The sequence below is a fragment of the Convolutriloba macropyga genome, chromosome 3 (assembly GCF_964194025.1).
Source record: "Convolutriloba macropyga chromosome 3, txConMacr16.3, whole genome shotgun sequence".
In the NCBI taxonomy this organism is placed as follows: domain Eukaryota; kingdom Metazoa; phylum Xenacoelomorpha; order Acoela; family Convolutidae; genus Convolutriloba; species Convolutriloba macropyga.
Genome location: NC_134470.1, coordinates 9,328,131 through 9,400,219, shown reverse-complemented (window position 1 = coordinate 9,400,219; position 72,089 = coordinate 9,328,131). Strand labels below are relative to the sequence as shown.

The 72,089-nt window shown below is 36.2% G+C and overlaps 1 protein-coding gene across 1 annotated transcript; it reads left to right on the top strand.

Annotated features, from left to right (window-relative positions):
* Positions 1-39,224: 39,224 nt before the first annotated feature.
* LOC142336835 (uncharacterized) lies at positions 39,225-60,599 on the top strand. Its single transcript, XM_075385778.1, has 5 exons — positions 39,225-39,989; positions 40,869-41,159; positions 44,421-44,612; positions 47,502-47,585; positions 60,285-60,599. Exons 1-5 carry the CDS (start codon positions 39,351-39,353, stop codon positions 60,435-60,437), a joined length of 1,359 nt encoding a protein of 452 aa, XP_075241893.1. The 5' UTR covers positions 39,225-39,350; the 3' UTR covers positions 60,438-60,599.
* The last annotated feature ends 11,490 nt before the right edge of the window (positions 60,600-72,089 follow it).

The following is a 72,089-nucleotide window of genomic DNA, read 5'->3' as shown; positions in this document are numbered from 1 at the left end:
AAGTGACATTGAAGTTTTAGTTCAAACTGAAAAAAAAATTGACTGCACGGCTTCAAAATATTTTTTAAGTACATGTTTATTCAAATATTTGTTAACCCGAGATAAGAACTGATTGGAATGAAGGAGAAAAACTTCTTTTCAGGAATTGAAAACAATATAACCAAGATTTTTAAGAACTCCAGAATAAGGATTGGAATTGTTTAATATTTTAAATTTAAAAAAAACGTTGTAAATGTGATTTTAGCTGTATATAATTTTACAACATTTTTGTTTTTCTTAACTAATTTTGTGAAATTTGATATATGTATTCAATCACAACTATGAGTTCTTATTAAATAATGTTTTTAATTAGGAACCACTTTTAAAAGAAATTGGACGTAGAGAAAGCCTCACTCAAATACAGAGGAAACATCCAGAGGAAACATCAATATAGAGGAAACATTATTTCAAATTTCTCTGAGAAGACTGATAAAAAATGTGTGAGATATTCAACTCATTTTCATAACAAAAAATGAGGAACCGGCCTGCCTACTTTGTAATCATATTTTAATAAAAGTTTGAACTCGCATCGGGTTTATAAAGTTTTATGTAATGGATGCAATTCCTTCTATGCCACCAATTAATTACCAAAAGATCTAAGAAAAGATTCCCCTGTGAGACAAAAAACAGTTAAATAATGTGGTACTGAGCATATTATTGAATTGGGATTTCTTGATATATGTCGCGGGATTGAAAAACTAATGACAATTTGAGCGGACTACATCAAAAGTTGAAAACAGAAACTAGTACACACGACGGTTACCGGTTGCTGGAACTGGCATTGATGTATAAATTCAAATACGGAGCATTTGGTTTTTGAAATTCAAATATTTTTTTGAGTACATGTTGATTCAAAGTTTTGTTAAACTCAAAAGTCAAGGATCACAACACAGAGGAATGAAATTAATAACTTCCTTTCAGGAATTGAAAACAAATAACTGAGATTTTCAAAAACTCTGCTATAAAGATTGTAACTTTTTTGTGTTTTAATTGTGAATAAAAATCATGAATGTGACATTAACTGTAATTAATTTCAAAAAATCGTTTTTATTTTAACGTATTTAGTAAAATTTGATAAATAGAGCCGACTTTGAAATCATATTTTGATAAAAATTTGGAATGACATCGGGTATTTAAAGCTTTATGTAAATGATGCAATTCTTTCTATGTTTGCAAAAGCATCCGACGATCTGCCATTAGAATTTTGAAACACCAAAAACGGTTGCCGCTCAGGACAGAACCCCGTTATTGGCTGTGGTACGGCGCATAATTTTGAACGGAACATTCTCGAAGCATGTCATGGGGTTGAAAAACGAATAGCTAGTTATCTGCATCAAATAGTGAAAACCGCAACTAGTACATGCGGCGAGTACCGGGGGCGGGAAATGAAAGTAATGTGTTAGCTTAAATACAAAACATTTGACTTTTGAAATTCAAAAAATATTGAGGTAGATGTTAATTAAAATTTTGTTAGCCCCAACAAGTGGGAAAAACAACAATGGAAAAAAGTGAATACTCCTGTTCAAGTAATGAAAACGAAATGACTGGACTTTTCAAAAACTCCAGAATAAAGAGAATAAAGATTGTTAATTTTTCCGTGTATTAAATGTAAAAAAAGTTCGCAAATTTGATTTTAAATGTAAATAGTTTCAAAATTTGCTGTTTTTTATAAGCATTTCGTGGAGTTTGATAAATGTAGTCAATGACAAGTACAAATATTTTTTAACTAAATTTGCTCAGTAGTGAATTAGTCTTAAGAAAAAGCCAACGGATAGAAAACCTCACTCAAATGTAGAGGAAACTTCACAGAGGAGGCATCAATACAGAGGAATCATCATTCAAACTAATATGAGTAGACTAAAAAATTTATGTGATTTTCAAATCACTTTCATAACGTGAAAATTAGGAGCTTGCTTGCCCAACCAGAGTCATATGTTGATAAAAGTTTGAAATTGTATATGTTATATAAAGGTACTATTTTTGAAATGGTAATGGATTACATTACGTCTGATTTGGCAACCGACAATTCACGAATTAAATTTCGAAAGATCAAAAGATAGATTCCCCTGTGAGACAAAAAAACCGTTAAATACTGTGGTGCTGCGAATATTTTTGACTAGGGAGTTTTCGATATATGTCGCGGGAATGAAAAACTAATGACAAATGGAGCGGACTGCATCAAAAGTGAAAACAGAAACTAGTAAACACGACGGTTACCGGGGGCCGGAACCGGCATTGATGTATAAGTCCAAATACGGAGTGTTTGACTTTTGAAATTCAAAAAATTTTTCGGGTACATGTTAATTCAAAATTTTGTTAAACCCAACAAGTCAAAGATAAGAACACAGGAATGAAATTAATAACTTTGTTTCAGGAATTGAAAACAAATAACTGAGATTTTCAAAAACTCTGGTATAAAAACTGTAACTTTTTTAGTGAAATAAGTTTGAATAAATTATTATAAATGTGATTTTATTTGTAATTTTATTCAGAAAATCGTTGTTACTTCAACTTATTTAGTAAATGTCGATAAAATGATTCAATGTCAAGTACAAAAACATTGTAAATGGTTTTGGTTGATTGTGTATCAGTTTTTAGTAAATCTGACGATGAAGGCAATGTTCAAAAACATTCTTCTTTTGATTCAATTTGAATTTTACTGAACATTTTTTCTTCGCGACATCTTTTCACTCCTTTATTATTGGTTTTTAAAAGCAGAACTTGCTCGAAGACGTTTGTCAGACGTTTCGTTCTGTCATAGAATTTAGTGTCAGTCATTTGCAGTTTTGTTTTCGGCGCTATGAATTCTCCTTGCGCTCATTGTTGTGACGTTCTTTCGTTCAAGTAAGTAAAATTATCCGCTTAAGCAGTATATTTCACTTCAGAATCGATACGGGGTTATGCTCGCCATGGAAGTCGAGATAAAAGGTGATCGGTAGCACCTCGTACTGTTTCAATTTTCTTATTTGTGTGTTTGCTGCCCTTTATCCACTTCATGACCCCTTTTCGGAGAAGTTCAACTCTCTTCTGAGTTCTTTTGGGAGATCAAACTGGAGAACCATGCACAAGGTTTGGAACAATGTAGCCAACATATGCGTTTAAGCCTGTTTTGAGCCTGCATGATTTCGAGAGGTTTCCCTTTGTTTGATGAAGCGCTGATTTGGCTTTTTGTGTTCGTTGGTGGCAATTATCAGTCGAATTTAAGCTGCTTGCAACAATCAAACCAAGATCTTTCTGGATTGGCTGACATGCTACTATTTCATCGTTGATAGAAGTTTGTGAAAAATCTGTGGAGTTGAACAGGTAACGTTCTGAAAAATTAAGAACCATTTAGTTTTCTTCACAATGAAGCTCAGTAGCTGACGCACAGTCGCATCAAGGTCACGTTTCGAGCTCACTAAAATCTTTAAATAATCCGCTTAGTCGAAATTTTTGCGCTTTTTAATTTTTTTAAGGTTGTTTGAATATAAAAGAACATTAGGGGACCTAGAAGGGATTTTTTTGGAAATTCGGTTTTGACATTGGTATCGTCAGAATTGTGACCAGAATTAGAGACCAAATGTTTTCTGTTCCAGAGATACGACAAAATCAAATTTAGTATGTTTCCTTCAAATTGCTGAAATTGCTGTAGCAATCGGTGGTGTCGCACCCTTTCAAACGCCTTGACAAAGTCTATGTACAGTAAACTCAATTTAGTAGATGATGTATAGTCCAACTGTCTGCTGTTGGAACATCGAAAAAAATATTAATTGTAGAGTAACAGATCTAGCTTTGCAAAAATCAAACTGGTTTCGATGTAACTTTTTTTTTCTAGATAATTGTGGAGTGACTCAACGATTACTTTCTCATTTACTTTGAAGAGAATACAGAGCAGAATGATTAGTCTGTAATTGTCACTATACATCTGGTCCCCGTCCTAATAAATATGAGGTCACATCTGCTATTTTCCAGAGACTGGGGTGCAGTCCTTTGTTGACCACGGTCTGAATCAGTAAAATCAAAGATTTGGCAAATGATATAAAAAATCCATTAGGGCCGGTTGCGTGGCCTTTGTCAAGCTGTGACAGCTTCAGGGCAACATCATTTCCTGCTAAGCTTAGAAAGTTCAGCCTTTTTTATCGAAAATTTTAAAAGAAAGATCGTTGCTCACTCTTTCGTTAAAAACAATCGTGAAGAAATCGTTGAACGCGTTCGCTTTGTCTCCCAGCAGACAATAAACATGCTCACAGGTATCAAGGGTTTGCGTCCTACCCGGGCCGAGGTGTCAACGCTAAAAAACGCAAAATTATGTAAGATTGGCGTTGAATGCGTTGAATTTATGTAAGATCTACGCTTGAGCGTAGATCTTACATAAATTCAACGCATTCAACGCCAATCTTACATATTTTGCGTTGAAATTTGGCGTAGATCTTACATATTTAGCGTTGAACTTTAGCGTAGATCTTACATATTTAGCGTTGAATTTAGCGTAGATCTTACATAAATTCAACGCATTCAAAGCCAATCGTACATAATTTGGCGTTGAATTTTGGCGTAGAACTTACATATTTAGCGTTGAATTATAGCGTAGATCTTACATATTTTGCGTTGAATTTAGCGTAGATCTTACATATATTCAACGCATTCAACGCCAATTGTACATAATTTGGCGTTAAATTTTGGCGTAGATCTTACATATTTAGCGTTGAATTTTAGCGTAGATCTTACATATTTTGCGTTGAATTTAGCGTAGATCTTACATAAATTCAACGCATTCAAAGCCAATCGTACATAATTCGGCGTTGAATTTTGGCGTAGAACTTACATATTTAGCGTTGAATTATAGCGTAGATCTTACATATTTTGCGTTGAATTTAGCGTAGATCTTACATATATTCAACGCATTCAACGCCAATTGTACATAATTTGGCGTTAAATTTTGGCGTAGATCTTACATATTTAGCCTTGAATTTTAGCGTAGATCTTACATATTTAGCGTTGAATTTTAGCGTAGATCTTACATATTTTGCGTTGAATTTAGCGTAGATATTACATAAATTCAACGCATTCAAAGCCAATCGTACATAATTCGGCGTTGAATTTTGGCGTAGAACTTACATATTTAGCGTTGAATTATAGCGTAGATCTTACATATTTTGCGTTGAATTTAGCGTAGATCTTACATATATTCAACGCATTCAACGCCAATTGTACATAATTTGGCGTTAAATTTTGGCGTAGATCTTACATATTTAGCCTTGAATTTTAGCGTAGATCTTACATATTTTGCGTTGAATTTAGCGTAGATCTTACATAAATTCAACGCATTCAAAGCCAATCGTACATAATTTGGCGTTGAATTTTGGCGTAGAACTTACATATTTAGCGTTGAATTTTAGCGTAGATCTTACATATTTTGCGTTGAATTTAGCGTAGATCTTACATAAATTCAACGCATTCAAAGCCAATCGTACATAATTTGGCGTTGAATTTTGGCGTAGAACTTACATATTTAGCGTTGAACTATAGCGTAGATCTTACATATTTTGCGTTGAATTTAGCGTAGATCTTACATATATTCAACGCATTCAACGCCAATTGTACATAATTTGGCGTTAAATTTTGGCGTAGATCTTACATATTTAGCGTTGAATTTTAGCGTAGATCTTACATATTTTGCGTTGAATTTAGCGTAGATCTTACATAAATTCAACGCATTCAAAGCCAATCGTACATAATTCGGCGTTGAATTTTGGCGTAGAACTTACATATTTAGCGTTGAATTATAGCGTAGATCTTACATAAATTCAACGCATTCAAAGCCAATCGTACATAATTTGGCGTTGAATTTTGGCGTAGAACTTACATATTTAGCGTTGAATTTTAGCGTAGATCTTACATATTTTGCGTTGAATTTAGCGTAGATCTTACATAAATTCAACGCATTCAAAGCCAATCGTACATAATTTGGCGTTGAATTTTGGTGTAGAACTTACATATTTAGCGTTGAACTATAGCGTAGATCTTACATATTTTGCGTTGAATTTAGCGTAGATCTTACATATATTCAACGCATTCAACGCCAATTGTACATAATTTGGCGTTAAATTTTGGCGTAGATCTTACATATTTAGCGTTGAATTTTAGCGTAGATCTTACATATTTTGCGTTGAATTTAGCGTAGATCTTACATAAATTCAACGCATTCAAAGCCAATCGTACATAATTTGGCGTTGAATTTTGGCGTAGAACTTACATATTTAGCGTTGAATTATAGCGTAGATCTTACATATTTTGCGTTGAATTTAGCGTAGATCTTACATAAATTCAACGCATTCAAATCCAATCGTACATAATTTGGCGTTGAATTTTGGCGTAGAACTTACATATTTAGCGTTGAATTATAGCGTAGATCTTACATATTTTGCGTTGAATTTAGCGTAGATCTTACATATATTCAACGCATTCAACGCCAATTGTACATAATTTGGCGTTAAATTTTGGCGTAGATCTTACATATTTAGCCTTGAATTTTAGCGTAGATCTTACATATTTTGCGTTGAATTTAGCGTAGATCTTACATAATGTTGCGTTGGATTTTGGCGTAGATCTTATTTATTTAGCGTTGAATTTTAGAGTAGATCTTACATATTTAGCGTTGAATTCAGCGTAGATCTTACATAAATTCAACGCATTCAAAGCCAATCGTACATAATTTGGCGTTGAATTTTGGCGTAGAACTTACATATTTAGAGTTGAATTATAGCGTAGATCTTACATATTTTGCGTTGAATTTAGCGTAGATCTTACATAAATTCAACGCATTCAAAGCTAATCGTACATAATTTGGCGTTAAATTTTGGCGTAGATCTTACATATTTAGCCTTGAATTTTAGCGTAGATCTTACATATTTTGCGTTGAATTTAGCGTAGATCTTACATAATGTTGCGTTGGATTTTGGCGTAGATCTTATTTATTTAGCGTTGAATTTTAGAGTAGATCTTACATATTTAGCGTTGAATTTAGCGTAGATCTTACATAAATTCAACGCATTCAAAGCCAATCGTACATAATTTGGCGTTGAATTTTGGCGTAGAACTTACATATTTAGCGTTGAATTTTAGCGTAGATCTTACATATTTTTGCGTCGAATTTAGCGTAGATCTTACATAAATTCAACGCATTCAAAGCCAATCGTACATAATTTGGCGTTGAATTTTGGCGTAGAACTTACATATTTAGCGTTGAACTATAGCGTAGATCTTACATATTTTGCGTTGAATTTAGCGTAGATCTTACATATATTCAACGCATTCAACGCCAATTGTACATAATTTGGCGTTAAATTTTGGCGTAGATCTTACATATTTAGCGTTGAATTTTAGCGTAGATCTTACATATTTTGCGTTGAATTTAGCGTAGATCTTACATAAATTCAACGCATTCAAAGCCAATCGTACATAATTTGGCGTTGAATTTTGGCGTAGAACTTACATATTTAGCGTTGAATTATAGCGTAGATCTTACATATTTTGCGTTGAATTTAGCGTAGATCTTACATAAATTCAACGCATTCAAATCCAATCGTACATAATTTGGCGTTGAATTTTGGCGTAGAACTTACATATTTAGCGTTGAATTATAGCGTAGATCTTACATATTTTGCGTTGAATTTAGCGTAGATCTTACATAATGTTGCGTTGGATTTTGGCGTAGATCTTATTTATTTAGCGTTGAATTTTAGAGTAGATCTTACATATTTAGCGTTGAATTCAGCGTAGATCTTACATAAATTCAACGCATTCAAAGCCAATCGTACATAATTTGGCGTTGAATTTTGGCGTAGAACTTACATATTTAGAGTTGAATTATAGCGTAGATCTTACATATTTTGCGTTGAATTTAGCGTAGATCTTACATATATTCAACGCATTCAACGCCAATTGTACATAATTTGGCGTTAAATTTTGGCGTAGATCTTACATATTTAGCCTTGAATTTTAGCGTAGATCTTACATATTTTGCGTTGAATTTAGCGTAGATCTTACATAATGTTGCGTTGGATTTTGGCGTAGATCTTATTTATTTAGCGTTGAATTTTAGAGTAGATCTTACATATTTAGCGTTGAATTTAGCGTAGATCTTACATAAATTCAACGCATTCAAAGCCAATCGTACATAATTTGGCGTTGAATTTTAGCGTAGATCTTACATATTTTGCGTTGAATTTAGCGTAGATCTTACATAATGTTGCGTTGGATTTTGGCGTAGATCTTATTTATTTAGCGTTGAATTTTAGAGTAGATCTTACATATTTAGCGTTGAATTTAGCGTAGATCTTACATAAATTCAACGCATTCAAAGCCAATCGTACATAATTTGGCGTTAAATTTTGGCGTAGATCTTACATATTTAGCCTTGAATTTTAGCGTAGATCTTACATATTTTGCGTTGAATTTAGCGTAGATCTTACATAATGTTGCGTTGGATTTTGGCGTAGATCTTATTTATTTAGCGTTGAATTTTAGAGTAGATCTTACATATTTAGCGTTGAATTTAGCGTAGATCTTACATAAATTCAACGCATTCAAAGCCAATCGTACATAATTTGGCGTTGAATTTTGGCGTAGATCTTACATATTTTGCGTTGAATTTAGCGTAGATCTTACATAAATTCAACGCATTCAAAGCCAATCGTACATAATTTGGCGTTGAATTTTGGCGTAGAACTTACATATTTAGCGTTGAACTATAGCGTAGATCTTACATATTTTGCGTTGAATTTAGCGTAGATCTTACATATATTCAACGCATTCAACGCCAATTGTACATAATTTGGCGTTAAATTTTGGCGTAGATCTTACATATTTAGCGTTGAATTTTAGCGTAGATCTTACATATTTTGCGTTGAATTTAGCGTAGATCTTACATAAATTCAACGCATTCAAAGCCAATCGTACATAATTTGGCGTTGAATTTTGGCGTAGAACTTACATATTTAGCGTTGAATTATAGCGTAGATCTTACATATTTTGCGTTGAATTTAGCGTAGATCTTACATAAATTCAACGCATTCAAATCCAATCGTACATAATTTGGCGTTGAATTTTGGCGTAGAACTTACATATTTAGCGTTGAATTATAGCGTAGATCTTACATATTTTGCGTTGAATTTAGCGTAGATCTTACATATATTCAACGCATTCAACGCCAATTGTACATAATTTGGCGTTAAATTTTGGCGTAGATCTTACATATTTAGCCTTGAATTTTAGCGTAGATCTTACATATTTTGCGTTGAATTTAGCGTAGATCTTACATAATGTTGCGTTGGATTTTGGCGTAGATCTTATTTATTTAGCGTTGAATTTTAGAGTAGATCTTACATATTTAGCGTTGAATTCAGCGTAGATCTTACATAAATTCAACGCATTCAAAGCCAATCGTACATAATTTGGCGTTGAATTTTGGCGTAGAACTTACATATTTAGCGTTGAACTATAGCGTAGATCTTACATATTTTGCGTTGAATTTAGCGTAGATCTTACATATATTCAACGCATTCAACGCCAATTGTACATAATTTGGCGTTAAATTTTGGCGTAGATCTTACATATTTAGCGTTGAATTTTAGCGTAGATCTTACATATTTTGCGTTGAATTTAGCGTAGATCTTACATAAATTCAACGCATTCAAAGCCAATCGTACATAATTTGGCGTTGAATTTTAGCGTAGAACTTACATATTTAGCGTTGAATTATAGCGTAGATCTTACATATTTTGCGTTGAATTTAGCGTAGATCTTACATATATTCAACGCATTCAACGCCAATTGTACATAATTTGGCGTTAAATTTTGGCGTAGATCTTACATATTTAGCCTTGAATTTTAGCGTAGATCTTACATATTTTGCGTTGAATTTAGCGTAGATCTTACATAATGTTGCGTTGGATTTTGGCGTAGATCTTATTTATTTAGCGTTGAATTTTTAGAGTAGATCTTACATATTTAGCGTTGAATTTAGCGTAGATCTTACATAAATTCAACGCGTTCAAAGCCAATCGTACATAATTTGGCGTTGAATTTTGGCGTAGAACTTACATATTTAGCGTTGAACTATAGCGTAGATCTTACATATTTTGCGTTGAATTTAGCGTAGATCTTACATATATTCAACGCATTCAACGCCAATTGTACATAATTTGGCCTTAAATTTTGGCGTAGATCTTACATATTTAGCGTTGAATTTTAGCGTAGATCTTACATATTTTGCGTTGAATTTAGCGTAGATCTTACATAAATTCAACGCATTCAAAGCCAATCGTACATAATTTGGCGTTGATTTTTGGCGTAGAACTTACATATTTAGAGTTGAATTATAGCGTAGATCTTACATATTTTGCGTTGAATTTAGCGTAGATCTTACATAATGTTGCGTTGGATTTTGGCGTAGATCTTATTTATTTAGCGTTGAATTTTAGAGTAGATCTCACATATTTAGCGTTGAATTTAGCGTAGATCTTACATATATTCAACGCATTCAACGCCAATTGTACATAATTTGGCCTTAAATTTTGGCGTAGATCTTACATATTTAGCGTTGAATTTTAGCGTAGATCTTACATATTTTGCGTTGAATTTAGCGTAGATCTTACATAAATTCAACGCATTCAAAGCCAATCGTACATAATTTGGCGTTGAATTTTGGCGTAGAACTTACATATTTAGCGTTGAATTATAGCGTAGATCTTACATATTTTGCGTTGAATTTAGCGTAGATCTTACATATATTCAACGCATTCAACGCCAATTGTACATAATTTGGCGTTAAATTTTGGCGTAGATTTTACATATTTAGCGTTGAATTTTAGCGTAGATCTTACATATTTTGCGTTGAATTTAGCGTAGATCTTACATAATGTTGCGTTGGATTTTGGCGTAGATCTTATTTATTTAGCGTTGAATTTTAGAGTAGATCTTACATATTTAGCTTTAAATTTAGCGTAGATCTTACACAAATTCAACGCAGTCAACGCCAATCTTACATATTTTGCGTTGAAATTTGGCGTAGATCTTACATAACTAGCGTTGAATTGTAGCGTAGATCTTACATATTTAGCGTTGAATTTAGCGTAGATCTTACATAAATTCAACGCTTTCAACACCAATTTTACATAATTTGCGTAGAATTTTGGGTAGATCTTACAAATTTAAGGTTGAATTTTTTGAATTCCATTTCAGACCACTTTATGATTTTAAAAGTTTTTCAAGTTTTTTTCAAAAAGTCATTTTTTTCACTGTTTCGGTCCCTATACTTCACAGGTGAGAAAAGCGAAGTCAGCAAAACAACCACATTTTAGTGCTCTTTTATAGTGAAAAATCCATTTCAGACCATTTTACGATATCAAAATTTTTTCAAGTTTTTTTTCGAAAATTTATTTTTTTCACTATTTCGAACCCTATACTCCAAAGGTGAGTATTAAGAAGTCAGGAAAAATCTCTTTTAGTGCTCTTTTATAGTGCAAAATCCAATTCAGACCATTTGAAGATTTCAAATTTTTCAAGTTTTTTTTCAAAAAATTAATTTTTTTACTGTTTCGACCCCTATACTGCACAATTGAGAAAAATGAAGTCAGCAAAAAATAACCATTTGCTCTCTTACGGAGCAAAAACCATTTCAAACCGTTTTAGGAATTCAAATTTTTTTCAAAACTTAAGAAAAATTTTAAATTTTTCCCAGTACTTCTCACATGATAAATGCGTTGAATACGTTGAAATTATGTAAGATCTCAGTTAAATTCAACGAAAAATATGTAAGATCTAGGCTAAATTCAACGAAATATATGCAAGTCCTACGCTAAATTCAATGCAAAATATGTAAGGTCTACGCTAAAATCAACGCAAAATATGTAAGATCAACGCTAAATTCAACGCAATTTATGTAAGATCTACGCTTTATAAGGATTGCGGCTCTTAAGGACACCAAGGAACGGTGGCGCAATGGTAGAAGAGGTGACAAGTAAACAGGAGGTCAGTGGTTCGAGTCCCATATCCAGAGTTCTACGCGTTGATTTTTTGTAAGATCAACGCTATATTCAACGCAAAAATATGTAAGATCTACGCTAAATTCAACGCTAAGTATGTAAGATCTACGCTAAATTCAACGCTAAATATGTAAGATCAGCGGCAACTAGCGTTGACAAGTTGGAAAATTCACTGCCATTTCTTACATAATTTTGCGCTGAATGCGTTGAATTTTTGTCTTTAAAATCAACGCATTCAACGCAAAATTATGTAAGAAAATTGCGGTGAATTTTCCGACTTGTCAACGCTAGTTGCCGCTGATCTTACATAATTTTGGCCAAATTCCTCGGCCCGGGTATCCGTAAGAGTATCTCCGTATTACACTAAAATGTCTGCTTTGGGAAATCAAACCTCCGATTCAGAGTCTTGGAGGTTTTGGTCTAATTGTTTCTGGAGTTCAAGCTCATTTTTTGTGTTTGAGCTTGAGACAAACTAAACTTTTTCCTAAGTTCCTTCAGCGTATACTAAATGTGAAGAAACCTTTGATGTTCATGGTTTTAGGGTTGCATGATATCTGGTTAATCTTGATTTGTGAGTTTTAACTTTTTGTCAGAAACAACTAAACCCCTTGTCAAGTAAAAAATTCACATTACCATATAGCAAATAGGATTAAAAAGGATCATTTGAAATTAGAACAAACGGAAAAGAAGACTTTTTCTTCAAGAATAATTAACTAGGGATGCATTACGTGTAATAATCTAACTTCTCGACTCTGAGTTCAAATTTTTTTTTATCTCACAGCAGTTTGCAAAGAACTCTCAGAAAAGATTCAATGGATCGCAAGGCAGCATTTTGCACCACAATAGGTGAAAGATTGAACAAATCGGCCTTTTTGTTGAGTTATATAAATAGTTGTTTTGAGTTCTTCAGCTTCTGCAGCTGATGTATCTGAGTTGGCAACCGATGTACACTCCAGGCGGTCGGGGGCGAGCGATTCCACCGTCGCTTAACCGGTTTCCATGGTACGAGCGCAAGCCCATCGGTTCTCTTGTTGTCAGTTCACATGACTCGGTTCAAACACTGTGGAGTTTGGGAACTGAGACCAAGGTTTGCATAATCAAATTGCTGAAGTTAGCGTGCTGCAAAATACACTGCCGTCTCTATGACTGTACCATTTTATCACAAACACTATACTCGAAAAGATTAATTTTTTGAATTTTTTGAAAGTTGTTTCTTTTTTCGATGTTTCAAGTGCCTCTTTGGTCTGTGATTTCTCATACCATCGACCAATGCCACGTTTTAAAATCTGGTCAGCAAGTTCCTCACATAAGAAGTGAACCAGAAATTATCGTGCGCACACTGTTTTTTGAAGAGAGCTTCAGTTCTTGTAGAAACGCACTTTCAACCAGACATACATTTGTAACCCTTCTCAACCGTGATTTCAAAATCTTTTGTTATTTCTCCCAAATATCTTCTTCCAAGAAAAAAGGCTTGCTGAACAAAAGAAGAACAATTTTGGCATACGGAGATAAATTTGGACAAGACGATGACCATTGTTAATAATTTTTGTCAAGAATTTTTAACAAATTTTTCAGTTTTCCAATTTTCTCTCAAAGCGTGACAAGATTGATGTTTTTGCCTTTTAGGGCTCTTGAGAAGGAAACATAGTTTCTGCAACTTTTTTCCGGGGGCATAAATTTGCGAAGTGGTTAAGTTTGTGTTTTTTCAATTAGCCTGAGTCAGTTCATCAAGAAACAAAACTCACATTGTGCAAAAAAAAGGTTCAGACCAAATTCTTCCTTAGAACTCAAATTTTATTTAACTCTTCTAATTCAATTATAGCGAAGTCATCTGCTATAGTGCCATCTTCCAAGTAAAGTTCTTTGATTTTAATTTCATTAACAAATACCCGAGTTCTTTTGACAAAAATTTGAGGCACTTTAGTGTTTGCTCTTTTGAGTCCCTTCTTCGGATGATGTAATAGCATCTTTGTTGCACGGGAATTTTTTTTACTATAGGCAGCGTATGTATAATTGAAAACAACCGGCCTGGCGTTGCTTTAATGTTTAAGCTTGGTTTCAAACATTGTTTATCTGTTCAACCGTTCAAAACGTAGTCGTGGGCACAAGCAGAAAACAGGCTAAAAATGAATGAAAAAAAATTGTAATTCAAATCAAACAGAAAAATGACGCCTGATTTTGGTTAAATAGATAGTTAATTTTAGTTATCGTTAAGGTTATTTCAGTAATTAGCAAAAGTTTTAACTTCTGTATAGATAGCAAAGACGAAGGAAAAATGGACTCTATCAATTAGTTAAGTGCCTGAAGAACTTTTTCCTACAAAAAGCCAACTTCCAGAAGATTTTTCACAACAATAATTAATAAATTCTTCTTAGAAGCTCAGTTTTGCAGTCTTAGAAGCGCAGTCTTACAAAAATTTGAGGCCTTTTAGTGGTTGCTCTATTGAGTCCCTTCTGCGGATGATATAATAGCATCTTTGCTACGATGGAAAAATGGACTCTATCAATTAGTTAAGTGCCTGAAGAACTTTTTCCTACAAAAAACTCACTTCCAGAAAATTTTTCATAACAATAATCAATAAATTCTTCTTAGAAGCTCAGTTTTGCAGTCTTAGAAGCGCAGTCTTACAAAAACTTGAGGCCTTTTAGTGGTTGCTCTGGTGAGTCCCTTCTGCGGATGATATAATAGCATCTTTGTTACGAAGGAAAAATGGACTCTATCAATTAGTTAAGTGCCTGAAGAACTTTTTCCTACAAAAAGCTCACTTCCAGAAAATTTTTCATAACAATAATCAATAAATTCTTCTTATAAGCTCAGTTTTGCAGTCTTAGAAGCGCAGTCTTACAAAAATTTGAGGCCTTCTAGTGGTTGCTCTGTTGAGTCCCTTCTTCGGATGATGTAATAGCATCTTTGTTGCATGGGAATTTTTTTTTACTATAGGCAGCGTATGTATAGTTGAAAACAACCGGCCTGGCGTTGCTTTAATGTTTAAGCTTGGTTTCAAACATTGTTTATCTATTCAACTGTTCAAAACATAGTCGTGGGCACAAGCAGAAAACAGGCTAAAAATGAATGAAAAAAAAATTGTAATTCAAATCAAACAGAAAAATGACGCCTGATTTTGGTTAAATAGATAGTTAATTTTAGTTATCGTTAAGGTTATTTCAGTAATTAGCAAAAGTTTTAACTTCTGTATAGATAGCAAAGACGAAAGAAAAATGGACTCTATCAATTAGTTAAGTGCCTGAAGAACTTTTTCCTACAAAAAGCTCACTTCCAGAAAATTTTTCACAACAATAATCAATAAATTCTTCTTAGAAGCTCAGTTTTGCAGTCTTAGAAGCGCAGTCTTACAAAAATTTGAGGCCTTTTAGTGGTTGCTCTGTTGAGTCCCTTCTTCGGATGATATAATAGCATCTTTGTTACGAAGGAAACTTTTTTTTACTATAGGCAGCATATGTTTGATTGAAAACAACCGTTGTGACGTTGCTTATATTTTTAAGCTTGGTTTTAGAAAAATTTTACCTATTCAAACGTTGAAAATGTAGCTGTTAGCCTAAGCAGAAGAAAGCCTAATAATGATTGAAAAAAAAACTTAGTTCAAGTCAAACAGAAAAATGACGCCTGATTTTGTTTAAATAGATAGTGAATTGTGATTATTATTATAGTCAATTCAGTAATAAGCAACAATTTAATTTCAGTATAGATTGCAGAAACAAAACAAATGGGCTCTGCCAATTAGTAAACAGCGGGAAGAAAATTTTTACAAAAAGCTCACTCGCAGAAGCATTTTCACTTTGATAATCAATAAATTCTTCTTAGAAGCTCAGTTAGCGATGTTGTTAAAAAGTTTGAAAAGGTGTGAGGGCTTGGCAATTGCTCCACTTTCCGTTCCTTCAAAAGAAAAAAAGATATGGTATTATTATCTAGCCGACAAATCATCCCGATAATTGCTCTTGGGGGTTTACTTGCACAAATGTTTAATTGGAGCCTGTTTATCTGGGGACCAAATACGCCCAACTTTTTATATAACTGAGAAAAAGCGCCTGATTTTGGTTGAATATATAATAATATATAATTACAGTTACTTATTCTTAAAATTGTAAATTTGAACATAGATAGCAGAAGCAAGAGAATATTGAGCTCTACATTATTTATGTGGCAAAATAAACATTTTGGCGTACAATTTGTGACGAAATGTGCTGAAATGCGCTCGAACTTTGTAGGAAATTCGCTGAAATAAACTGAATTGCGATTACTTTTCAAGATATTCAGCGCAAAAACCTTACATAATAATGCGCTGAAATGTGCTGAAATGCGCTGAAACTTAGTAAGAATTGCGCTTAATTTTCATCGAAATTCTTACAGAGTTTCAGCGCATTTCAGCGCATTATTATGTAAGGTATTTGCGCTGAACTTTTTGAAAAATAAGCGCATTTCAGCGCATTTCTTACATAATTTTTGGAACAATTCTCGAACCGGGCAAAACTTTTGTTGACGTAAACAAGGAAATAAGCATAAGTGCATCTAAATTTGAATTTATAATACACTTAAAAATTAGTGTGCCGAGTTTTTGTCTGGTCGTTATGAATCTGGTTTTAGGTTTGATCTAGCTCAATTTTCACTCTATGATAAGATCGGATGTTACTAACGTTATCATCAAACACAAGAAACAACCCAAATGAGACACAAACGAGTCAATTAAATATTCTTCATATTGCTTGAGAGCTGAGGAATGTTTTGTTGCTTTTACTTCTACCTCCCTTTTCCGCCAACAACTGCATATGAGACTTTACTGAGTTTTCTCCTATGTCACTTGTTTATTATTTTCAAAAAGTTCATTTAAATTAATTTTAGACTTCCGTGGCACTTTAAAAGTTTTTCTCTCACTTCAGAGCTACTATCTTCAACAATTAGGGCAAAAACCAGGTTTCTAGAGGAATATAAAAAACTGAAACATTGATTTGAAAAGTGTATTGAACAAATGCGATTTGTAAACGTAAAAAAATTTCAGTTGAAGATTTCTTCTGAACGCCAACTGTTTTAAAGTCATGAAGCTGTCTGCAAACCATAACGCTTTGTTTGTTGATGCTAAATCAATTCAAATGAAGTTAGAAAATGTAGCTAGCGATGGCAGGCTTAAAGTTTAAAATAAAATTAAATGAAACAAAACTTTTTAAATAAAATTTGCGAAGAAAATCGAAGAGAACTTGAAATAAGTGTTCATTTTGTCTGATGATTTAACAGAATCTTCCTCAATACCGGTATCTCCCGCCCACAATCTGCCCAAAACCATGCTACTCGTCCCAATCTAAACAGCCCTCCTCCAATCTTGCAGTTTTCTTCATGTCATACTTGTTCTCATTTTGAAGAAAATTTAAATTCACAAAAATTTTAGTAAGTTTTATGATAGTTTGTTTGCCCTGAGAAAAGTCTGTCTGTTTTGTGAAAATTATCGATTTACTCAAATAAAAAGAAGGCCTGGAGAGGAGTGTCACCACTCGGATAGAGTCTAACGGGGAAATAAATTCTGACCAAGCTGTTATACGAAAAAAGTATGTTGTCGATATGTTGTCAAATTTTGAGCTCAAAAAGTCTCTACATAGTGTTTCAATATAAATAGCTTTTCAACCTAGACAAGGCCTTATTCAAATAAAATGAGGCCCTAGGGAGGATTGTCACCGCCCAAATAGAGTCTACAGGTGAAGAATTTCTTACCTAGCTGGTATTCGAAAAAAGTAATTAATACGTTGTCAAATTTGGAGCTCGAAAATTCTCTACATGGTGTTTCAACATAAATTGCTTTTCTGAATTGCGCTCTTTTCCTTTTGCTCTCAAAATTTTTTAAATTCTTTTGTGGTCTTTCTTCTTTAAAATTTTTATCGTGGTCTCTAGGTTTGTCTCTAAGTCGCTCCCTCTCTAGGTTCGCCTCTTAGTTGCTCGGACGTTATTTTTTCGTTTGCTTTTTCGTTTGCTTCGCCCTGCTTGCACTCGATTGTTGGGTTGACTTCTTTGTCCCGTTCTTTTTTCTTGTTGCCTTCTGGGCATTTGCTCCTTCGCTTTCTTTCTTGCCTGATGGCACCGCCTTTCCGTTTTAGGATTACCCTCTGGGCGAATTCGTTTTTCGCTCGCGCGCTTTCTCGCTCGTTAGTTTCCGTTGCGCTCGCTGTGCTCTTGTGCGTGTTTTAATTCGCTCGCTTTAACGTTCGTTCGTTTCAGTTTGTGTTCGCTTGTTTTTCATTCGCTTGGTTTCACGCTCTTTCCTTTCTGTATCGCTCTTTTTGCACTTGTTCCTTTTTTGTCGCGTTCACGTTCTCTAGTTTCTGTTTCGGACGCTTTGCACTCTTTCGTTTTTCGTTCGCTCGCTTTCACGCTGGTTCATTTCTGTTCTGCTTGCTTTGCGCTCGTTTGTTTTTTCGTTCGGTCGCGTTCACAGTCGCTCGTTTCTGTTTCGGTCGCTTTGCGCTCGCTCGTTTCATTCGGTCGAACCCCCACCCCTCTCTCTGTCCCTTTCTTGTGCATTTAGATGTTTGTTTATATGTTTGTCTGTTTCTTTCCGCCTTTGTTTGTAACTTTTTGCCTAGCGCGATAACCCACCGCCCGTATTTGTGACCACGTCGTGCAATAATCGTTGGGTCTTTTTTGGCGACTAGATCAGGGCGCACAGTAATGCACCGTGTTCAACCGTGAAGTCAAAAAGTCAGAAGTCCCATGCAGAAGCTTTCTTTCTTTCTGTATTAAGTGCTATATCCCCAGCTCCTCTCTGTGCACCAGTTTTCTGGTGCATTTAGATGTTCATTTATATGTTTGTCTGTTTCTTTCTTGAGCGCAATAACCACCCGCCCTTGTTTGTGACCCCTTCGCGCAGCGCGATAACCACCCATCCTTGTTCACTACACCTTCGCGCATTAGTCTTAGTTTTATAGTTTTTTTGTTTTTGTCTTTGGTTGGTAGGTCAGGATTAAAGTAAAGCACCGGCTCTAGTCTTCAAAGAAGCTAAAAAGGCTCAAGAAAAAGCTAAAACAAGTTTACTGCTACATATTAATGCACTGAAATGTGCAGAAATGCGCTGGAAACTCATAAGAAATGCACTGATTTTTCAATATTTCAGAGCCAAAATCTTACATAATAATGCGCTGGATTGTGCTGAAGTGCGCTGGAACTTAGCAAAAAATGCGCTGAAATGCGCTGATTTTTCAAAATTTTCAGCGCAAAAACCTGACATAATAATTCGCTGAAATGTGCTGAAATGCGCTGGACCTTTGTGGAAAAAGCGCTGAAATGCGCTGAAATGCGCTGAAATGCGCTTTTTTTGGAAAAAGTTCAGTGAAAAAATCTAACATAATAGTGCACTGATATGTGCTGAAATGCGCTAAAACTTTGCACGAATTGCGCTTAATTTTCATCGCATTTCTTACAAAGTTTCAGCGCATTTCAGCACATTTCAGCGCATTATTATGTCAGGTTTTTGCGCTGAACTTTTTGAAAAATAAGTGCATTTCAGCGCATTTCTTACATATTTTTCGGAAAAATTCACAAACTGGGCAAAGTTTTGATATAGCTCAATTTTCACTCCATGATAAGATCAGATATTATTAACATTATCATCTCTCATCAAACACAAGAAAACAACCTAAATGAGATGACACAAACGAGTCAATCAGATATTCCCTATATTGCTTGAGAGCTGAGGATTGTGGTATTGCTTTAACTCCTACTGCCCCTCTCCGTCAACAATGGCAATGAGATTTCTTTAAAACGTCAATATCAAACATTACGCCAAAATGATTGTATTGAGTTTTCTCTTATATAGATTGTTAATTATTTTAAATGACATCACTTAAAGTAATTTAAGACTTCCGTGGTACTGTAAACGTTTTTCTATCAATTAAGAGCTACTATCTTCAACAATTGGGGCAAAATTCTGTTTATAGAGGAATATAAAAAACGCACCGTTGTTTCGATAAGTGTAATGAACAGATTCGATTGCTAAACGTGAAAAATTTTCAGTTGAAACATTTTTCTGAACGTCAACTGTTTTAAACTCATGAAGCTATCTGCAAAAAATAGTGCTTTGTTTGTTGATGCTGTATCAATTTAAATAAAGTAAAAAAGATGTAGCTATCGAAGACAGGCTTACAGTTTTTATCTTTTAATCCAATGATTTTTTCTGAACAGAGGAGTGAAGTTTTCAACTTTTATTAGATGGGAAAATATTTTTTGAAAGTTTTTATACCATATGAAAGATGGAGAAGACCCAAAGAGGAAAATTCATCGCCAATTTGCGAGTCTTAAACTGTTCACTTGCACAAAAGTTAAAATGGAGCCTGTTTTTTTTCGAGGAAGTACGTCCATTTTGCAAGCTTTAAAAGGAAATTAAGTAAAAATTTGTGAAATAACTGCGCTGGCCGATGTCCTTCTTCAACAAAACTGAATATGTTGAAGAGTAAAAAACATAAGTACTGATAACATCGTTTTGTCAAGCTCAGCATATTAGTTCCTTAATGTTAAAATATTGTTTTAGAAGGCAAAAGAAATTGAATTTGAATTTTCTTTTATAATTTAACTTTTGTAGTTTTCAAAAAGTCAATCTCTGAATTTGACCGTCTTGTTCACTCTTTTTTGTAATAAAGTTTGGGAAAAAATGAAAAAGCTTTTGGGAAAAAATGACAAAGCAAGCTGCACAAATGTCAAATATTTCAACCGAGGAATTGAAGATCTACAATACTACAGCAACATTAGGAATACTATGAACAATTTTGTTGAGAATGCCTTCCTTGTCAACATTACATTGTACAAAAATTTTTAAACAGTATTCTCGTTCTGATTGCTGTTTTAGTTTTTCTCAGCTGGTTTTAAAAAGGCGGTAAAAAGATGTGAAATTAAAAATAAAGTTCAGAAACTAACAGTGCATTTAACAGTTAGTCCTCAATAGCTGACAATTTAGCCTTCCTCTTCTTCTCTACTTCACAATCCCCCAAACCCTGCTTATCAGGCCAAACCAAAATATCATTTAAAATTAATTACTGTCTTTACATGGGACTGGAAAGTTCATTGCCGAGTAGTACCACAGCTTTCAGCAGTTGTGGGTGACATCTTACACTTTTATGCAGGAATGAAGAATAAGCACCATTGTTCGATAAATGTAATGTCGCAATTTTATATTTTCATAGTCTACTATGAAGAACCGATTCGATTGATAAACTTAAAAAAAAATTTTAGTTGAAAACGTTTATTCACAACACAAGCTGTTTAAAACTTATGATGCTATCGCAGAACTAAATTACATTCTTAGTTGATGCTGTATCAATTCAATTGATCTTGAAAAGAGGTTGCCAGCGGATGTAGGCTTACAGTTATTATCTCTGATTCGATTAACATTTTTCTGAACAAAATTATTTCAATTTTTATCAGGCGGGATTAATTTTTTAATAGAGCTCTTATACAATATGCAAGATAGAGATGACGCAATTACCAAAAATGCATCAATGCATCGCCGATTGACGATTCCAACACTTTTCCCTTGCATATAGGATTAATTGGAGATCATGTTTTGGATCAAGAACACCTAAATTCCATGCTTTTAATAACAGATAAACCGAAATTTGTCAACTAATTTTGTAGGTAGATATATATTTTTCTAGTTTAGTTTTAATTTTGTTGCTTTTTCATTTAAAAAAAGAGAAAAGATCTAATAGAAATTTAAATATTTGGTCAATTTGTCTGATGGTTTAACAGAACCCTCTTCAATACCCGTACCACCCTCCTTCACAATCTGCCCAAAACCCTTCTACTCGTCCTGAAATAACACTGCCTGTTCTGAGAAAAATATCGAGTTTCTTATTAGAGTACTTTGATTCATATAGCATCAGTTATTACACAATTCTTCGGGTTATTTGCAGCTACGTACTGCTGTTATTGCTGTTCTCTTTTTGCTGTTGTTCTCGCTGTGTTGGATTTTGTTTTTCTTGCTGGTTCTGTTGTTGTTTTTGCTGTCAAAAATGGCAATTTATGTTGAACAAATTTGGCGAAGAGTTGATGATTAGTAGCCATATTAAGCTTTTAATGCTGTCAAAGTTAGCACGTAAAATGATAAATTGACAAATAAAACGGACAAATCGGAAAACTTCATTTTAGCATTCCAGCTTTTTGTTTTATCATTTTAAATTTGTAAATAGTTTTACACTACCCAGGTTGAGGTCGCGCTCGAAATCACCTCTGATCAGACCGTCCCAGAGAAGTGGGACCTCTGATCAGACCGTCCCAGATCGAAGTGACCTCTGATCAGACGAGTATGCGCTCGAAGATCATTGTGTGCTCGAAGTGCGCTCGAAGCCGCCTCTGACCAGACGAGTTCCAGACCGAAGTGACCCCTGATCAGACAAGTTCCAGACCATTGTCCAGACGAGTTCCAGACCATTGTCCAGACTAAAGTGCGCTCGAAATATTGTCCCAGACTAAAGTGCGCTCGAAATCACCTCTGATCAGAGAATGATTTTGAACATGAACAAATCTCTCAATATCGTTATAATATATTCATTTCATCTATCATTTTATCAATCTTATATTCAACTAACAAAAAAAACAATCCTGAAAGTATTGTTAATGAAAGTAAATCGAAAAAAAAGATCAAAAAATTACTGAGTATGCCATTTTTTTATGCTTTTAACTGAAAAAATGAACATAGACAGCTCTGCATAAAAACGTCTTGATCTACTTTGATTCAAAATCTTTTCTTGAGGGGACCGGCATTTGTTATCAGCTGGACCCCTTGGTTCTGATCAAACCCATCAGATTTTCAAATGAAGTTCCGATCAGAATGCTGTTTTATTGTTGTCTCTTACCCGAGACAACCAAAGTCAGTAAGAAAAAAAATTGAAAAAAATTTCGCTCGAATTGGTCTCTGGTCAGACTAGTGTGCGCTCGAATCGGCCTCTGATCAGACTAGTGTGCGCTTGAAACTGCCTCTGATCAGAACGTCCCAGACCAAAGTGACCTCTGATCAGACCGTCCCAGAACAAAGTGGCCTCTGATCAGGCAAGTTCCAGACCATTGTCCAGACAAAAGTGCGCTCGAAGCCTTTTCCAGACCATGTAATTAGAGCGCACCGGGAACATGTGTGCGCTCGAAACTCGTCTGATCAGGGGTCACTTCGGTCTGGCCACCTTGACCTGGGTAGTAATTACTTGAAGATCCTAACAATAGCGAAAACGTTTGAGAAGTATATTGTTTAGGTTAGTTTTCTGTCCATAAAAGGATAAATTTTCAAATTCTGGAGCTGTTAGTTCTGAATGCTTGCCCGTACCGAACCCCCAGAGCCCATCAGGTCTGATTCAGAGATTTTCCAGAGGCCAAGTCTTGGCAGAGAGATGCCAAGACTTGGGTAGCGGAGCCAAGACTTGAGACATCTCTGGGCAGAGAGAAGCCAAGACTTGGGTTTTTCTGGGCAGCGCAGACCCCAAGTCTTAGGTTTCTCTGAGCAGAGTTAAGGTTGACATCATGAGGATCCGAAGTTTTTATTTAATGAGGGCAACTTTTTTATATAAATTTGATGCCCAATTATACGTTTTCTGTCAAAAAAACCATTTGCAGGTGAAATTCGTGAACTTCACCCCAAGACTTGGGGCCTCTCTGGGCAGAGAAAATCCAAGTCTTGGGTTTCTCTGCCAAGTCTTAGAATCGGTTTCTTCTCTTGACGTTCACTGATATGCAAATTATCCCCATGATAGAAGTAAAAACTGAGTATTTGTCTCCAAATAGGACCCATGCTTATGTATCAGATCTCAAAAAAAAATTAGCTGCGAACTGAAGTTCAAAAAAAAACGTTTGCGGATTAATTGGATCAAATTACCTTGTGGACTTTTTTAAACAATAAACAGTCCTTAAAATTTACACAGCTGATAAATAGATCCTAAAACTTAAGCCAAAAGTTATTAGGAAAGTAAAGAAACGAAAAGATTATTTTAGTTCATTCGCGGTCGGTTAATTTAATTCTGTTCTCATTTCTGTAAAAAGATATTTTTGAAACTTTGTCAGCTTTAAGAAATCAGCAAAGACTTTTGTTGCATATCTTCTCCTCTGAGTCTTTGTGTTTTGTGTACCAACGGTTGGGGAATTATAAGCTGAGTTTCATTTGGTTCCTAATATAGAGAGAAGCACGGTTTTTAATTTCATAGATTGTTAAGTAACTCAATCTCTCAATATTGATAATTTTTGCAGTCATTGTTATAAATGAAGAAGAAAAACGCTCAGGTGAGCTCTTTCCGCTTCTTTGCTCGCTAGCTTGGCTAGCTCTCGCTTTCTTTCAGTCTGGTTTGCTCTGCACCGCAGAGCTGCAGTTTTCGGACCGGTTTTTTGGTCCGTGTTCCCACAGAGTGGGAAAGTGTTCGTGCAAAGCAAGAAGGTTCGTTGAAGCTTTGCGGTTTTCTTGGGTTTTCATTTTTGAGCTTTGTTATCCTCCGTTTTTTTTTCATTTTTAAGGCCTCTTTGGCCTTGAAAAGGTGACCATACCTTACCAAGAGCCACGAACATAGTTTAAATAGCATTCATAATCATAATTGATGCTTTATTTGTACATTAAGGTACTCAAACTTATGCTAAAAGTGCCCATGAACCTAGAAAATGCACCATTCTAACCCTCTGTCCAGAAAAAATCATGTCTTGGATCCTTTCTGCCAAGAGAAATCCCAAGTCTTGTGTCTTCCCTGCCAAGAGGTCACCAAGTCTTGGTTGTACTCTGCACAGAGTGACCCAAGACTTGGACCTTCTCTTGGCAGAGAGACACAAGACTTGGGATTTCTCTGGGCAGAGACCCCCAAGTCTTGATTTTTCTCTATCAATAGGAACCTCAGAGATCGACTCTGGAGTGTTCTCTTAGCAGCCTTGTATTTGACAAGATCAGGCTCTGAATCAGGCCTGGGACCTTGCCTGATTTTTTTCTGAATCAGGCCTGATGGTCTCTGGAGGCTCAGTACGGGTGGCTTAGTTGAAAAAATCTTCAAATAATTTCAGAAGACTCACATTCGGGAAAATTATTTTGCGTGATTGCAGCATGAAAAATAATGTTAGATCTATGGAAACTCTGATCTCTTCAGGTTAGCTCTGATTAATGGAACTATTTCCGACCTTGGCACACTTTTTAACAAATTCAAAAAATAAACAATCATAAGGATATTGTTTCTCCATTTCCAAATCACTCTTTTATCTAAATAAAAAAGTCATTACCCTGAACACTAACCCTTTTTTTATTTATTTCGCAGGAGACATTTATTTGAAAATGTTATTATTAGCTGATTCTAATTTTGTTGCTCATACCGAAAGGTTATTAAATGCCTCTAAACTTGCCTTATAGTTTTTCTCACTTTTTCCCAGCGGAGCTACTTTTGACAGCCCGGGCGAGGTTTTTTCAAAAAAAAATGTAAGATTAGCGGTGAATAGCGGTAAATAATAATAATAATAATTGTGGTTTCTGCGTAATCGCAGCGGAACAGCATTAGGCCTACAGTAGCCTGTTTTCAGCTGCCCTTTTTCTTATTAACTTTTTTCACCGCAAAGTGCCCGCATCTTTTAGCGTTGAATGCGCTGAAAGCGGTAAATTTTTGTAAGATTTGCTGTTTTTAGCGGTGGAAAATTTTTTTCACCACATTCACCGGATTTCTTACTAAAAGAAACAGCCATACACGGGCTCGAGCCACTCACCTGCGTGTCACAAAATTCTTATTCCACCGCGCCATCTGTCAATTACTTCATTCATAATTCTTGTGAATTTAATATAAGCGTTTGAAATTAGTGGTGAATATTTATAAGGTTTGCAATTTTAGCGGTGACGATTTTTTTTCACCGCATTCTGCTGTTAGCAGTCAAAAATTAATTTTCACCGCATTCTGCTGCTAGCGATGAAAAATTTTCTTTCACCGCTGAAGCAGTGAAAAAAATTTTCACCGCTTAAATATTTTTTGTCACCGCATTCATCGCATTGAGCGCTAATCATACATTTTTACTCAATTCACACCTTTTTACACACAACTGAGCGCAAATCTTACATCTTTTAGCATACATCGGGATATAAGATTTTTTTCTCGCTAAGTTTAAAGTTCATACCGTTGAAATTTCAGAAATTTTCTGCGATTAATTTCAAGCATTGACGAACACAACTTTGCAAACTTCCATTGACTTTTTTTGTTTAGTGTTTCTTTAATAGATATTGTTTTTTACCCTAATATACGCTTAGGAGACAGACTAAAGGACAGTCATATAGAGCACTGTTTTTTTATACAATATCTTCAAAGGCGTTGATGAACTCACTCGTTCTGCGTTCAGAGTTGCAGCTCTTTTTGTATTAAAACTCAGAAGAGATTAAAAATCAACAAATTGATTTAAAAAACTTTTACATAAAATATACATAGTTCACCTTTTCAAAATTGTAACATGCTTATATTTGTTTTTCAAAAGCTTTCGACAATTTTTTTAAATTTTTTTGATATAAATGATTTTCAATATTATTCAAGCTTTTCAGTGTGCGCTACAAGCATAATTTCTGTACAATGTAAATTTAATTATAAATAAAACGTGCTTAAATAAAGTTCATTGGAGCCATTCTATTCTCTTTCAATTCTATACTACAATTATAATGACTGTCTGCCCGGGTTTAGAGAAAAAAACGGAAAAATATGTAAGATAGGCGGTGAAAAGTTTTTTTTCACCGCAAATTTCGTGCATAATTTTGAAAAATAATTGAAATGCGGTGAATGCGGTGAAAAAATGTAATATCACTGCCAGAATAAGCGGTGAACTTACAAAAATTTACCACATTTCAACGCTTATTACAAGTTACCTTCCTTTCACGGATTCGAACCTCTCACCTTTTGCATGTCACCCACATCTTCTTCCACTTCGCCACTTCTCAATAAACTCAAGCATATTTGTTTTGAATTTAAATCAAATTCACTCTACTTTTTTGTAAAAACTTACGCGTTGAACTTTTGTTGATACCCGGTGAAATTACAATTTTTAGCGGTAAAAAGTGGTGATTTTTTTGTAAGTTCACCGCTCACTCTAGTTAATTTAGTTAATTTAGCGCAAGATTTTAATTAATAATTTTAATAGTTTTTGTTCAATTGATGTAGTGAACTACGTAACAACGTTCGAGAGAGTTCAAGCGCATTTTGACCTAAACGTATCTGAAGTTCAATCTTCCACAAACTTTGTAGGGAATAGAGTCTCTGTGGGATTGGGAGAGACCAAGATCTCATCCCTCGACAATATGAGAAGAGTGGCGCCCAAAAGCAAAGTTGGTCATCATAGCTAAAATAAAAAATTTGGGAAGATTCGCAGGGAACAAGACCGATAGGTGTCAACTACCCGCCTAAATTGATTGGGGAGGCAATAGTAGACGGCGCAACTACAGCAAGCAAGGAAAGCTGACGAAGGTCTCTATGAGGGAAGCAAATTGTTTGTTTGGGAATTGGAGCTGGAAGAAGAAAAAGGTTGAAAGAGAACCCCCACATAATAGTGTGTTGAAACAGTTACAACAAAAAATGTGGGAGACATAGTAAATCACTTGTGTACGTCCTAGAAAAATCACGTACGATATATCCCTCCTTTTAACGGTATGTCAGATAAAATATGAACGTATTGATCTTTTTCGATCATCTCTTAATGATTTAGTGGAATATTGTGCCCTGAATGCCCTCGAAAAGAAATGTTTATATGTTTTTACACACATGAGGGACTTAGATAATCAACTTGGACTCAATGAAGACTATTTCATTCAGGAAAATTCTTCCGGACTAGCAATCAACAGGGAAACGGGAAAGCAGATTCTGATAAACACCGGTACTGAAGAATTGTTCATGGTGCCTACAGTGGCCCAGTAGTGGTCCAGATGTGAGCCCAGTAGCTACGTCATTTCCAGAGGCAGCGGAAATTGAGCACAGCAATGCCATTCCAAGGTTGAGGTTCCAGACGGAAAGTCGATATGTCCAGACCGTCCCAGCATGAAAGTGTCTATATCCAGACTTTCGTGCGTTCATGTCCAGACTTTCGTGCTCTTTTCCTAGTTTCCCGACCAAGTAAATTTGAACGCACGACACCCCCGTCGTGCGTTCATCTGGGTCTGGACATATCGCCTTTCCGTCTGCGACCTCAACCTGGGTTGATTTGAAAGTCCACGGACACAATTTTTGAACGATTGCAGAAAGTGCGTCATAAGGTGGAGAAGTGACCATAGTATGATATGCAAAGCTACTGGGCACGAATACCCCGCGGGTTAGACACGAATACCTCGCGGGGGTGTGGACAGCCAAGTCCCCCGAAAAAGAACGCATCAAAATCAGGCTTTAACAAAATAGAGGGAACAACGATTCCGAGAAAACTGTACACATTGTTTATCCAGACAATGAAGTCTTCTCCTCCTCATACAACGAAGCATTTATATGTAAACATGATTTCAGATGACAGAGAGTCTGATAATTAAAAATCAAATGGTGACCCAAAATAGTTACCTGTCAACTTTTGTTTAAAAAAGGCATCGGGTCACGGAAGACATAGGAATCGTTGTAGATTTGATTATCAAGAGTTTGGCAACGGATCTAGAACGCCAAGAATTGTAATTATGGTGGAGCAGAAAGACAAAAAAACCCCAGCAATGCGCCCAAAAATTATTGCGGAACGCCCTACTGCGACATATCATCGAACGGTCGGCAAGGAGGAATAGTTGATCTCATCGTGTTTCACGCTCTCCAAGCATTAAGAAGAAGAGACCATATTCAAGAGCCTGATTTTGAAGTTGCCATAACAACCTTGGCCCGTTGAACAAGGGATATAAGTCAAGATAAGCAAATGTCATCCGAATTCCATTGAATTGATTTTAAAAAAGCAATCATTGATCGGTTCCTAGAACTGGTAAAGAGGGGAGGAAAATGGTAAACCACATAATCAAGTCCAGATACAATTGAGATTCTGCTGCATCGCGTCGAAGAAGACGACGCGTACCGACTAATAATCAAGATATCTCAAATTTCTTAAAAATTATTGATGTCAGAAGAACGAAAAAATAAGCTAAGGCAGCAAACATTTTTCCACATCCCCGATAATCAATATCATCATCAAAAGAGACAAAAACAATGAACAAGTCTTAGATTTGACAGCACTAAACAAAAAATCATTAATAATAACTCTCAAATGCCAATAAATTGAATGCCCAATTGAATCAGTATCACAAGAAGTCTCAAACACTCAGACATCGACTCCAGCACTCTTCTCCGCATTAGATCTAAATTATTGGCCTATACTCAATACTCGATGAAATATCAACACTTCTGAAAACTTCTGAAAACTTCTGAAAACTACACAAAAAACTTCTGAAAATATTGTAACTTCAACAAAGTAAGCGGACTAACAATCGTAAAATTTTCAAATAGCAGTAGACTCGGGTTTAGTTGGTCCAACAACACATATCGTTTCCAAGATTATGGAAAAAATGTTTTGAGAGTAAATAAAAGGACCACATTTAAATGGTTCATAAATATCTTCATATCCTAGACCAGGAGCATTTTGTACTTTACTCATAATGTAGGCCTCGGTGCCAGGACAATAGATTGGAAGACAACAGATGAAAAGCGAAAATTAGGACAACAGTTCGAAAATTAAATTGTTCAAGTTGAATATTGGCCAATCAGATTTGACCGCTCATTTATTATACAGCATATAACATGTTCTATTGTGATATTGTTCGGTTGTGATAGATTCATATCAAGTCCCACGGGCCGCTGAGGCATGGACATGGCTAGCAAGGCATGGCCATAATGTGGTAATTATATTGCAGCTCGCAAACAATGCTTAATCTCAACCAATGGGAATTGAGATTAATTTTCAATCTATTGTCCGAAAATTTCTGTTTTTGATCTGTTGTCTTTTCGATCTATTGTCCGGTCACCGTAGGCCTCATATGATCACATACAGGAATATGTCTCACGATTGAGAGATGTCAGCAATTTTAAAAAAATATCGGCCGACAACACCAACGCAACTGAAATACTTTCTGCGAACTGTCCAGAACGTAAAAAAAACTTGTACCAAACTTATCGAAGAAACTTTTCAACTAGTTTGGAAAATTATTGGAACAAAAACAACCTTCAAGTGGAATAAATCAAATCTGATTGCATTTGATTGGTTGAAAAAACCCATTTCAAAAATAGTGGAAACAACATACTATGAACCGAAGTTAAACACGCGAGCCACATACATAAAAATTAGGGTGTAATCAGCTTAATGTTTGTTTAATGTTTAGATCAGACTATTTTGTCTGGGACTGTTTGTTTGTGTTCTTTGGACTATTTTATCCGGGATTGTTTTGTCTGGTACTGTTTTGTCTGTTCACCGTGCAGGACGTGTTTTTGTTATGTATGAAGCAGTTCTCTCACTTATTATGAAAAAATCGCGATTTCACGTTAGAAATTTAGCACTTCACTTAGATGCTCTCTGGGAGTCATACTTTTGTATCATGTGGTAATATGCCGATTGTAATTTTTTTGAAAATACGCTTTACCGTCTTTTTTTCTGTTAGACGTGACCTAGATGTTATCACGCGCCCATACCTTTCACATAGGATAGGATTAACTTATGACATTGTTCTGAGTAATTGACAATCATTTTTGCCTTTTTGCCTATTAGTCACTGCAGAAAACATATACATAATGAAAAGATGCAATGCAGTCAAAAGCAATTGTTCGAAAACCTAAAATAGCCAATTTATTGAAATTTGAAAGATCTTTTTGTCTTTTGTAATAGTTCTTCCTGCTTACTGCTGGTCACCTTCAGTTAGAGAATAGGAAAACATTAATGTAGAATTAATTTAAGACTGGATTTTCACAAGATTATTTGATTTATCCTCGCTTTAGTTTCATCTCCAGCTTTTTAATGAAAAATTTATTTCACAAAAATCTTCAGACTAAACAAAAAAACCTTCCCACAATGCCAAAACTGTCTAAAAAGGCTTTAAACTTCATTACTGTTGAATTTTATGTTGTCAAACAAAGTTTTGAATTCCTACTAGAGCTCACATTTTGAAAATTCCATCACAAACTGTTTTTGCGTAATACGTAGAAATTTGCTTGAAGAAATGCAAAAGGTTTGAATTTGTTCATTTTTACTAATCATTGCTTAATTTTTGGTTTCACAATTTTTGAGGAATTTTATTCTAACTATTCCAATTGTCCGCTCTCGTTGCGATAACTTTCAAAAAGATTCAATAATCAAAGCCTTAATAAAAAAAAATAATAAGAAATCAAGACTTATTCTCTTGAGATCAACACTGTATCGGAACAAAGTCGATATAGCAAGCAAAAATCCTGTTTCGGTACAGGAAATCCAAAGATTTTGTATTTCACAACGTATGAGACTCAAACTCCTATAAGGTAGATGAGACATAAGAGAATAACGTACGTAAGATTTACTGCATCAGAAAACTCGCAAGGTTTTCGGCCAAAACGTAATTGATGCTCTTTTCAAGGTCGGAATAGGTCAAAAATACAATTATTTTTTACCTCTGGATTCTATTTACAAAAAAACAGAGATTTTCTCCCACCGTTGTTCGAACCGCAACCTCTAGGTTAAGGGGCCTAGGTCTTAACCATTAGGCTATATCCCAGTTGGAGCAATCTTTGCGAACGCATAAAAGATAATCTCCTTTCATTTACGCTTACACGCAATGGCGTTAGCAACATCGTCAGGCCCCAAATCTGATGATTCAAAGGATGAATGTTCGAAGGAGCTGCCACAGTAAAGGGCGCAACAAGTCCAATTGGGTCAAATAATTTTGATAAAAGACTCAATACTCACATCTGCGGTACAGCTTTCGGGGAATCACATTTCGTTCCCAGGTTGACCACTAGTGTGTTGTTTACATGATCCCACTTCAAACCTAGAACATAAGATGATGACTCCTCCGTTAAAACACCTATTTCTTCTGCATCTCGTTTTATTGATTTATCCTCCAACTCCTCCAGGACCCCCGGGACATTACTAATTAATTTAGTTAGCTTGAAACCAACCTTGCTGTTTAATTTGATCAAATTGCGCAACCCTTTTTGTGCTAAGATGGGTGAATCCGCTGAGTCCAGGTACTCATCCATATATAATTTTTGGAAAATGGCTTGCGCCGCTTCGGGAAAATCTGACTCATTGAAACTCGCTGTACGCAATAACGCATAATTGGCGCAAGTAGGCGAATACTTCGCACCGAATACTTGTCTTGTGTACTGGTGTACCTCAATACTCCTTGAGGGTTCTTCCCGCTTCAAAAAACGCAAAACAGATTGATCTTCTGGCGAAACACCAACTTGTAAGAACATACTATTAATGTCAGCGGAAACAGCAATTTTGTGATGTTGAAAGCGTATTAGAGTGTTAATAAGTTTCTGCAAGAGGTCTGGACCAGTGAGCAATACACTGTTTAAAGATATACACTGAAAGTTTGGAGCACCATTCAAGACCCTAAGAACTTTCTCCGAGTTGTTGGTGTTTACAACTGGGTGATGAGGTAGATACCATTCTCTTCCAACGCAAGCTCGCTTTCTCGATTTTTTGAATTTTATAGCATAGCCTTTGTCGAGATCCTCTTGAATTGTCTCTGCCTAACGTTTGTTCAAAACTGGATTTTTAACTAGTCGTTACTCCAATGATTTGAACTGCACCATTGCTTAAAAAAATGGTCTGGGAGTTTTACTTTGCCTAAAGGCCAAAACATCTCTCATGTTATCGGCCCTCAGTGTGTACGGTGGATTGTTCTTGGATTTCAATTGCTCGAAGATTAAAGGCTGAACGAGGATCAACCTGCTTAACTGCCCCAAAAGATTCCATGTCATACAAAGATTTTATTTGTGTTGATAACTCAGAATTTTGTTTAGCCACTGCATTGAAGCACGTAAAAATCAGGCCGGATGAAGACGGCAACGGACTACTTATTACCCACCCCAACTGTAAGCGAACAGCAAGGGGTGAGGATTTTGAGTCGATTTTAAAATACTCAATCGGGCGGATGGCGGGGTAATCGACTTGACCGAGTATCATCTCGACGTGTGCGTAGTCGTACGTCGTGTTCTGTGGTACGCTTAAGTGAAGATATTTATCTTGAAGGGCGGTGTTATCGATGATATCAGAACCTACTCGTAAATTCTGTTTTACACAAGGGAGTAAAGCAAATAAAGCTTTCGCCTATTGATTGCACAGTAACTTGCACTGATTCCGTTGTTATGGTTTCCTGAGTATTGATGCCTTTCACTGTCAATTTGAATGGCTCTCCTTTCAACTGAAGACGGTTAGCAAGCTCACTAGATATCCAGGAATGGCTACAAGCTGTATCACAGAGAACAAATGCTCTTGTGCTTACATTTGAGGGGCTGGTAAGGTCAACTTCAAGAACCTGAGGAAGCCCTTTTATATCGGTTATTGAAGTGAGTCCCGACAAACTAGTCCTTTCCATGGACTTTGCATCATCTACTGTAGTTGATGCTGCTTTTGTGGAGCGTGGCAACGTTCTCTTTCTTTCGTTATTCAATGGAAAAACGCGTTCTGCCTCATGAAGTAATTGGACATGAGTGCTTCGACAGCCTTCGTGTGTGCATTTTCGTTGCGTGGACATGTTCGGAAAGAGTGCTTGCGGATCAAACACGAAAAACAAAGTTGGTTTTCAGCTGCTATTTCAGCACGCTGCGTAGGAGTCTTTTCTTTGAAGGATGGACATCGCCAAATGGGATGTTGTGGACATTTGCACAGCACGCCTGCCAATTTGTCATTTTTTGCACTCTGAGTTGTTTTGCATTTGTTTTGATATGTTGTTTTGCATTTGCGTTAGCAGCAAAGACTTTTGAGGAAACTTTTGCTTCTGTTGCACTTATGCTACCATTATCCTCAGTCTCGCTCTTCAACGAGATTGTTTTTATGCGCTCATGAGCTTCTGCTTTCTCCTCCAGCCAATTATTAAAATATAACATGTTTGGCCTCAACCATTCTTTCTTCAAGGCGTGCGTTGACATGAGTCTTTTAAATTGCATGGAAGCTTTTGAACTGTTTGGCTTAAGAGGGACGAGCTATGAAGATCTGAATCATAGGACAATGACCTAAATACGCCTACGAGACTTGATATTGTAGTAGCGAAATTTCTAATACTGTCTGAGTTATTCATTTTCAATGGTGGATAGTTTGACAATTTATCAAGATGTGCAGTAACCTTAAACTGTGGTTGTCCGAATTTGCGCTCCAGTGTTTTCAATGCATCTCTGTACAATGAGCCACAATAGGCAAATTCCGCAATTGCAGCTTTTCCTTTCCCTGTTACCAATGTCTTTAGATAAAATAGCTTTACGTCATCAGTCAATGTCTGCGAGCCAATCGCACTTCTACATTGGCCGTACCATTCTTGCCGTTGAAGGGGGTCGCCGTTGTATTGGGAAAGTTTCCCCTCGGTAAGGGATCTTCTGCGGCAAACAAGGATGTTGCATGGATGGGGGATATAGATAGTACGGGAGCGAGGACGAAACGGTCGGACATACCGAAACCATAGGTGCAGTCTGCGACGCCCGGTTATCTAGTGTGGCACTAGAAATTGAACTATGGTAGAACGTTGTACCAGCTACGGTGTTTACTGAAGCTGGTACGCTTGCATTGAATTTAACAGTGGGATTCTGCGGAACGATTGGGAAAGCATTTGAGTTTGCATTTGATGGATTATTATCAAGCGTCCAAGTACTCTAGTTGGGCCCATAGTGACTGAGTTGTATTGTTATCTCCCGATGCTGGTGCGGGCTTGCCGCAGCTGCAGGCAAATTTCTTTCTATTTGGCTTTGCAATAGGTCGTTTTGCGCGTCAACGGAGAGTGCATTATCCCGGTTATGTTGAGCGTTATATGCTGGAATCGTTTGATCCTGTGCAGCATTTGAATTGTGTAAATGTTCAACGTTTTTTGGCTGATTCACGTATGCATTGTTCTCCATAGGAGAGTTGAGTTGATTTGTATGAATATAAAAAACGGTAGTCAGAGGATTGATCAGCAAGAGACTGCCAGAACTTTGTGTATTTGGCGGCAAGCATTCGTTTGGATTGTTTAGATCCGAGATCGGATAGTTTAGTTCGGGAGATTCGTTGACCTGATTATTTTGCTGGAAACCATTGTTGTTTCCTGCCAAATCTGACGCTTGACGAAATATTTCTGAAGAGTGCTGTTGATATTAATTGCTTATTTTTGGCTGCTGGTTTTGATAGACTTGATTCTCGAAAGAACTAACCTGTTTTAGAACGGAGTTTTTTTTCTGCGCAACTGCTGCCGCAGAAGAAATTGATGATCAGAATGGGAACTGGATGGACTCTGTTTGCATGTGAAAGTTTCCTCGTGCAGTTTCTCGAGGTCTATTCGACGTTTTTTGAAAAACAAATCTATTTCATGTCTTCTCGCAACCATTTCACGTTTCCTATCTGCCAGCTCAATGTCATATTCTTTTTCTGCAATTCGAGCAGAAATTTTCTTTTCTTTTTAAACTTCCTCGCGCCTAATTCTTGCTAATATAAAGTCTTTCCGACGCGCTGTTGAAGCCTTCGAAGAGGTTCTAGCAGACGCGGAGTTCTGGGATTTAAGGAATTTTTTGTGGGACTTCTTTTGTCGAGAACAGAGTCTATATAGCGTCGGGCCTTTTCCATATATTCATCATTTCTATTATTAACAACTTCTAGCCGTTCTTCTAGTTCTGACTGAAGTTTCTCTGCTTGTTCAATCTTAGATGCAAAGCCTATCAACCAATCATTTTTTGCTATACCACTTATTGTCAATGCTTTAACCAATCCCTCTACTTTCACTCGCATCGAATTTCCTTGGATAGCATCGTCAATGCTTTCGTAAAGTTTGCACAACTGTTTTTCAATCTTGGCCCTTGCGTAAAATAGTACTATCAATTGCACCAGAAACATCATCTGGAACATAAGTCGTTAACTTTAATTTTAAGGCATTAAAAGTCACTTCGTTGCTTAAAAAAAGCCGACACAGCAAACTCAATAAACGACGCCGTAGAGCCAAAAAGAATATGAAACACTTTCGAGGAGATCTTTTAACCAATCCCTCTACTTTCACTCGCATCGAATTTCCTTGGATAGCATCGTCAATGCTTTCGTAAAGTTTGCACAACTCTTTTTCAATCTTGGCCCTTGCGTCATATATCTGGGAAACTTTGCCAGTAAAGGGATTTGACATAATGGGTAAAAGAATACAACAATCGATGAGTTTTAAAGAAACGAAATAAAGTGGGCTAATGCACTACAGAATTAGGTAGTAGAACAATTTATTGGTAAGGTGATCATTTATTGGACAAGTCAACCATTAAAGAATAAAGAAATTGAAGTGAAACTGAGCGGAGGAACAAACCAAGATTTGACGTGGGTGAATGATTGAGCCTCAACGGACAAAGCTTCTGTAACTCCTGTAGTTAAAATTGGGGACACGGAACTTTAAGTAATTGAGACCCAGAGATCAAAAACCACAGTGCATAAAAGGACTAGGGAAAATATGCGAATATCAAGAGGGCCGTAAAAGCTGGGGAGCGGCTGCGTGGAGAAATGGGAAAAAATAGAAGTGGCAGTGACGATTGCCAACTTTTAACCCAGCGAGGGGTGCCGATCAAAAGATGCTATGACAAAAAACACGCAACAAAAGCGGGACGCAAAGGAACGACTGAGTCCTACAACAAACAAGCTCTATTACCCCTAGTAGTAAAACTGAGGTCACGGAGCCGGATGAAATAGGACTCAGAGAGAACTCGACGCGAACGCGGCTTCAGCGGCATGTTTCATATTCTTTTTGGCTCTACGGCGTCGTTTATTGAGTTTGCTGTGTCGGCTTTTTTTAAGCAACGAAGTGATTTTTAATGCCTTAAAATTAAAGTTAACGACTTATGTTCCAGATGATGTTTCTGGTGCAGTTGATAGTACTATTTTACGAAGGGTGGATCTTTATAATTTCGCTTTGACACTAGGTCAATCATTACATGGATAATTACAACGTCTTTTCGCTTAAGAAGACCAAAGGTATTTGGACATCCGTATCGTGGACAATAAACTATAGCTTTCAAAAGGTTTCGGTAACGTTGGAGCACTTTAGAAAGTTCAAAAAACGCAGTGCTCGAAAATCATTTCTTTTGTGAGAAGTCGACGAATTATTTATAGCCTCATGCCAGATTATGACATCAGTTTTGTGACGGAAAACGTTATCCAACTAATACTTTACCATTTTTTTTAATAGTTTACCGCGAATGGGTTTAAACATTATTCCGGAAGTGCAAAAACTGTGCTTCTATATCGGATTTGGCTGTTTTCTGAGGTACTATTTATCGCACGAAACAATTAACTGGCACCCAAAATGAGTACCATGCTCTCAATTTACCTTATTTTTCCAATTTCTGGACAAAAAGGTGCAAATAATTATTGTTTTATGTGAATTTGTGACTTTTTTTGTTAAAATTTCAAAATCAATGATTTTATCAAACTTAAGCCAAATCGCTAAAATCTAACAGATTTATGTGTTATAATGGTTGCCCCAACCACTAATCAACAATCGATCAATTCCTCTGAAAATTGAATAAATTCTTGATATTTCAAAAATCAGCCATGAAAATTTCAGAAAAATTGTCAAAATCTCTGATTTTGACTAAAGCTGGTTTTTTATGCTCCTAACCTTTCATTACGTTTGACCAATAACAATTTAACAGCTCAAATTAGTTTGATAAATTTCGGCTTTAAACAAGTTTTTCTGAGCTTTTACTTGTTTTTCGCCAATTGCGTTCCATTTCAATTTCACGTAAAATCCCATCTTTCAACCCAAATTGTCTGGGTCTTACAGTTTTTGTTGATGCTTGGCGGTACTACCCAGAAGTCCCTGTCAGGATGTTCATGTCACTGGATTTGTAGGTAAAAATGGTGACTGAAATCACTTCTCTCACACTTTTGGGTTCAGCAACCGCGTACCCACAAAAGCCAGTTCAGTTGTGCTCCCTAGTTTTTCTCTCGGTGGACCAAAATGTCCGCTCTCGTTACGATAACTTTCAAAAATATTCATAAATCAAAGTCTTAAAAAAATAATAATAAGAATTCAAGACTTAATTTCTTGAGATCAACAATGTATCGGAAAAAAGTCGATATAGCAAGCAAAAATACTGTTTCGGTAAAGGAAATCCAAATATTTTGTATTTAACAACGTATAAGACTCAAACTCCTATAAGGCAGATAAGACTCATAAGAGAAAAACGTACGCAAGATTTACTGCGTCAGACAACTGTCAAGGTAGTCGGCCAAACGTACCAAACGTAATTTATGCTCTTTTCAAGGTCGGAATAGGTCAAACAGCAATTAATTTGATCTCTGGATTCTATTTATATAAAAAAGAGATTTTGTCCTACCGGTGTTCGAACCGTTAGGCTATATTCCAGTTGGAACGCGAATGCACAAGTAATAATCTCCTTTTATTTACGCTTACACGCAATTGCCTTAGCAACACCAATAACCAAGAAATTCGCCTAAAGAAATATACAGAGACAACGCATAGTTTGTGCACTAAAATCAATGGAATTTTTTCTGATCTACAGAGTTGTACACGAAGCTAAACTGAAACACATAATACTCGACGAAAAACCTCTTCTTGGTATTTTTTTATGTATATGTCATTCAAAAATAATAAATTTTGTTGTTAAATTAAAAAAAACAAGAACTTCATTACACACCTAGGTATAACACTTAGGTTAACGACCTAACTGTGTAATGGAAAAGCTGGTTTTTTTTAAGTTTCACTACAACATTTGTTATTTTTGAACGGCTCGTAAGTCAAAATGTATACTCAGAAGATGGATTTACGCCATTTTTATTTGCTCCAACTTTATTCTTCATTTTTGAGCCTTTCTATTTCTGAGAAACCTCGAGCCCGAACTAAGTGAACGAGGTGTGTTAACAACGAAACAATTTTGCATTAAAGCAAAATTCTAATCAGTGTTGTATAATCAAAACACCTTTCAGTTTCTGCTAAGTATTTAATCAGTCACAATCAAAAGAAGGTTATTACAACATTTAAACATTTATTTTGAGCTCTTGAGCATCGATAACGCTCAATTTCTGTTGTACAAACCAGCAGTAATCAGATATAATTTCTACTAACTTATAAGTTAGTTACTTAATTTTACTAGTTATACAGAAAGCTTAAAGCTCGGTCTTTCTTTTGTCTTACCATTAGAAACTGCTGTTCAAACTGCCGCAGTAATGATAAAACTGAAAATTTATTTTGCGTTGTGTTTGTTCACACTCGGGAGCGTCTTTTGTCTGCCAGACTGTATAACTTCGGACCTAACCTGCCCGTTGGAAAATCACGAGTTCGCTATTCCCCCCAAACCCTTGCCGAACTGGGAAAAATGTCGTGACCTCTGCAATAGTTATTCCAATTGCTCTTCGTTCACGTTTTATGGTGATAAGGGGTCACCGTTTGAGAATATGTGTTTTATGTTTGAGTACAACTGCAAAAAAAGCGAAATGGTCGATTGCACATCGTGTGTTTCGGGTTTTCAATGCGACTACTGCAGCATCAAAAACTTAGCTTTCTCGATGAATGAAGAAAACTTTATAACTATGTTTACCAGTTATAACGAGAGTAACTGCCGAGAAACTTGTAATACCACAAAAAACTGTTTGTATTACACGATTTACACTTATGAGAACCAGTTGTTGCCGAGTACCTGTATCTTGCTGTCGGGTTCCGCCGAACCCGTCTCGTGTGAGTATTGCCGAACTGGTCCGAAAGCCTGCAATTTTTCGGCTAAATGCAAGCCAAACGAAGCTCTATTAATGACGTCAATTCCATCATCATCCGCTATAATTTCAGCCAATGGGACCCACGAGGTTTCGGTACGTTTCGCGCTTTTAGTTGTCGAGACTTTGGAAACGTTTTCTTTTATCTAAAAATTGAAAACTGGGCTAGATATTGAAATAGATAAAAACTAAATAGAGTTCAAGTAGCTTCTGACTATAATATAAAGTATTCTGCAGCAAAAATAATGATTTATGATTCATAAATGACCTTATAATTCTGAGAAATTTTTCTGACCGCCCAGACGGGCTATTTGATCTAAGGAAACGTGAGAACACACCAAGGAGAAATACTGTTTTCCTCAAAATCCTACCGCGCCTCTCGACCACCTCTCCTTATAAAAAAAAAAACACGTGGAGTGGTAACCCTCTTCCTGGAAAACCGGACGCTGCAAACTGTTGAAAAAGGGAATTTGAGCCAACAATTTACTCCAAATCTAACTTAAGAAAAATAAGAATTGATAAATTTTAGTGTAAAGAGGACTAATGCGTCAAATGAAAAATATTCAAAAGATCGGATTACTTCAGAAATTGCTTCAACAGTTTAATAATATTTTACTAGTTGATTATGATACTACCAGATAATTAATACATAGATAACTACAGCGATCTAAATAAAGGCGGAATTTTGATGAGAATTTTGATCCGAAATTTTATCAAACTTAGGATCTTTTCCCTTTGTGCCCCCATTTTAGTGCATGCATATTATTTGCACCCTCCAAACACACGTGGCATTTTATGCACATACACACGTGTACATAATGATTATATAGTTATTGACAAAAGCTCTGTAAGTGTGAGGGGGGGGGGGGGTGCATAAGGTACTGGGGGCACAATTGGAAAATATCTCAAATTTAATCAGCCGACTTCGACAAGGTAAAAAACACGAATTTTTTTTAGTAACATAAAACATTCCAGGTGGAGACTATGGGATGTTCGGCCAAGGCGAATGTTCTGCTAGTTGGAGGTGGTGGAACTGGAGGTTACGTGTATAATAGCGGTGACTTCTATGGAGGTGGTGGCAGTGGGTATATCAATTACACGACTGTTCACATACCCTACAGCACTCTTTTTGAAGTCCTTATTGGAGATGGAGGCGTGGAAAACAGTAGATCCTACTATTTGGGTCAAACAGTGAAGCAGTCCAGCATGACTGGGGGCACAACTGCAATTGCTGATGAGTTCGGCTCCGTGATATCGAAAGCGGAGGTGAGGAACTATCATCTTGTGTTATCAATTGCTCTCAAACAAAAATTGTAGCAATTATTTCTAGTTCTTTGGGGTCTTTTTAGGCTTTATTCTGCCCCTCCCCCTCCCCCCCCCCCCCCCCCCCCCGTGTTTTTTCTTGCCCTCATTGCAATTTATATGTTGTTAAATAGCACGTTCTTCGGTAAAAGAAACACGCGAGCCGGGTTGCGCAAAAGTTATATGCCCACTGAGCTGGGGTTGGGTGGGGTTGGATAGACCTCTTTTTTTTTAATATGCGATCTTCGCTTGATCAGTTTTTCGGCTGATCGATTAGACTTTTTTTACTCAAAAATGGAATAAACTGAGAAACCCCGAGGTATTTAGGATACTGTGTTTCTGTTTTATTTAAGCTCTAAGAGGTTTGGTCAACCTACCCAGATGGACCTCGATTGATAAAAAAAGACTTTGTTTTTATAGTGGGGGATCCAATGTTCATAAATAAAGCCATGGTAAAGTCTTTTAATGTGTTCAGGAAGAGCCCTTTCATAGCAAGTTAGAGTCAAGCCTACCCAGGTCGAGGTGTGCATCAATGATCAGACCCATCCAGACCATAATCTGCCATGATCAGACTTTAGCTCGTTTTTAGAAATTGTGCTCGTTTTTACCTCGTTTTAAAATTTTTTGCTTGTTTTTACCGCGTTTAAAAATTTCTGCTCGTTTATATTTTTTTTCAGTAAGAAAGAATTCCACAGTCTGGTTATAGACTTAGTTTTTAATTATGAAACAACTTTTAAGAACCAAAGTTTTCTCTGGGACTTGTAAATTAAGAGGAAAAATTGACAATTAATGACTGATATATTTTTTGTAAGAATAAAAAAAAACAGTTGGGTTGTTACATAAAAATAATAATAAAAATAATAATAGTAATAATAAATAAAGTCATTTCTTATTGCAGAGTGACTTGATGATTATTACATACTTAAGCGTAAGCAGTAAACACAAAATTTTAAATCTATAATAATTTTTGACTATAGTCTTTACATGGGTTGAGTAAGAGTTTTTTAAGTCGAAGAAATGTTTGTTTTGGTATTCGTAACAATTTATTCCAACTATTTTCTCTGGATCCACAATCATCCACGAGCCATGCCAAAATGGCACTGCAACAAGCAGTCAAAGCTGACAACAGACATAGAAAGTCGCTCTAATCTCGCCAAAAATTCAATTAGTTAGTTGTCGCAAAAAATAAAAACTTCTTGTTACAAGTAGGCTATATTAAATATTTGTCTGAATAGAAGCAGTTAGTTTAGCTCTAACATTTCTCCTTTCTAAAAGAACGTTTAGCCTTTTAATTTTCTCTCAAATTACAAAAAATTACAAAAATTGAGAAATATATATATAATTATAACGTCACAGTTCCTTGATCAATTAACGGATCCTGAGTATTGGAAGCCATGCCAGTTGACTAAGTGATATGCAATAGCAGACTCTTGAAGTGCATGTAAAATGTTTCGATAAATTTTTTGGTCGAGCTAAAGTGCAGCATTATAATTGGGTCGGGCTAAAGCCGAACAACAAGAAATTCGGTATAGCTTAAGTCTACCAGCAAAATTTGAGCCGAGCTAAAATCTAGAAATCACTAAAGTCAAGGTTAAGTCTATTTACGGAAAATTTTTAGGAAAAAGTCGGAAATTCATGCTATTTTTGGGTCGAGCATGCTCTTTTCGTAAGTTGGACCTGAGGACAGATCCGCGTGAGCTAGCTGCCGTCAAATTGAATCGCTCGCCAGTTGTTTTAGGCCAATTTGAGTGCAGTTTCCACGTCGGTGTTGGTCATTTGTCTCAAGGTTAATAACCCAAAGCAATCGAAACGTCGCAAAATGGAATGATAGCGGAGATGTAAGGCGAATGAATCACACGCTAAGGACCGTTATTTCAATACCGTGAAATTGTGTGTGTGAGAGGTTGATCTTTCACTTAACCTAAACTTCACGTTGATCTTATCTTTAACAGATTTGGCTGTATTCATGCTGCTGCGTGAAAACCTCAGCACAAAGAAGTTACCATAATCACCAAAAAGCAGTCTGAAATAACAGCAGATAACAGGCACTAGATAACAGGCCAATCCGGCCTAATACTGTTCCACTGTCACTACGCAGGAACATTATAGCTTCTTTAAGAAGAAAAACTGTGTTTTCTTGAAAAGTTGCTTTTATCTGCAATTCAAGGTCTTGAGAAAAATTGCATGTACGTGAAAAATTGTGGCCATATTTTGGGTTCACTTTTAGCCAATTTGATCATTTTGTTGAGAAATTCATATGACATTATTTACTTTCTTTTTTGCTAAGAAGAAAGTTAGGCGAGATCTGACTATAAATGGCGAATTGTTCATGAATTTTTGATATAAATTACAAAAGTTAAGAAATACTGAAGGTCGATTTACTAAGACTGAGAATACTTATTTCTCAGATATTGCTTGGTGTAGATAAAAAATACTTTGCGGAATTTTTCAGTTTGATCATATTCTGTTCTACGTCAATATTCTTTCATGGTCTAATTTGGTTGGTAACCACTATCATAAAATCGTACAAAACCACTTATATTAGTGGCTGCAGGCAACATCATCTACTGATACGGTCAAGCTGTTAATTTTAAAATCGTAGTGTTGGCATAGTTCGTTTTTTTTGAAAGTTTGTGTTTGTTTTTAACGGTTTTTCACACATTTCCAAGTCAATTTCTACTCAAATATAGAACGGGTTTTTAGTTACATCAGAGCAGTAGCAATATCAATTCACGGGTAGTTTTGGGTCTCTGGTTTTCGCGAGAATTGTTGTTCACATGCCTTATTTTGCTCTTATCACTGTTTCCCTTTTCACTGCCTATAATTTCTTTACAAAGAAATTACCATTGGATGTTGGTACAAATATCTTTGCTCATTGTCCAGTCTTTAGGATGACGTATTGCTTTAAAAACAATGAAAACAGTTCGCAATTATCAATAGTAATTTCGCCAATTAATTGCAAATTTTTAGATATGAGCTTATTTGTAATTTTTTGGGTAATTTTTCTTAGTATTTTTTTACAGTTTTATCTGATTCTTTGGTGAGTCAATGTTTCATGAGTATGCATTCAAAAGCAATTGTTGGCGCATTCTATGCCACGCATTCTGTTCCATGTGAACCTTCTTGTTTGTTTTGTTTCTGAGTGGGACTTTAACAAAAACTCCACGATTGCAAAAAAACTTTGCCATTACATAAATGTCAATAATAACATTCCAACACGTTTAGGGTGGAGAACAGGGATACCAGACGGCAGGTGGAAATGGCTACAGTGGAGGCGGATCGGCAGGTGGACAAAATGGTGGAATGAACGGTGGAGATGGTGGAAGTTCCACCAATTACAAAGGTGGATGTGGAAGTGGATTTAAGATCAGCTCCGTTCAGCATTTGTTCAAAGAATTCCATCTGGTGGCTGCAAAGGTACTTTCATCTGGTACAACTTGCTGTATAAAAGCATAAGACTTAATTAAGATCTGAATGCTTTTTTATCGTAGAGCAAAACTCGTTACGCACTCGACCGTTTTAATTTTCCATGCGGGCATCAGTTTCTTGTTGAACGACAAATTATTAGGTAAATTTCTAAAACCAAAACTGGGACGTGATGCAAACGTTTCGTTTCATAGTGCACTTTTTGAAAAATTTTTGTTCGCTAATTTTTCTCGAATCAAATAATTTCAACTAAATTAAGTGTAATTTTTATCCTTTGTTAATTTTATCTAGTTAAAAAAAACTGCCTTTGTTAAAAATTGCTTTAAAAAATTGGCCTAATTGATACTGGAACATCTGAAACTTGCTCCTGGTGATTATTCAAAAAGTCATATTACCAAATTTAAAAGATTGGAAAAAGTTAAAATTTATTTTTCAATGAGATTTTTTGTTCGAAACATTTTCCCCAAGTTAAAAAAAATTGGTTACATTTTTTCTTTGCTACTATCATTGGCTGCTATCATTATTTTTGCAAGCTGCTTCTTCAGCTCACCAGTTTTGACGGAAAACAAGAATCGAAATTTGAAGTGATCATTTGAGTTCCTCGAATAGCGACAGCAGATTAAATTGTAATCGTTCACCCGAAAACCTGTATTTTACTCTAGTAAAGTTAGCCTCGAATTTGAAACTGGATTCCATGACTTATGTTAACAGCGTGTTCAACGCATATCAGGAAAAGTTTCTAGATTGACTAATCGGGAGTTCAGATTTGGGCTAATTGAAGCAGTTATACGGGAAAGGAATGTTTCAACTGTTTTTTGAAATCTGTACTTTTTGCGGTGTAATGATACGTTTCGAGGCGATTTCCACTCTTAAGAACATACATAGTATTGAAAAAGGTGGAAATTTCATCTAATTTTTTCAAAAAGAAGCCTCCTGCAACGATGGAATTCAAAACATGCAAGAATATTACAAGTTTTTGAACTCCATTGGATGAGGATGCTGAAATGTTTTCCCAGAACAGAATTGTATGACAATTTTTTTTCAGTTTGAAATACGTTTACAAGCAGTCGGTGGAATAACATTTTTCATCGAATCCTTTTTGTGGACGTTTACCACTAGTTGCCCAAAAAAAGTTTCTTCTAGAAAAAAGCTACTGTAATTATCCTAAGATGTTTAAACACATATAGTTTCTATATTGAAATGCTAAATATGGAAAAAGTAAAGCAGCCTTCCGAATGCTTTCAAAATCTTTCAAGATTTTTGCAAGTATTGATTTCTTGAATAAATGGAGAGGATTAAAGCTCATTTTCAGAGCTGTTTCTATCACAGCTAAGAAGTTATATCATTTGTTAAGATATTTGAGTGTACCCTGGGTAAGCTGGGGATGGCTCACGTGTAAGATCTCGTAAGTTTCTCTCAGAATCTTATAAGAGCATGCATTGTCTTAGAAAATTCTTGACAGAGTTTAACAAGCTAGGCATTCAGCTTACAAGAATCTTTCAAAAAAACATTGGGCTTGAAAGTTTCTTGTTAGATTAAAATTATATTTTACAAAAGTCTAGCAAAACATGTACGAATTTAGAGATAATTGACTCATGAAAAAAGCAGTTTGTATTTTGTTTATAGTATCAAAATTGAAAGCCAAAAAATACGTTATTTGTGACCAGTAATAATGATCCGTAATTATCAAAAAGTAAAGATATATATGTTTAATTGTGTTCTTCCATTGAGTATCATAAATTTAACTCGAAAGTAAAAACTATCTAATCCGAATTCTGTTCCGAACTGCGATCAATTTAATTGACTTTTTGCGAAGCTGCAAATTTTTTGTATTATACGAAATAAATATTAACAACTTTTTCCTACGAAAAAAGTTTCATGTTGTTATCTTGGAAGTTAATTTTCATATGCATGAAAAACGAATGCCAAAAATAACTTTGAACGAACTTCAAAAATCTAACAAGATATCTTTGCATCTTGCAAGATCATACAAAATAGTTATTCATCTTGCAAGGTCTCATTAGATAGCCATCCTTTGCAAGAATCTTGTAAGATCTTACAAATATCCATTCCGTTTCGACCCCTGCAACCTGCCTCAGTAATAATAAACAATAAAGTAAAAATAAAACAAAAATCATAAAAAAAGTTAGAACTTGAAAGTTTTTAATAGACATGTTACCCAAAAAAACTTTTTATTATTACTCAGAACTCAGAACGCAAATCTTCACGGGCGGTCCGCTGCTTGTCACAAATAACAAAAAAAACTGCAGGAAACATTCGAGTTACGGGAAGTTGCCAAGATTAGGTTGTTGTTTGCTACCCCCCCCCCCCCCCCACTGTATGGGACCCAGTTGCAATTTAAGTGTTGCTACAATAAGGGCCCTTCCCCCCTATCCCCCCAGCTAAGTGGTCATGCGATATATAACCACGCTATCTGTAGTAATATCACATAATAGGGGTTATAATTTGAGGGGGGGGGGGTGGGCTATAGTGATGGGAAAGACCCATATTCAACTGCATGTAACTATTTGCTACAATTTTCATGTAACTATTAATTGCTACAATTCTCATTCTGTTGTCATTCGAAATTTTAGAAAATTTACTGAACTTTCTATGATCATTATGACGAACAGAAAAACGACTGTCAAGCTTATTTTCTGAGAGTTTTGACCTTCTGAGTTTGATCTGCTCATAATTGATGAACAAAGAACGCTTAGGATGCCATGATTTAGCTCTGCTCATTCTGCTTACAGTTGGACTGTCCTGATTCAGTGGTGATTCACGATGTTAATAGTGACCGGGCAATTAGTCGTGAACATTGAATTGTTTGATCCAAAACACCAAACTAATCATAATCATATCAAAAATCTTCTGCTTTAGGGAAACAATGGGTCTACTGGAACTTACAGCAACAGTTACGGAGGGGGAGGCGGTGGAATTCAATTTCAACCAATCACTGGACAGGTAATATCCAGGTTGAGGTCCCAGACCGGAGGAAATTTTCTGTGCTTAGACTAGTTGGGTCTCCGAGTTGAGAATTTCGTCGGATTCAAACATAAGAAATCGTCGGTTTTCGTCGCTTTTACTTCGCCAAAACCGATCAAAGCCCTTACGTTTTTTTCGTCGGTTTGATCGGTTTTTGTCAGCATTTAAACATAAGAACCGTCGGTTTTCGTCGGCTTCCAAACGTAAGAAACGTCGGTTTTCGTCGGTTTGAAAACGTAAGAAGCGTCGGTTTTCGTCTGTTTCCAAACGTAAGAAGCGTCGGTTTTCGTCGGTTTCCAAACGTAAGAAGCGTCGGTTTTCGTCGGTTTCAAAACGTAAGAAGCGTCGGTTTTCGTCGGTTTCCAAACGTAAGAAGCGTCGGTTTTCGTCGGTTTCAAAACGTAAGAAGCGTCGGTTTTCGTCGGTTTCCAAACGTAAGAAGCGTCGTTTTTCGTCGGTTTCCAAACGTAAGAAATGTCGATTTTCGTCGGTTTCAAAACGTAAGAAGCTTTGGTTTCCGTCGGTTTCAAAACGTAAGAAGCGTCGGTTTTCACCGGTTTAAAAGGTAAGAAGCGTCGGTTTTCGTCCGTTTAAAACGTACGAAGCGTCGGTTTTCGTCGGTTTCAAAACGTAAGAAGCGTCGGTTTTCGTCGGTTTCCAAACGTAAGAAGCGTCGGTTTTCGTCGGTTTCAAAACGTAAGAAGCGTCGGTTTTCGTCGGTTTCAAAACGTAAGAAGCGTCGGTTTTCGTCGGCTTCCAAACGTAAGAAGCGTCGGTTTTCGTCGGTTTGAAAACGTAAGAAGCGTCGGTTTTCGTCGGTTTCCAAACGTAAGAAGCGTCGGTTTTCGTCGGTTTCCAAACGTAAGAAGCGTCGGTTTTCGTCGGTTTCAAAACGTAAGAAGCGTTGGTTTTCGTCGGTTTCCAAACGTAAGAAGCTTTGGTTTTCGTCGGTTTCAAAACGTAAGAAGCGTCGGTTTTCACCGGTTCAAAAGGTAAGAACCGTCGGTTTTCATCCGTTTAAAACGTACAAAACATCGGTTTTCATCGATTTAAAACCTACGAAGCGTCAATTTTGGAACGAAATTAGCTGATATACTGTCGGAAGTATCTCAAGTCAATCTGAAAAACCGACCTTCGAGATTTTCCAGTATGATATGTTTTTTTTACCCTCCTCCTTTTTCATTCCGGGCTTGGGACTGGCAGTGGCGGAGTTACAAACAAACAATGATAGGAGTTTTTGAGCGGAATATTCGGTAAAAAAACCGGGCTCAAACTCCATCTCCAAACAAAATAAAACAAATTAAAGAAAATAACAGCAGAAAATTAAACAATATAGCAATAACATTGTCGGAAAATTAACTCAAGTCCGTTTAAAAATTAATCATATGTCTTTTAGAAAAATCGGAAAACATAAGCAGTTGCAGCATGAAATGACGTCACTTTTCCGTTAAACAGAAATTGTGTTTTGAGAAAATTCAGGGAAATTTTATGAGCCTTTTTAAAACTCAGGAGAAGGTTTTAATTATTTAGTAATTTGTTTTTTGAAAACTTTGCAAGTTATTTGACATTTTCAATTTGGAGTTAAGTTAAGCTTGAGAAATTAGTTGCATTCAAAAGATCGCTTTGTTATTTCTTAATAAAGCCTTTAGTGGTTTTTTTAGAACAAAAACCACGCTTTTTGAAAACGACCGGCATGTACGTTCAGTAGTATAAATTTAATGTCACAAGCAATAAAAGACAGGTTGGCATCGTGTACTGGGGGTTGACATAGCTGAGAGGTTGCCACATTATGCTACTATGTACAAGAACGCTCAACGCTAAGAATTTGCTATGTTGGGTTATGGGTTTTCGCAAGCGGAATAAAAAGCGTTTTTAAATAAGTAGAAAAATTAATTTCTCAAAATGAGAGATTAACAAGAATGATATTTTACAGTAGAATTTAGAAATTTACAGCAGAGATCTGATTATTAGATCAAGATGGTGATTTGAAATTGGGGATGAAAAAAGGCGCAAAAATCAGCTGTTTATATACCCATTATCAGTGCGAGAAAATCAAGGTACAAAACTATTCTTGGCACCATGATTTACAGTGGGGGTCGCAAGGGTTACCCAATATGGTTTACTCAGAAATCAGTCGCAGGATGTACCATAGATGGTATGCATTTACACTTCTCTAAGAATACGTTCACATTTTCGGTGGTATCATAATCTTTCAATACACGCTGGGAAGATTTTACATCAAATAATCTCACTCTAATTTTAGTTATCTAGATTCACCAATTTGAACCGAATATTGATTCTAAGCACCATTTCTTGACGGTTCATTTATATAAATTCTCTGATCAACATCAATTTGCTTTGGTCTTTCTAATCTGGTAAGTTAAACCTTCTTTCTTACTCTCACTAAATTTAAGACCATAGTTTGACCGATATTCTAACACCCCCACTCAGACTTGAGCTGATTGCGTAGAGTCTGTTCCCATATAAACGCTTCTGAATGGTTCCACCTTCGATAAGGAAAAAGATTTCGTGAAGGTGTCAGCTGCCATTTTGTCAGTAGAACGTAATGAATTGAAATAGTCCCATCTTCGGTCTTGTCCCGAATGAAGTGAAGTTTTGTCTCAATGTGTTTGCTCTTCTTGTGCATGACTGGGTATAGGCACAATTTAATACAATTTTGGTTGTCTTCTCCAATTGCTCTTGGATGTTTTTGTTGGATGCCGAAATCCTCTAGGAGTTGTTTCAGGTAGAGTGCTTCCTGAACTGATGCTGCCATGCCCTGATATTCTGCTTCTGATAAAGAAAGAGCAACTGTGGCCTGCTTCTTGACACCCAAGCTGAGTGCTGCGCCACGTCTGCTGTGCTTGAAGTAGTAGCCTTTCGTTGATTTTCTGTCGTTCATGTCACCAGACCAGTCTGCATTACTTTCCCCCACTAAATCATAACTAGCTTCTTTTGTGTAAGCAAGTTTTAAACATTTTGAACCTTGAAGATTTCGCAGAAGTACTTTTCTGCACATCCAGTGGTGATTGGTAGGTGCATTCATTTGTCTGGACAAAATATTGAATATGAACATGATGTCTGGCCGTGTCTGTTTGGCCTGATACAAAAGTGATCCAACCAATCTTCTGTAGATCCTCTGCTCCATTTTTTCGTCTCCGTTTTGTGTTGTCTGAAGTTTCAAGTTCAAATCAGCTGGAATTCTTGAGGGTTTGCATTGATACATTTGAAACCGCTCAAGCATTGTTTCTATGTAGCGTTCTTGGTCGACTGTGACTTTGCCCTCTTCTCGTCTGATTCTTAGACCCGGAAACCAGTGTAATCTCCCTCTGTCTTCCATGTGAAATGTTGCTGCGAGTGCTTTTCTGACACCGGAGATCACTGTCATGCTTCTTGATGCCACTATTATGTCGCCAACGCAGACGAAGATGAAAGTGTGACCCTCTGTCTCGGCTCTTGCGAAGAGGCAATGGTAATTCCTGTTTCTCTGTTTCTTGTGCACCCCTGTTTGGTTGGGGAGGTTGCTAGTTCCTTATACCAGTTGTTAGCTGCCTGTTTCAAACCATAAATTGATTTATTCAGTCGGCATACTAACTACTCCCATCTGATCTTTGTTTTACAAACTCCTGTGGCTTTTGCAGATAACTTTCTTCCTCTATTGGTGAGTGCAGGAAAGCCGTTATGACATCAAACTGGTGCATCACATGGGCCTGCTTCGCTGATAGTTGAAGTAGAAACCTGAATGTCTCTGGCTTAAAGGTAGGCGCAAAAGTCCCAAAGTAGTCCAGTCCTTCCACCTGTTCGAAGCCTTTCGCCACATAGCGTGCTTTGTCTTCTCCACTTGACCACTGGGTCCCAAATTTACTTTGTATACCCATTTGCCCGGTATGATTTTCCTGTCTGTGGGTGGTCTCATTAGGTTCCAAGTCTTGTTGTCTTGGAGTGCCTTGACCTCGTCCTTCTTTGCCCGCACTTCTCCAAAAAATTGCAGAACATTCCTTGCTCGTGTCCCTCACCTGGGCTCTGCCCTGTCCGCTTGCTCCAGTGCCTCTTCAAAGAAGCCAACTCCCTCTGACTATGAGAAGTCCTCCGTTTCACTGTCTTCCAATGTCTCCGAGTCTCCGAGACTCCCTCTTGTTGCAGTAGATTCCTCATTCAGTGCTGCTTCCTCAACATCTGAGGCAATTCGTCTCAGTGTCTTTTCTTGAGTGTTCACGCTCTCTGCATCATGCCAATCCTCTTTTTTTTTGCAGTAGATCTGCCCTGCTCCTTTTGTTGCCATCGTCTTGATGACCATCTTCTGGGTGCCAGATTCCCGGTTGCTGTGATCCCTGATCTAGTAGGTCGGGGGTTTCTGTGTTGTGAGGGATTGAGCCCACTTCGGACTCCTTGATGATCACATCTCGAACTGCCACAACGTTGTGTGTGTTGGGTACGTACACCAGGTATCCATTGTCTCCTTCAGTGTAACCCACAAACTTTCCTTCCAGTGCCTTGGGTTCGAGTTTGCTGACATCTTTGTCCCGCTTCCTCATTAAGATTGTAACCAAAAACAGATAAATTACTAATTGAAAGCTTAGGTTTTATACATCGAATCAGCTCTGATGGGCGTTTTTCTTCTCCTCGTCTCACAACCAAGTTCCTGATCCTTGTTGCGTGGAGAATTGCTGTTCCCCACATCATCTTGGGAAGATCCGAGTCCACGAGCAAACATCCTGCCATCTCCAGCAGTGTCCTGTTGCACCTTTCAGCTAACCTAATCTGTTGTTGCGTCTCTGGTATGGTCTTCTCTTGTAGAATGCCTGCATCTAAACAGTACATATTAAACTGCTCTGAGAGAAAATCCTTCGGATTGTCTTGTGTCAGCTTCTTGGGGGTCCCCACACTGAGAAAAAACTTCTTCAGGCTGGCCAGTGCTTCACTCTTTGCCTTTAGCGAGTTCAAAAACACAAACTTCGTGTACTGGCCTGTAAACACAATGCAGAACCGGAACACTGACAGCGACTCTACTCTGAAACGTCTCATCACGTCTGTGAACACTCTCTCCAGCTCCTCTTCTGCTTGGGTCTCTACCACTCTTGGTACTGGAGTCTTGTGATCTTGCCAATGCGCACACATTGCATACATCATCGAGTTCCCCCACTGTCTCTGGTGCTTTCCTGACCCCATCCGCTTTATTCAAAAGACCCAATCGTCTGTGCCACTTCCTTGCACTGTCAGGTTTCACGCTGCTGGAACTCATCTTGAATTCTAGAACGCTGGAGGGTAAGTAAAACAAATTATTTTCTTGTGTTAGTTTTACCCGAGTTCCCTTTTGGAGTTTCATGCAGCTATTTCTTTTCTCGAAAGTGAAGCTATGTCCCCACTCCGTGCATCTTGAGAATGATAAGAGGTTTGAAGAGGTCAGGCACACAAAAAACATTTTTGGTTTCGAATTGGATTTCCCCTTTGTCTGAGGGTATGCTGATACTCACACAGCCTCTGCCCACCATTCTCGAAGCCTCTTCATTGGTATTTCTGACCACTGATTGAATGGGCACAAAGTCGAGAAACGCATCGATGTTTGTCACTATGTGATCTGCACAACCACTGTCCACCAGCATGCCTGCTGTCTTCCACTGGGTAAGAGCTGCCCATTATTCCTCGTGTGGTGAAGCCAATGATGGACCCATTTCCACTGACTCATGTTTGCCTCCATCTCTTTGTATCTTGCATGCCCTGTCTAGGTGACCTTTCTCATCACACTTGCTGCATTGTGCTGTCTCCTTCCTGCAGTCCTTGGCAAAATGTCCAGGGATCCCACACACAAAGCAGTTTCCTTTCTTGGGTGCCTTCTTGAAGTCACGCTTCACTGCCAGTGCCATTGAACCACTTTGTTCTTTGTGCCTCTGTGCTGTGCTCTCATGGAACTTCTGCATTATCCTCAACTCTATGAAGTTCGTTGCCGGGTTAAAGCTTTACTGTATAACAAAACTCTCATACCTCATTGGCAGAACATTGAGGACCAAGGCATTGAAGAGGGTCTCTGAGACTGATTCCCTTGCTTCTTGTAGCCTTGTGAGCAACTCCGGTCTTCCTATGAAGAAGCTATCCAAATCCTCAGCATCCTCGAGCTGCAGTCGAGCAAGCTGTGCCACTAAAGTGACCACTGTCGGCAGCTCCACACTCTGAAATCTCTCCTGCAAAAGCTTCCAATCCTTTGCTTCATCTCCGATGCCGTCATCTCCCACACAGGCATGTCTCATCAGCATAAAGGTTGTTGCATCTAGAGTCACTGCCAGATGGCACACCATATTGTTCCGTTTCTCCTTGATGTCTGCAGCTTCATTCTCATATGCATCCTTCAGCACCCTGTGGTTCTTCGTTTTATCATTGTTCGCCCCATTGGTTAGTGGTGCAGGCTCATTAGGTTGATCCTCTGTCCCATGTACTGATTTGTAGAGTCCCTTCGTCTGTATCAGGGCCTCAAATCTTGTGCTCCTGACTGAAAAGTCCTGTGCCTTTCCTGTTTAGTTCAGCAGCATCACTGTTTAACCATCGCAGTTTGAGCAGGCAAAACAGCTGTGAAAAGAAATGGTACTAAGCAGAAAAGGATTATGACTGTCAACAACAAATTAGTTTTGTTCTATAAATCAGTTTTATGACTTGGAAAATAGCTGGGCCCATAACCTCTTGGGTTGTGGGTTTTTGCAAGCGGAATAAAAAACGTTTTTAACTATGTTGAAAAATTAACTTCTCAAAATGAGAAATAAAAAGAGTGATATTTTACAGTAGAATATCGAGACCTACAGGAGAGATCTGATTATTTGATCAAGATGGTGATTTGATTTTGGGGATGAAAACAAGCTCAAAAATTAGCTGTAGATAAACTCCTTATCAGTGCGGGAAAGTCAAAATACAAAACTAATCTTAGCACCATGATTTACATTGGGGTTCGCAAGGGTTACCCAATATGGTTTGCTTCTGCAAATTTCCCAGAAATCAGTCGCAAGGGGTACCATAGATGGTATGCATTTACACTTTTCTAAGAATTCGTTCAGATTTTCGGTGATATCATAATCGTTCAATACATGCTGGTAAGATGTTACATCAAATAATTTCACTTTAATATTATATATCTATATTCACCAGTTTGAACCGAATATTGATTCTCAGCACCATTTCTTGACGGTTCATTTATGTAAACTTTCTGATCGAAACCAATTTGATTTTGTTTTTCTAATCTGGTAAGTAAAATTTTCTTTCTAATTCTCACTAAGTTTAAGACTATAGTTTGATCGATATTCTAACATGCTACAATATAGAAGAAGTTGCTATAAAAGCTAACGAATATTCTCAACTGATAACTTAAATTTACAAAAATTAAATTTACAAAAATATACTGAAATTGCAAACTAATTCAAGTTTTTAAGAAACAATGGAACTCAAAAAATGACTTCTGATCTGAAGAAGTTAGCTATCAAGACCAAAGCGCAAAATCAAAAGGGTGCGTCCATCTAGAATTCACCAGTTAATCGTTTGTTTGGCAGAGGTCAAATTTAATTTCTTAATTACCAAGGTGAATGAAGCCTTTCACAAAATGAATTTTCAAGCTACACTCTCGTTGTACTCCTAACATCTCTAAAACTTTTAAAGAAAAATTTTTGTAATATATGAAAGTTTTCGCTTATTTTTCTTAAAAATTTTTGAATGAAAATGGAAAAAATTCTGATTTTTTTTCATCTGCAGTGGACTTACGACGCCCTTGAATAACTACAGTCTTTGAAAAATGATTACATAATGTTCAAAATTAGAATTGTAAAACATTTAGAGATGTCTTCTCGGTTCTTGGTTTAACGTAGTTTTATTGCAAAATTGAAATCTTTTAGTATTTTCGTTGACAACAGACAATGACTCAAGTTAATCTAAAATTTGATCCAACTTAAATTATAATGTAGAAGCCAAATATTTTCAAGAATTTTTGCTCAATGATAGGTGCTAATTTGCGTTTGTCATAATCAGCAATTAGTAATGCGAGGGCTTTTGAGTTATTTGTTTAACAAATTATACTTTCATGTTGACTAGCTCTTTCTAATATCATGAAAAACTGAGGAATTTTAGTAATTTTTTTTCTGGTTGAGTTTTTCGTTTGGCTGAATTGTAGCACCGTCTAAGGGGTCGGAATTAAATAAATTTCCAAAAGAGTCCCCAGTTATTGTGGAATTTTTGTCGTGGAAGATTTGACAAATTTCTGACAAAACCATCTTGCTAATAGCCTGTAAGGGGATGCATCATCATAACAGATCTGATAAGAAGTATCGCAGACCTTATACGATAAAAATTCCTCTTGTAAGTTCTTACACGATAAAAATTCTGTCTTATCGGATCTTACACGATAAAAATTCTGTTTTATCAGATCTTAAACGATAAAAATTTTGTCTTATCAGATCTTAAACGATAAAACTTCCTTCTTATCAGATCTTACACGATAAATTTTTTTTGTGAGATCTTACACGATATAATTTCCGTCCTATCAGACCTTATACGATAAAAATTCAGATTTATCAGATCTTACACGATAAAACTTTTGTCTTATCAGATCTTACACGAGTAAACTTCCTCCTTATCAGCTCTTAAACGATAAAACTTCCTCTTTAATCAGGTCTCATACGATAAAACTTCCTTCTTATCAGATCTTACACGATAAATTTTTTTGTGAGATCTTACACGATATAATTTCCGTCCTATCAGATCTTATACGATAAAAATTCATATTTATCAGATCTTACACGATAAAACTTTTGTCTTATCAGATCTTACACGAGTAAACTTCCTTCTTATCAGCTCTTAAACGATAAAACTTCCTCTTTAATCAGGTATCATACGATAAAACTTCCTTCTTATCAGATCTTACACAATAATTTTTTTTGTGAGATCTTACACCATAAAATTTCCGTCCTATCAGATCTTATACGATAAAAATTCAATCTAATCAGATCTTTATTAATAAAAATTCCTACTTATCAGATCTCACACGATAAAACTTCCTTCTCATCAGATCTTACACGATAATTTTTTTGTGAGATCTTACACCATATAATTTCCGTCCTATCAGATTTTATGCGATAAAAAAATCGTCTTATCAGATCTTACTCGAATAAAAATCCTCTTCATCAGATCTCACACGATATAACTTCCTTTTTATCAAATCTTACTCGATATGCAGGAGAAATTTCTTTTGTGAGAGTTTACACCATATAATTTCCGTCCTATCAGATCTTATTTGATAGCAATTCAGTCTTATCAGATCTTACACGATAGAAATTCAGTCTTATCAGATCTTACACGATAAAAATTTCGTCTTATCAGATCTTCTATGATAAAAAATCCGTCTTAAAAAATTAAATTGAATCCATTCAGTCTCTCAAATTTTAGATATAGTACACAGAAAAGAATCTCAATTAAAGTTTTTTCATTTCCTACCAAAAATTTTAAAATAATTTTTAGATTTTTTCAATTGCTGGCAACCTGTCAAAAACAAAAACTTTAAGGAGTCAAGGTAGTTTTGAACTCAAAACTGTTGAAAACAAAATAAAGCTTTCAATAATCAATTTATAATTGAAGTAATTTGAATCAATTAATAAATAACGTAATTTTTATAACATCAAATAAGTTGGAGTTTGGATCAGTTTGCGTGCGTAAAGCATTAGTTTTTTGAATTGATTCGATGTTGAATTTTTGTGAGACCATCGTTTTTGTTTGGCATTTTGAAAGTCAGTTATTTCCAGTTATTACTTGCTTCTTCACCGAGATTTGTTTTTTTGAAATTGAAGCAGTGAAAAATTTCGGATTCAGTAATACAGGAGAAGTGCCGATAGTAAAAACAATAAAAACTGCATATTCCCAAACAATTTTGCTACTTTTAAACAAAAGTTAGTTGCAGTGCAGAAGCCAACTACTCCTGGGCAGAAAAACCGTTGGTACAGGAGCAGCGAACTAATAATTTTGAAAAAAGTTGAACAATCAACTACGCTAAACTCCGAAAAATGCTAACAGAACTAATGCTGAACTAAAAATTGCTAACAGCAGCATCTAGTTTCATTTAATAATCAGTTTTCTTATTATTGCTGATTTTGCTCTATTGCATTATATCAACTAATTGTTTAACTGGTCTTAAATCAGGCATAAAGTACTAGCGCCAGTAAGTTTTTGCTAGTTTGTTAATCAAGCGTACAGGAAAAGCACCAAGGATAACGGTCTTAATTTTCGGTCCAATTTTTAAACTTTTGAATTCTAAATAAGTGTTACACTTATTAAGAGCGCCGTTCTGCTATTGAACGACCTTTAAGCGGATTGGAAGACTATCATAATTGACCATGTACGATTTTCACCTTGAAAGGATAAAACTTGAGCTTTTGAAACAAAATCAATAGCTGCATGTCTCCAATGATTATGATGACAACAAAAACTTATATTTCTCAACAAAAACGTAAAATGAGCGGTATAATGAGCTATGAGTCTGCACTGTAGAGGGTTTTTAAATATTCGAGTTCTGATTATAATTCAAGTTAGCTGGAGTCACTGAAACGACCTTATTCATGAGAGTAAAAATTACCTTATATATTATATATCAAAAAAGGAAAACACTGGAGGTACAATTGCACTGCAAGCACTAAAATTGCGTACAAAACTATTCACATATCTCGTGGGCAGTTTGAACCATTAAACTAATCTTTATTGCTGTTTTCTTGTAACGAGTTTTTCCAACACGATATCGTTGGTAAAGTTGTTGCCAAAATTTCTGTTTAGGCTCAAGAAAAAAGATATTTGGCAAAAGGAGTTTGGGAACCAAAAATTTCTGAATCTAAATACGAGTTACATAAGTTTTTCTGCTATATAATGACTTTTTGAACAATTGGAAGACGATAAAATTCAATCATTTACAATTTTCACCCTGAAAAAGTTAATTTTCATTTTTTTGAACCACAATCAATAGCTACAGTTCTTCAATAATAACGATAGCAAGTTCCTAGGTTTTTGTCTATGTTCACGCCTATCCTGCAAGATGGTGTAGGATTATTGCAAGGTAAGCGTCAATTGCAAAATATCTCTGGATCTTTCAAGATAAGCGTCGGATTAAGTCAACTAATCTAATTTTTCATCTCGAAGAGAATATATTGGAGATGCATCGTGTCTCTCTCTTGGCTCTGCTAAGAGAGAGTCAACTTTTTGTAGTAAGTTACTTTTACTAAAACTATACAATTATGTACTGAAGAACCTTACAAAATAGTTTAGGTAATTTATTGTAATTTCAAATTATCAAAGTAAAGGGAAATTGCAATTTTTTTTTGAAGTTTTGGAAAATGTTTCTCTTTTTTTTTTTAGGTTTTTCCAGTCTCAAGGGCCACATGACCTCCTCTAGGGTTTGATTATAGGTTACTGCTCAGCTTCTAGATGTAATGGAATGTTATTCAGGGTTTTACTTTTAATATCAGCAATTATTATCAGCAATACTTTTAATATCACCAATTATTAAAAGTATTTGTATGTTTTCCACATTTTTTTTTATCTTTTTGAATTTTTTTACTCATTCTTCAATCACCAGGGTCCTAGGGACCTTCTCCAAGGTTTATTTTATCATTTGTTATGATTTACCGAAACCCAGAGTGACCTGAGCAAAATTTGTTAAAACGAAACAAAAAGAGTCAGGAGAGTTTTCAGACCTTATTAGGACAATTTGCCACTGTTTCGAGTTCTTTTAACGATAAGATCTTTTTCTTTGCAAATCATGCAGCTGTCCCTTTTTCTGGCAGAATCTTGCAAGATAATCATTTTTTGCAGGATTCTGGCAAAATCTTTGAAGATAATCATCCGGTTTCGCCTGAGTCATCTCATCTTACAAGATAAAAATTCTGATTAGCGGATTTTTGTATCTTACAAGACGTCTTATCAGTTCTGACACAATAAAAATTCTGATCAGGAAGTTTTTATCTTTTAAGTTGTTTTATCAGATCTGACACGATAAAATTCTGATCAGGAAAATTTTTATCTTTTAAGTTGTCTTATCAGATCTTACACGATAAAAATTCATGTCAGCAGAATTTTTAACATGTAAGATGCTGACTAAAGATTTTTCATCGTTTAAGATCTTACAAGTTCTTACACAATTAAAATTCTTAGTCAGCATCTTATCAGATCTCACACCATGAAAATTCCGGAATCACTGTGGGTAGTAATATCACCGGAGCCAATTTTTCTCAGAAAAATTCTGAGAAATTTTAAATTTAGACACTTTCCACTTTTTTTTCTAAGCACATGTAGTATTTTTGTATCTGTTTTTTTTATCGTTTGTATCTAAATACATGTAGTTTTTCTCAGAAAAATTCTGAGAAACATTCACTTTTATAGCCACTTTCCAGTTTTGTATCTAAGTACAAGTAGTATTTTTGTATCTGTTTTGTATCGTTTGTATCTACAAAGTTTCTTTTGTATCTTTTGTATTAAAAAGTGGTCTCTAGTTGCTTATAATTAATGATCTCAATCCCCACAAAGTATTTGTATACAAGCGCGGATGCTACTTTATAAAGTGAAAAAAATACTTAAAAAATTGTACCGGTAGCTTTACGGTTCTCAAGACAAAATTTAGGCGTGGAATTAATTAAGAAATAACCTTTAGGATTCGAGAAAAATGCTTTCTAGGATGGAATGACAAAGAAAAAAGACGCCGTGGACGCCAGTTACAGTTACGGCCAGGGAGGGGACGGAGACGGAGGAAGGGCATCCAGTGGAAATGATGGAGTTGTTCTCTTCGAAATCAAAAGAGCAAAAATGAGTTTTAAAAAAGTTCAGTAACTCAACAAGAACTTGAGAACTCAACTGCCGAAGACTTGAGACACATTCTTATATCACATATATAGAATACTTAACTTCACCTCAGTATTGCAAATTTACCCCAGAAAAAAATTACTCTAATAATCTCAGCGAGAATTTAATTCGACTAAGACATGATCAAAATCTTTTTTACCTGCTGAGTTATCATTAAGATACCTGTTATTTTAGTACTATATTTTCTGATCAGATCTAATAAGACAATGTTCAGACTTCTCAGGAGTTATTGTGTTTTAAACTTTTAAATTTCCTGTTGTCATATGTCATTAAAAAACGAGTTCTTTGTCACAATATCTTCAATATAAAAAGTTCTTCGGACACGAGAACAAAAACAAGCAGCACCGTTTGTCTCAAATTGCACACAAAAAAGTCTAACAAAAATAGCAGTTCATTGGTAGTTAAAACCACAGCAAATGACCACGTTTAAGTTTCCCATTTATAATTTGGCTAAATAAAATAAAACACAGTTATTCTGGTGCATAAGTGCAATTCTCAAAATATATTCACGCATCTTTCTTCTATGTTGAAGCAACATAAATTTTCTGAACCATTTTATGAAGACTATCCTGTCAAAAATGAAATAAATAGTTTATGGATTTTTTTTGTTATTTTATTTGATACTCTTTCTTTTCTCAATTTCATTTAAATGAAGTTAATTGATATTACGTTTCCAAAGATAGGGAAACTACTATTCTGCTGAGCAAAACAATCAAAAAATTACAGAGAGTTCTGCGGTAATAGGGTTGCAAGGATACCTTGTCCGAAATTCAGTTCCATAGTATTATTTTATGGAAAACATTTAGTCACTTTGAAAATCTGGTTTAAATGCATTAAATGCATTAGTATTTGGTTGATTAAATAGAATTCGTCGTGTATTTTCTCAAATTAGAGGCTTGTTTTGCATTTCGCAACAAAAGTTGTCCTGAGAAAAATCAGGTATAGGTAATTTGATTTTGGCATTCGCCTATATTATTATACCGTAAAAAGAATGGCCCTTGCTACACATTTTGAAAACCATCGCAGAGATTGTTTTTTTTCGGATATTAGTATTGTGGTGACTAACGATAGAGAACTATTGTTCTACTGATTGAAACAATCAAAAAATTACAGAGACATCTGCGGTATAATATAGTGTTGCAAGAATACCAGTACCAAATTCAAATTTGAAGAACATCTCATAGATTGTTTTTTTCTGGTTACTGGTTTTGTGGTGACATGTTTCGTACAAGGTATTCTTGTAACATGTCACAAACTTATAGCCCCTTCGTGAAATTATTGTATGCTTGCCTTGATTGTGGGATAAATGTTATCTGACCACTAGGCAGGGGAGGGCTATGATGGGAATAAACCCGACAAATTTTGAAAACTGTTCCTTCAAATTCAATGATTTTCAGTTTCAATTTTTGAGCAATATTACTGCAATCTATTCGAACACAATTCAATTTCAATTTTATGTCAAAAACAGGTAAAACTCTTTCAAAAAATAAAACAATATAATATGGAGGAAAACTGTCAGTCGCAGAAAATTGTGAGACCAACATTGCAGTTCTAGAAAATATCTCAAAACCTCCATGTTCCTTTTCACAAATATGTTTCAGATTTTTCAAGTTTGCAGGCTCATTTTTAGAAGCGTAGAAATAATGCAATATCGAACGACCGGGAAACCAGAACCAATAATTAGCTGAAGACAGTTGTCTTGATAACTTGATTCTAAGTCTTAAGACTTAGATTTTATATATATATATATATATATATATATATATATGAATATATATTATATATATATATATATATATATATATATATATATATATAATATATATATATATATATATATATATATATACATATATATCCAAATATGTATATATACGTGAGTGTGTGCTCCCTTATATATAGATAATAATTTGCCCTTTTCTTCAACTTTTATTAATATTCGTAAATATATCTGAGCATTCCAAATTAACCACTAACTTCAGGGTGCAAATGATTTTCTACCAATTTTACTTTTAAAACTGAGCGGTACACAACCTTTTTTTTCAATGTTATAGTTTTGTTCCATTAGGTGCAAATAAGCTAGAATAGCAAAACGTCAAGAACAAACGTGATAGCAAAAAGTTGTCGGCACGGTTGCTGACACTTTTTTTAGCAACATTTGTAGGCATTTTGAGGTGGAGAAAACTACCCTTATTAATTTTTTTTGCGTCAAATAACTATATAATCCACATCAAAAGCCAATATATTCAGCAGCAGAGATATTTTTTCTCCGCTGCTGAAGTATGAGTCCTGGAATAAAGTTAATTTATGGAAGGTTAGCATGAGTAACTAATGAAAAAATGTTCAAATATGCGAAGTGTTAAAAATAAAAAAAATCCTCACAAAATTTATGAAGTTCGAGTGAAATGCTCAGAAGAAAAAGCTGTTATCAAAAGAATATCTTGATATGATGTATCCTCTTTGTTCTCAGCGTTAAATCCGATGACATTCAGTAGCACTGTCTCTAAAAGATATAAGAACTACCAGAATCAAACAATTTTCCAAGAACTGTGTAAGAAATGCATTGAAATGCGCTGATTATTCAAAAATTTCAGCGGAAAAACCTTGCAAAATATTTCGCTAAAGTTTGCTGATATGTCCAGAACATATGCAAAAAACGTCTTTAAGTATGCTAAATTTTCAAAAATTTCTGCTCATTTTAACACTTTTCTCGCGTTGTCTGAGTCGCTGACACTGCTGTACTGTTTGTAAGTTGCCACCCAACCCCCTGTGTCATTGATTCCTGAAAATCTGAGCAATTAATTTCATTTTATATAAATAAGCCGTCTTGTAAAAATTGCGCTAAAAATGGCAGCAATGCATTGGAATTACACAGGAAATGGGCTGACAATTCAGCGTATTCTTATTTAATTTCAGCGCATTTAATCGCTTTTTTTTTCAAAAACGCAAAAACCTTACATAATAGTAATGAGCTGAAAACCACAAAAACTGTGTATTATATGCGCTGAAATTAGGTAACACTTGCGTTGAGGTTGCGCTGAAAATTCAGAATATCAGCTCACTCACTAAATTTCAGTGCATTTCAGCGTCTTCAGCGTATTTCTTACATAATTTCAGCACATTCTGCGCAGTTCATACGACAAAATTTACTTAAACGGCACTGACATCACGAATGGGGTACCTGATAAATCAGATCTATATCAGATATCGACATTATGGAAACTCTCAAACATGACTTCATTTTTTCGAAAGAGTGGTAAGCTTGGTCTTGAAGTTTTTATTGACTAAGAACTTAGACTGCCTAGCATCTTGACTGATGTAAGCCAGCCCTCTTTACGAGGTGACCAAAAAACTTTTACGAGGCGACGTGAAAAATCCTTGTGAATGGCTTTTGTACTTTTGCCAGCTAACTTTTGCACTGGTTAGCTTTTGTACTGGTTCAATTGTTTTTCCATTTGTATTGCAATGGCGCCCTTGGAAAACAATAATGTGATGTCCGTACTGAACCCAGTCCCTCCAACCCACTTTAATGAATCCAGTTAACATAGTGATGAAGCCGCGTTTAAGTTGCTACCAGAAATTTACTTTAGTTGCCACTCGGGGGTTATTTCACTGCCATAGTTACATCGTCCAGGACACCACTAATGTCAACCCAAAGTGTTTTCATACGCAAAATTGGTCGACCGCGGTCTTTACATATGTCGACCTCTCAACTAGGCTACTTTTATTTGGTTTGTAGAACACATTGTTCCTCCCATTTGAGTACCTGAACAACAAAATCAACAAAATTTAGCTGGCAACCTGAACCTAAATTTTTGACATTCGAAGCCGAGAAAATGACTCTGTTAAAATAAGCACTTCATTTGATACACCCCATCTTGAGTAATAGCAGACATCTGAAAAAGAAAAAAAAACCGTTTAGACGTAGAACCCCTCGGATTAATCTCCCAATTTGTTTATCTCACAAGCAGTGTAAATCAGATCTTCCAGGCAGCACTAATTTCTTCAATTTTGTACTGACTTTTTCAGTGTTTCAACGTTTTACTATACAGAATTATAATAATTATCATTTTTTAAAATATTTTAAATATTACTATTATTATTATTATTATTATTATTATTATTATTATTATTATTATTATTATTATTATTATTATTATTATTATTAGTATTATTAGTATTATTATTACTATTATTATTATTATTATTATTATTATTATTATTATTATTATTATTATTATTCTTATTATTATTATTATTATTGTGGTAGGGAAGTACCCGTCAGGGAAACCAAGACTCACATATTATTATAAACACTGTTAATCATCATATACTATTATGCTACCAACCCATTCGGGTCATCTGTTCATTCAGTTAACTTAACCCATTCGGTTTGAAACTCATTTATCATTTCAGTTGTACGCAGTAAACTTTCTATCACTTATCGTAACAGATTTGTAAACTATATCTTATCGTACTTAGCGTTGACAGGTATTGTCTGGTCACGCCTCTATCTTTCTAAAGCTGTGAACTGATTCACCGCTTTTTGCCTAAAACAAGATTGAAAACAGTTGAATTGCGAAGGTTTGAAACTGCTCTTTTTGCTCACTCTCACATAAAGCAATGGCAAAATCCCCAATCGGGGTTACAATATATTGGGACAATGGGCCAAAGCCAAACATAGTGTGGGAAAAACGGTTCGAAACAGTAAAACTGGCCATAACAGCCAAATAAAATATTCAGGTAGAAAAACTACTCAGGCCCAAACCACACAACAGAGAACTTGACTACCCACACGAACCCATATATGAACCCCCCACATCAGATGAAACAACAGCCGAGAAAAGGCAACGAGAACAAAGAAACATCAAAAGAAAAGTCGATTGGCAAAACCAATGCTTAGCGATAGAGGACAAAGGCCCATACGTGGACAATATCCCTTGGGACGAGGCCGATACAAAAATAAAAAGCCTCATTTACCTGTCTTTGGACAGGAGGCTACAAACATCTTCCACCAAAGGAACCCCCACCATCAGATGTCAAAATGTACAACAGACGCGTTTGTCGAGCAACTAAAGGAAACATTTAAAGAACTAAGAAACCAAACTTTTGACCGCTACTGCAAACTGCAAACAAAAACACTACGAAACATTTGAGAAATTCCACTCAAAAATAAAGCAAAAAACTGCAATTTGCAATTGGGAAGATTTAGAAGACAGCCTCGTGAAAAGCAACTTCATTCAAGGCATGCGCAACCCACAAATCCAAATGGACCTGTTATCCGAAGACCGTGACCCAATCGGAACACTACAGTATTAAGAGCAAGAGACCAAGAAAACCAACAAAAACTGGCCAAAACAAACAGGTCGCCTCGAGACACATGCCCACAAGGGCAACCAGAAGTCCAATACATAAGACGCAATAACTCACAACAAAGACAAAGCATACCACAAAGAACGGGCATATTACAGACACCAAGATCAGGCCAAATACCAGATTGCTGGAAATGCGGATAAAAATTCATCCCAGCAACTGCCTAGCAAAGAATGAAATATGCAGAATCTGCAAAAGATAGGCCATTATGGAAAAATTTGTAAAGCAGAAATGCCCCCACGACCAACACAAGACCACAAGCAAGAACAAACATACAAAGCAGAAACACAACATCCACAAATCAAAATAATAATCACCAACAAAACACAAGGAGAGTCAGAAATACTAAAACAACAACAATTGACGACGCATCACAAACAGGCAGCGACCAGTCGGAAGAAATTGAATCCATGGATCCAAAGAACACATGTTACATAAGAGAAATGATGGAAGACTGGAATACCGTCAACCTTGTGCAAATTAACAAAATAAATCAAACCCAAATGTGAGAGTACTGTATCGAAACCCATTCGGGAAAATGCAAAATACATTGGCTTGTAGACACTGGAAGCCCGAGAAGCTTCGTCTCACAAACAACAGCAAACTGGCTGACAAACAAACTTCGAAAAAACATCGTAAACAACGCCACAAAAGTGGGAGAATTCAGATGCTTCAACAACAACAAAATCAAAATAAACAGCAATCTCAAAATCGATTTATCGTCCGGAAACACGGCCGCACCAAATTGTGAAATACTGGTAGTACTGCGCAACACAGTGAACCTACTGGGCAGAGATATGCTCCAAAAACTGGGAATACAACAATCACAAACAAAGAAAGGTAAGAAAATTGCAAACTTCATCAAAACAGAACACCAAAAAATAAAACACAAAATTTTCAAAATTTTTCCCCACCTATGTACCCAATTGGAAAAATTAAAAAACCATATAGACAAATCCACATTTAAACAATACTTCAAACCAACACAACTTAAAGGAAGAAGAGTAGCCATACACCTAATTGATAAAGTAGAAAAGAACCAAAAAAAATTAATCGAAGAAAAACAAATTATCAAATTAGAAAAATGCTCAGACGAATACTTTATAAGCCCCGTGGTCATCACAGTTAAAAGCGATAACTCCGTGAAAACAGCACTGGACTCAGAAGAACTAAACGATGCAATACACAAATACAAGTATCAAATGCAAAGCATAGACCATCTAACGGACACAATCTCCAAAAAAATAAGCGAACTAGAAAACAAGTCAGGAATATTATATTTTTCAAAAATTGATCTAAAATACGCGCACAGCCAAATCCCACTTCACAAAGGCACACAAAAACACTGTAACTTTAACATTCTGGGCGGAAACGCCACAGGAACGTACAGATTCATAAACGGATTTTAGGGACTCACAGATATGCCCACTACATTCCAAAAAGCAATCGACTATACATTAAACAATGAATATTCGACACACACAATTTTGGACGACATAATAATTATCACCAAGAGATCTATAGATGAGCTCGAAAAAGAAATAATGAAAGTCCTATCAAGATTGGACAAAGAAAATCTGGCTATAAGCCTACACAAATGCGAATTCGCCAAACGGAGATTGTGTGGCTCGGCTACAAAATCAGCCCATACGGGATAATACCAACAGAGAAGAAAACAAAATCCATTTCAGAAATGGAGCAACCACACACACTAAAACAACTCAGATCTTTCATGGGATTTAAACACCATATGATAAAATTTATCCCTAACCTATCAGAATTTACAGCACCTCTGAGACCGTTACTATCAACAAAAGACAGCATCAAAAGCTCAAAACTAAAATGATCAAGCGAACATGACACAGCATTTAACAAAATCAAGAAAACTATAACACGAATAATAGAAAACAAACACTTCAACACAAAAAAGCCCACACGAGTCAGATGCGACGCATGCAAAAACGGCCTAGAGCATGCCTAGGACAAAATTTGAATAACAATTGGCACCCAATTGCATACGCCAACCGATTCCTAAACTGCAACGAACAAAAATACAGCACTAACGAACTAGAACTTCTTGCAGTCGTTGGGTCGTTGGAACATTTCAAATATTACCTATATGGCCCAAAATTCGAACTCCAAACAGATCGTCAAGCACTTTTATTGGCCCTAAAAAATAACAGGGGAAATAAAACATATCAAAGCCGCCTGACCCTCTGGGTAGACAGACTGTTACCCTTACACTTCACAGTACAACATGTACCAGGAAAAAATATGGGATTTGCAGATTACTTCAGTAGATACACCATCTCTCTCGCACCATACATTCGAACACATACTAAAGAACGCACAAAGAATTTCATCCATTAAAAACGCGCCTAAATTACATCGCGCATATCTTGACGCAATAAAAGCAAGAAAGCAAAACAAACAAAGCAAACGCGTTTTTTGCCATTCTCGTTATCTAAAACAGTCGCACTTTTGCAATCAATCAAATTCCTCGTTACATAATCTTTCTCTATATAACCAAAATTCTCGTTCCTTAAAAACACACGTTCTAGTTTGCACTCGAAACAACCCAAATTGAAATACAATTGATTTACCAATCCACAATATAAATACATTTGATTTACCAGTTCACTCTCACATGGCGCAGTCAGCAATAGCAAAATCCCCAATCGGGTTACACTATATTGGGACAATGGGCCACAGCCAAACAGAGTGTGGGAAAAACGGTTCGAAACAGTAAAACTGGCCATAACAGCCAAATAAAATATTCAGGTAGAAAAACTACTCAGGCCCAAACCACACAACAGAGAACTTGACTACCCACACGAACCCATATATGAACCCACCACATCAGATGAAACAACAGCCGAGAAAAGGCAACGAGAACAAAGAAACATCAAAAGAAAAGTCGATTGGCAAAACCAATGCTTAGCGATAGAGGACAAAGGCCCTTACGTGGACAATATCCCTTGGGACGAGGCCGATACAAAAATAAAAAGCCTCATTTACCTGTTTTTGGACAGGAGGCTACAAACATCTTCCACCAAAGGAACCCCCACCATCAGATGTCAAAATGTACAACAGACGCGTTTGTCGAGCAACTAAAGGAAACATTTAAAGAAGTAAGAAACCAAACTTTTGACCGCTACCAATTCTTCAACTGCAAACAAGAACACTACGAAACACTTGAGAAATTCCACTCAAGAATAAAGCAAAAAACTGCACTTTGCAATTGGGAAGATTTAGAAGACAGCCTCGTGAAAAGCAACTTCATTCAAGGCATGCGCAACCCACAAATCCAAATGGACCTGTTATCCGAAGACCGTGACCCAATCGGAACATTACAGTATTAAGAGCAAGAGACCAAGAAAACCAACAAAAACTGGCCAAAACAAACAGGTCGCCTCGAGACACATGCCCACAAGGGCAACCAGAAGTCCATTACATAAGACGCAATAACTCACAACAAAGAAAAAGCATACCACAAAGAACGGGCATATTACAGACACCAAGATCAGGCCAAATACCAGATTGCTGGAAATGCGGATACAAATTCATCCCAGGCCATCTCAGCAACTGCCTAGCAAAGAATGAAATATGCAGAATCTGCAAAAGATAGGCCATTATGGAAAAATGTGTAAAGCAGAAATGCCCCCACGACCAACACAAGACCACAAGCAAGAACAAACATACAAAGCAGAAACACAACATCCACAAATCAAAATAAGAATTACCAACAAAACACAAGGAGAGTCAGAAATATTAAAACAACAACAACGGACGACGCATCACAAACAGGCAGCAACCAGTCGGAAGAAAACGAATCCATAGATCCAGAGAAAGCATATTACATAAGAGAAATGATGGAAGACTGGAATACCGTCAACCTTGTGCAATGGAAATGGTCACAAACGAAAATTATCAAAATTAATCAAACCCAAATGGGAGAGTACTGGATAGAAACCCATTCGGGAAAAAGCAAGACACACTGGCTTGTAGACACTGGGAGCACGAGAAGCTTCGTCTCACAAACAACAGCAAACTGGCTGACAAACAAACTTGGAAAAAACATCGTAAACGACGCCACAAAAGTGGGAGAATTCAGATGCTTCAACAACAACAAAATCAAAATAAACAGCACTCTCAACTTCGATTTATCATCCGAAAACACGGCCGCACCAAATTGTGAAATACTGGTAGTACCACACAACACAGTGAACCTACTGCGCAGAGATATACTCCAAAAACTGGGAATACAACAATCACAAACAAAGAAAGGTGAGAAAATTGCAAACTTCATCAAAACAGAATAACAAAAAATAAAACACAAAATTTTCAAAAATTTTCCCCACCTATGTACCCAATTGGAAAAATCAAAAAACCATATAGACAAATCCACATTTAAACAAAACTTCAAACCAACACAACATAAAGGAAGAAGAGTAGCCATGCACCTAATTGATAAACTAGAAAAAGAACTAAAAAATTAATCGAAGACAAACAAATTATCAAATTAGAAAAATGCTCAGACGAATACTTTATAAGCCCCGTGGTCATCACAGTTAAAACCGATAACTCCATCAAAATAGCACTGGACTCAAAAAAACTAAAAGATGCAATACACAAACACAAGTATCAAATGCAAAAGCATAGACCATCTAACGGACACAATCTCCAAAAAAATAAGCGAATTAAAAAACAAGTCAGGAATATTATATTTTTCAAAAATTGATCTAAAATAAGCGTACAGCCAAATCCCACTTCACAAAGACACACAAAAACACTGTAACTTTAACATTCTGAGCGGAAACGCCACAGGAACGTACAGATTCATAAACGGATTTTACGGACTCACAGATATGCCCGCTACATTCAAAAAAGCAATCGACTATACATTAAACAATAAAAATTCGACACACACATTTTTAGACGACATAATAATTATCACTAAGAGATCTATAGATGACCACGAAAAAGAAATAATGAAAGTCCTATCAAGATTGGACAAAGAAAATCTGGCTATAAGCCTACACAAATGCGAATTCGCCAAACGGAGATTGTGTGGTTCGGCTACAAAATCAGCCCATACGGGATAATACCAACAGAGAAGAAAACAAAATCAATTTCAGAAATAGAGCAGCCACACACACTAAAACAACTCAGATCAATCATGGGAATTATACACCATATGATAAAATTTGTCCCTAACCTATCAGAAATTACAGCACCTCTGAGACCGTTACTATCACAAAAAGACAGCATCAAAGGCTCAAAACTAAAATGATCAAGCGAACATGACACAGCATTTAACAAAATCAAAAAAGCTATAACACAAATAATAGAAAACAAACACTTCAACATAAAAAAACCCACACGAGTCAGATGCGACGCAAGCAAAAACGGCCTAGGAGCATGCCTAGGACAATATTTGAATAACAATTGGCACCCAATTGCATACGCCAGCCGATTCCTAAACTGTAACGAACAAAAATACAGCACTAACTAACTAGAACTTCTTGCAGTCGTTGGGTCGTTAGAACATTTCAAATATTACCTATATGGCTCGAAATTCGAACTCCAAACAGATCGTCAAGCACTTTTATTGGCCCTAAAAAATAACAGGGGAAATAAAACATATCAAAGCCGCCTGACCCGCTGGGTAGACAGACTGTTACCCTAACACTTCACAGTACAACATGTACCAGGAAAAAATATGGGATTTGCAGGTTACTTCAGTAGATACCCCATCTCTCTCGCACCACAACCGCTCGAAAGCGATAAAAATTATGTAGTTAACTTAATAAATACATTCGAACACATACAAAAGTACGCACAAAGAATTTCATCCAATCACAACGCGCCAAAATTACAAAATGCATATCATGACGCAATGAAAGCAAGAAAGCAAAACAAACAAAGCAAACACTCTTTTTGCCTAAAACAAGATTGAAAACAGTTGAAATGCGAAAGTTTGAAACTGCTCTTTTTGCTCACTCTCTCGAAATTCGAACTCCAAACAGACCATCAAGCATTTTTATCGGCCCTAAAAATAATAGGGGAAATAAAACATATCAAAGTCGCCTGACCCGCTGGGTAGACAGACTGTAACCTTTCCACTTCACAGTACAACATGTAACAGGAAAAAATATGGGATTTGCAGATTACTTCAGGAGATACCCCATCTCTCCCGCAACACAACCGCTCAAAAGCGATAATAATAACGTAGTTAATTTAATA

Bases quoted from the DNA above. Each gene is read 5' to 3' on its own strand.
- LOC142336835 (XM_075385778.1), top strand. From the start codon at position 39,351: ATGATAAAACTGAAAATTTATTTTGCGTTGTGTTTGTTCACACTCGGG. The intron at 39,990-40,868 runs GTACGTTTCGCG...AAAACATTCCAG, and splicing joins ATGGGACCCACGAGGTTTCG to GTGGAGACTATGGGATGTTC. The intron at 41,160-44,420 runs GTGAGGAACTAT...CAACACGTTTAG, and splicing joins CCGTGATATCGAAAGCGGAG to GGTGGAGAACAGGGATACCA.